This window comes from Microtus oregoni, unplaced genomic scaffold (assembly GCF_018167655.1).
Source record: "Microtus oregoni isolate MIOR12 unplaced genomic scaffold, Mior012 000000F_ref0000247, whole genome shotgun sequence".
Classification (NCBI taxonomy): domain Eukaryota; kingdom Metazoa; phylum Chordata; class Mammalia; order Rodentia; family Cricetidae; genus Microtus; species Microtus oregoni.
In genome coordinates this window covers 12,365,893-12,437,981 of record NW_024543059.1, presented here as the reverse complement: position 1 = coordinate 12,437,981, position 72,089 = coordinate 12,365,893, and positions in this window count along the sequence as shown.

Sequence of the window (72,089 nt, the reverse complement as noted above, 5' to 3'; positions counted from 1 at the left end):
GGACCTTGAAATGCCATACAGTAAACATGGCTACAGCCTGTATATCCGCCATGAGGCGGGAAAGCTAAGGAATGGACTGGATCTACCTGGCAAAGCCACGCCTTTAGTCCTACTGAGATTGCTTGGTAAATTAAAGATTCATGTGGTCAGAAAAAGAGAGATATACAGTAAAGAGAGATTCAAAGACAAAGAAAATTTCTAAATGGTTTGAAGTGTGTTAAAAATATATGCAGACTAAAAGTTGAAATTCTTAAAGTAAAAAACAAAAAAAGGAAGAGAGTTTTTGTGTGTGGTAGCACACGCCTTTAATCCCAGTGCCTAGAAGGCAGAGACAAACAGATCTCTGTGAGTTCAAGGTGTAGTAGTGTACACCTTTAATCCCAAATGCCTGGGAGGCAGAGACAGGCGGATCTCTGAGAGTTCAAAGACAGCCTGGTCTACAGAGTTACTTCAGGTCAAAGATACAGAGAACCTGTCTCAAAAAGCAAAGAGTTAAAAGTAAAAATAAACGAAATAGAGGTCAAAACAAAGCTGTACAAAGATGGGAAATGGACAGAGAATTTTGATACTGTATGCTATTATGCTCTCTTTGAATTGTTTGAATGCTGAGGAAGGAACAACAGCTGCTAAAAGATATTTATTTATAAATACTGCTGAACTAATCCAACATAGATATTATGAATTTGGATCTAAGGATATGATACTTTGGAAAGGAGTTTCTTATTTTGTTTTCACAGAGGATGAGACGCTGTTCACTTCTTCTATTCTGATTTGGTATGATGGACCACGTCCTCCTGAATGGTTCCTGTGCACGCCTTCAAAAAATTGCTTCGCTCAACTGCCAACTGAGATGAAACTAGCACACAGGTTATACCATGAAAGACCTAATTAACGACGCCCCCATTCAGCAGGAAGCAGTTTGGAGAGAAATAACTGCGCCCATATTCCCAAAAAATGTTTATAAGTGTTCTTTTACATTTAAAGGGGGATATGATATAGGTATGAATAATTTGCATTAGTATAGATTTTGCTTTATTGATAGAGATTTACGGTCAATTTTGTTATATATATAAGTGTTTCTGATTTTGATTAAGGTATTGTGATTGTATAGTTCATTTAAATATGTAATGTATAATTAGGAAATATAGGTTGTTGATGGATAATCATAAATAATAGTCAAGTTTGTAGTCATGTTAGTTAATATTTTCTAGATGTGCGTAGATATATTTTAGATAGGCATTCTTCATATTTTTCAAAGATTATAGAATACGGCGTTTTAAATGTTTTAATAATTTAGGACTTTTCATGACAATGAGACACTCTGCTCCTGGCAGCACCAATCTACTTCAAGAGGAAGATGGGCATCGAAGAGGATCCTTATGGAGTTTGATAGCCATTTGGGCAAGAAACTGCTTTTGCCTGGACTATTGCATAAACTGGACACAGAGAACCCGCAGAGAGAGGACTACTGAACTTGCCTAAGGTGAGATGATCTTTCGGGGTTCCTGATTCATGAAAGAGTCTGCGAGACATTCTGCAGGACACAACAGATAGTGACTGAACTGACTTTGAATTTTCCTGCTTTATGGAAATGTCTGCTGGATACCATGGGCTTGAAGGCTGAAGATGGATGCCCCAATGGTACAGAGGAACTTTGGGTGACTGTCCAGGCAGCGAGATGTCTCTGTCATTTCTAGAGTTTTAAAAGTTGATTTTTTTCCTGTTTGCTTAGGTAGTATTGTATCTTTCTGGAGTCTTTGATGGAATTAAGAATAGTTAGTTATAGCTATAGTTTTCCTTAGTTATGATAAAGATTATTGTAACTTTTACTTGATAACTGTTTTTGTTATATGTAATTTTGCTATGTTAAAGTTAAAGCCTTTTTTTTTTGTTTAAACCGAAAAAGGGGAAATGATGGAGGAAGGTCATTGGCCAATAAAGAAACTGCTTGGCCCTGTGGGTGGAGTAAACAGAACAAAATGCTGGGAGGAACAGGAAGTGAGCTCAGAGACTCCACAGCTCTCTCGGGAGCAGATGCCTCAGAGAGAGACACCATGCTCCTGGCTCCTGGGCAGACGCACGCTATGAAGCTCCGACCCAGGATGGACTAGGCTAGAATCTTCCCGGTAAGACCGGTTCTCACAGATTATTAGAGATGGGTTGATCAGGATAACAGAATTAGCCAGTAAGGGCTAGGGCTAAAGGGCCAAGCAGTGCTTAAAAGAATACAGTGTCTGTGTAATTATTTTGGGGCATAAGCTAGCCGAGCAGGCGGCCGGGGTTCTGGGAACGCAACCCCGCTGCCCTTACTACTTCACTTTCCTGCCTTACTTTCATGAGGTCAGCTCACATACAAACTGGTGGCTCTTCTAGTCTTTTCTGGTTCTGGCTACCATCTTCCTCGAAGCTCTTGCCTCTAAAGAAAATCCGTATGCATTTAATTCCACCTGGGCGGCTGCTTTTCAGAAAACTTGAAAGCGTTACCCTCCAACACCATTGGCTTCTCTCCTAAATACATTTTATGTAGTTAAAGTGGGTGTGTGAAGCAGTCACGGTTCACATATGGAGGCCAGAGGGCAACTCTGGAGTGAGAGCTCTTGAGAATGTCACACTGTGGGTCCCCAGGGAGAAACTCGGATTGCCACCTTAATGGTAGAGACCTTTAGCCACTGAGCCATCTCACTCACCCACTGTTGACTGACTTCTGACGGTAAAGGTTCTCTTTTTGCATTCCATTGATGCTGATGTGTGGATTTATTCCTTTTCTCTACTGTGTAATTTCAACTGTTTGTTTTTTAAATTTTACTTAGCTCTTTGTTGTTGACAAATTTATTGTTTCTTTCTTGTTTTTTTTTTTTTTGCTTTATTCAAATTACACAATTTCACCAGGGGCTTGAAAACAACATTCTGCCTGTTTCTGTGCAGTAGTTACTTCTATCTTTGCCACAAGAAAACAAACTGAGGAAGAAGATTTATTCTGACTCATAGAGTAAACAGGATTCAGTCCATCATTCACCGCAGGGACGGCACAGAGGCAGGAGTGCGGGATACCCAGTCACACAGCATCATCAGTCAGGAAAGTGAGGCAGGTGAATGCCGAAGCTGAGCTGCCTCCTCAAGGGTTTCAGCCCATAAAACGACCCCATGCATATTTAGAGTGGGTTTGTACCTCTTTTTCAAGCCTGTTGAGAAACACCCTTATGAACAATTGTCAGAGGTGTGTCTCCTAGGTAATTCTCAGTCTAGACAAGCCACCAGTAAAGCTGGACCATTATGGCCCACAACATAAGAAGGATATATATCTTTAAGTTACATGTAAATATGAAATTCAAATTTCGTGGCGCCTAACACGTTTTGATGCAATGCAGCCGTAGACCCTTGCTTCTGTACTGTTGAATTACTGCTGTCCTGGCTCTAGTGCAGAATTAAGCTGCTGCTGGATGATCTTCAATGGGTCAAAATGTTTGTCGTTTAGTCCTTCACATAAGGAGTTTGCTCAAGTCTTCTCTAAAGAATGCTACTGTGAGGGAGGACTTGAGAGATGGCTCAGCAGCTGAGAGTATTTGCTGCTCTTCCAGAGAACCTGGGGACTATTCCCAAAACCCACATGGTAGCTTATGACCACCTGGAACTTCAGCTGCAGAGGATTTAATGCTTCTGGGTTCCTCCGGGACCTACACTCATGTGTACATACCCGTAAACACACACAACCAAATATAACTTAAAATGTTAAGAAAATATCTTTTAAAAGTAACGCCACTGTGATTTTGAACAAATCGCCTGGTACACGTATGTAAAGCCTTAGGAAGGAGAGAGCTGTGTCTGAACTGTGGGATACACACACGCTTCTTTTGTTTGGATAGTGTCCATTTGTTTTCCAAAGTGATTGCAGCCATGGGTCTATGACCGAGCTTTATCTCTTCCCTTTGTGGTGAGCAGAACGACTCTTGATTCAAACCTTGCTCACAGTTAGACTTGCCCAGCTCTTTAGTTCTTACTGACTGAATGGTGTGACTTGTTTTCTCATTATGATTTTAATAATTATTTTTCTGGTTACTAATGAAACTGAGCAAATGCCCGTGGTCCATTTTATTTTTGTCTAATTTTATTTCTTTTCTCTTGAATTTTTATCATTGTTCTTGATGGACATACATATTCTATGAGTTCTTTATCATTTAATTTACTGAACTAAAAACATTTAATTCATGATTTATTTTATCATTATTATTATGTTTATTATATCTTAGAAGAATATCTCTTCTTTTTTGTAAATTATTTTATTTTATGTGTATGGGTATTTGAGTGTATGTATGTCTGTACCATGTGCATCCAGTGTTTAGAGAGGCCAGGAGAGGGCGCATATCTCTTGGAACTGACGCTACAGACTGTTATGAGCCACCCTGTGGGTGCTGGGAATTGAATCATTGAATGCAGATTTCTTGGAAAAGCCATCAGCACTTTACTGAGTCATCTCTCTCCAATCCAGAAAAAATTTGCTTACATATATGAGTAGACATACTTGGTTTCCATGTAGCTGGGTGAATGCAAACTTTAAGCATCTATGATTATCTTTATCTTTAATGACACTTGCTGATGTGGAATTTCCCTCTGTATGCTGTGACTAGCATTGATTAATAAAGAAATTGCTTTGGGCCTATATCAGGACAGAACAGAGCTAGGCAGGGAAAACTGAACTGAATGCTGGGAGAAAGAAGGCAGAGTCGGGAGAAGCCATATAGCCCCGCCAGAGACAGATGCTGGAGGGAAGCTTGCTGGTAAGCCACAGCCACGTGGCGATACACAGATTAATAGAAATGGGTTAAATTGAGATGTAAGAGCTAGCCAATAAAAAGCTAGAGCTAATAGGCCAAATATGATTTAATTAATACAGTTTCTGTGTGATTATTTCAGGGCTGAGCAAACTGCAAACAAACAAGTGGCCTCCCTCCTATAACTTGCAACCTTAAAGTCTGTTTTATCAGTCTTCTTTTTGTTAGTAATTTCACTTTTTTTGATCCTATGCTTAAAGTATGTCTTATTAACAGCATACAGCTCACTTTTTATCCTTTCTGACAGTATTGGCCTATGTACTAGAAAATTTTTAACATTTATATTTTTTGTGATAGGAGTGTTTGTGCAATCCTATCATTTTTTTAGACAAAGATTTTCTATGTATCTCTCTTTTTCTCTCATGCTTTTATTAGTTGGCAAATTGTGTGCTTTTTGTTTTGCCATTTCTTTTACCAAAAAAAGTGGCCTTTTAATGATATAAGGCAGATTGTGTGACTTCTCTGCTCAAGAGCAAAAGCCCATGATTTGCTCTCTTGCCATTTGCTGTCCTTCTTTTACCCATATGTTCAAGATTCAACAACTTTCTTGATTATCACTGAGCACGCAGGACATCATCTCAAGCCAGTTGTGCCCTCTTCACAGAACCTTCATTGCCCAGAAACCCTTGTGGTTACACTCATAGTCTAGGCTCATATGCCACTTCACTGTTGAGACCTTTATCACATTACATAAAGCAGCACATATTTGCACTTCTCAGCCCCCTACTTAGCAGTTAGCACGAAGGACCCTCTTACGTAGGACACTATCTCTTTTTATGATATAAATATCTAGTATACTAAAATGCAAGATATATCAGTGACAGTTCTTTTTATCAATGTTTTTGGTAAATATATTGACATTACTATACAACATAATGCTTCTTTATGCATTATCACACAAGGAGACAAACATAAACATATATATTATTGTCTTCTGCTTGTGTTTGTACTGCCCCATCTCTGCCTACCTCATCCTTTCCAAATAGTCTCTTAGTCTGTCTTTGAAAATTAACCTTTTGGTTCACTTATGTATTCTTAGTACCCACACGGAGGAAATATTGCATTTATGGTATCAATGGCTAAATCTCTTTTACCTTCGTTTCCAGGCTTTCTTTGCTTTTCCCTGATGTGGGATTACAAAGTATAGCTCTCGAGACCCGAGGAACAGAAAATCAGTGCTGTTGAAGACATTGGGAAGAACATATTGCTATCTTCTATACTCTCACCGTTCTGCTCCTAGGTCTCAGCTGTGACTCAGTCATGAATGTTAAAGCTTTGCATGACTATTCAATACTGAAGACCATGGTTTGGATTGCTTTCTTTTAATCCAAAGCCATGTTCCACAGCTTCTTTTTTCCATTTCAATTATTCGTGTGTCTTCCCAGTAACTCTGGAACCTTCTCTAAGGCATGTGAAATTTTAAACCAGTGATTCTCAACATTCCTAATGCTGTGACCCTTTAATATGGTTCCTCATGTTGTGGTGATCCCAGCCATAAAATTCTTTTCACTGATACACAAAAAAACATAGTAATTTTGCTACTTTTATGAATTGCAATGTGTATATCTGTGTTCTCGGATGCTCTTTGGTGATCCTGAGTAAAGTTTATTTAATCCTCTTCAAAGGGGGTCGTGGCCCAAAGGTTGAGAACTGCCAGACCCTTCCTGGTGGGTGTCCTCATGTTTTGATAGTCCCTTCACCAAGTGCCACCTTCCCACGTCCAGCCATGTTAGATGTATGTTGTGCTATACTGCTATGGAATCTGTCAACTGTCTCCTGCTATGTTCATCAGAGGAATCAGGCCATGGCCACAGTATTCTTGGGTTCTTCCCTATTCACCTCAAGTGTTCGATCCTCTATCTGAGGTTTTGCCCTAAAATAAGTTGATGAGAGCCCTGACACTTTTGAACTGCTTCTTCTTCCATTACCAGTGGGCTGAAGGGCTGAGGTCACCTCTTCCTATGGTATAAAACCCTCCAGCATTCTATCTAAGCTCTTCCTAGCTAGAGCTGACAGTAAAATTCTATTGACTAGAGCTGGCTGGCTGTGCCTTTGATTTGTAAACAAGAAGCACTTGAAGTTATGGTTCTTTCCCCATTCCCGTCTTGGTTCACATTTTTAGAGCTTGGCTTTCAAAACCACGTTGCTGCTACAGAATCAAAGATGATCTTTTTTGTTTGCATTCTTTCTAACAATGTCAATAGACACGAAGTGACACATGTATACCCGAGAAGAAAATGAACACAGTTCCAAAGGGCTGCTTGATGCGCTTTAAACAAGCACAGTTGTGTGGAAATCAGCATCTGAAACCATCGCTCAGCCTGAGGTTTCCCTCGGGCTTTTGAGGTTTCACTAGCACCATGATTTCAGCACAATCAGCCTGTCCTGGACACACAATGGCGTGCACACAACAGATATGAGCTGTCATGGTGACACTTTGAAAATCTCCCCAAATGATGCTCCATCTCCAAAGCACAACTGTGCTGGCTGCTGGGTAAGACATGGAATGACACACAGCCTGTATCTCATTTGAATCTCGGACTGGCGTGGGATGTGGATCCTTGAGAGAGAGAAGGGGCCTCTCTCAGCCCACACCAGCTTGACATAAGAGCTAAGGTGCTGGATAAGGAGCTGGAGTGTCCCGGAGGGTCCCCGCTAACCAAATGTCCACCCGAGACTGTGGCGCTCCCATTTTTTCATCCATGTTGATGAGGAATAAAGTTGTGGACAAAGAAAGAGTGATCAGAGTCAAAGCAAATTTTATTAAGAAAAATGGGGGGGGGAGTGAGAAATTAAGGAAGCAGAGAGAAACTCCCAGGAAGGAGAAATTTCCTAGAGCCTTGTCTAGGGAGTTTTTTACAGGACTTAAAGAGACCTTGGACATGGACTCCAGTAATGTCTACTAAGGTTGTCTAATTCGCTGGGCAATCACAGTCTGAAACACAGGAGGACCCACATGCTCTGTGCGTGCCTCCTTGCACAAACCAGGGAGATGAATTTGTGCTATACACAGGCTGTTTGCCTAGTTGTGTGTGAGGGCGAGGCGTTAAATGTTCAAACTCCACTGTTTGTCTCGTGGCTCGTCTCCTGGTTGCTAGTCCCGGGCAGCATTGCTGGTCTGCAGCCGTGGCTGGCACATTGCTGCCTATTGATTCAACTATGCTGTCCTTGTTCTCATGTGACCAGGTTGTAATTTTTCCATCTGCTTCCCTTGGGTCCTTACTGTCCACTGGGAATTCCCACCTCAATTAGAGTTTCCAAACTTAATTAAAATCCAGGTATTTCAAAACCTATGCTATGGTTGCCACCCTTGTCTCTTTCGGCACTAAGTAGGTCCATTAATATCACAATTTCTTGTCAGCCTTATATAGAAGACTGGGATCAAGGAGAGGAACAGGCACTGGTTCCTGTCAGAAAGAGGCAAACACTGTGCTCAGCTGTTGCTGACATTGAGTCAAATGCTGAGGAAGCTGGGAAGCGTCTCATGGAAAAGCAACCATGAAGCTAAGCTGTGAAAATGGCTGTCATAGAATAACTTTTTAGGAGGAGGGGCTGTGTGGGCGAAGACAGAGACGTCCATTTAAAATGACAGACTTGGAGAACCATAGCTGTTCAGTGCAGTTGGAGTGTGGGCCCAATCGTGGAGCAGAGCAACTGGTCCCAGAAAATGTGGGGAGCCAGATGTTCCTTCTAGACAGATCCCTTTAGCCCAGAGGTGAATAGTGGGTGGGGAGGGGCCACAGCTGGAGACAGAGACACCTAGTTCTTGAAAGCCTAGAAGATTAGTTACAGAGGATGGGGATTAACCCAGACCCAGTAGACATGAACATGCCACAAGGAAACTGGTTGTTTTATAGTCTAATTAAACAAGATTTTACTACTGACATTGAGTTCCAAATTTACTTTTCTTCTGGCTAATTACATTATAAGGCCGAGCAACCTTGGTGGTTGTATTGTACTTAGGTCAGGATTGCGGATAAAGATGAAAGGAACCAGCTAAGATGAGCGCTGTGGAAAAAGACGGGAAAAGGCAGACTCTGCGGGTTTGTGCGCCTGATTGATTTCTTATGGCATGCTTGATTAAAGGGACTGATGGTGTCTTGTAGTTATTTCCTCTGGATTGAAACACTCTCTGATTTAGGGAGGAAGGAGGCTTTCATAAGACTGAGGAAGTAAACAAAACTCACAAAGGGTTGTGAGTTCTTAAAGTTCTGTAGGCAGCAACAGTCGCTGGGGATGGGAGATGCCCCAGTAGTCCTAGCTGCCTACAAGCCGTCCAGGGAGCTACAGGGAAGGCACTTTCGTGTGTTGCCATGAGGGGGTGGGCTTTTCAGTGACTCCTCTACCTCAGAGAATCCTGTGCTTCTGTCAGTAATCCCTCACCCGTGCCTGTAAGTAGTTCCAGTAACTCGCTGGTAACACTAAGCTAGACTTAGGGAAAATTATTTCTTTGGTCTAAGAAGTTTGCTATCTATCATGTGGGGGTGGGGTGGGACAAGTGGGCATCACATATGCACATAGCATGTGGGTACACTCACCTACGTGCTCATGTAGAGTCCAGATCAGTCCTCTGGGGGTCTTCCACTATAGCTCTCTGTGTCTCATGAAACTGAAAGCCTGCTATTTCATCTAGAACTCTCCATATCTGCCTGTCACCTCTTCCCAATTCTAGGGTTACAGACATGTGTAGCTACAGTCTACATTTTTAAAAATAAATTTATGTATTTATTTATTTTACTCCCTAATACAGTTTCCCCTCCCTCTTCTTCTCCCTGTCCACCCTCAACGCCTCTCTCTTCCCACCCTCAATCCACTCCTCTCTTTCTGTGTAGGAAAAGGCAGGTCTCCTATGAGTATCAACAAAACATGGTCTATCAAATTGCAGTAAGACTAAGTTCCTCCCCATGTATTAAGACTAGGCAAGGTGACCCAGTATGAGAAATAGGGCCCAAAAGTCTATAAAAGAGTCAGAGACAGTCCCTGTTCCCAGTATTTGGTGTCCCACAAGAGGACCAAGCTATACAACTGTAACATATATACAGAACGCCTAGGTCAGTCCCATGCAGGCTCCCTGGTTGTTGGTTCAGGCTCTGTGAGCCGCTATGAGTCCAGGTGAGTTGATTCTGAGTTTTCTCGTGGTGCCCTTGACTCCTCTGGCTCCTATAATGCATGCTCCTCCTCTTCTGCAGGATTCCCCAAACTCCCCCCCCCCCCCCCCCCCGTGTTCAGTTGTGGGTCTGATCTGTTCCCATCAGTGGCTGGATGACACCTTCCTGATGACACCTGGGCTAGGTACCAATCTGGTCACAGGAGATGGACAGATCAGGCTGCGAATCTGCTGTTTCTAGCAATCTTAGCTGGGGGTACTTCTTGTAGATTCTTGGGAAATTCCCTTGCACCAGGTTTTTTTTCCTGACCCTGAAATGTAGCAACCCCGCCCCCCCCGATTTCCAGGGCTCTCTTGCAGGACTCTCCTCCTCAACTCAATGGCTCATGCTCCCATCGCCACCCACGCTCAGTTCACTCACAAAATCTCTCCTATTTCCCCTTCGCATAAGATCTGGGTGCCCTTTTGTGAAACCTCCTTGTTACCTAGTCTCTCGGGTCTGTGAATTTACTGTGATTATCATCTGTTTGACAGCTAATATACATTTACGAGTGAGTACATGCCCTGTTTGTCTTTCTCGGTCTGGCTTACCTCATTCAGGATGATTTTTTTTCTAGTTTCATCTATTTGCCTGCAGATTTCCTGGTGTAATACAGCTGAGTAACACTCCATTGTGTAAATGCGCCACATTTTCTCTACCTGTTCCTCAGTTGAGGGTCATTTAGCACATCTATCCAGGACCTTCTGGCTTACACAGTTTCCATTGAGAAGTCGGGTGTAATTTGATGGGTTTACCTTTCTGTGTTACTTGACCGTTTTCCTTTCCAGCTCTTAATATTCTTTCTTTATTCTGTATGTATGTTTTGCGTTTTGATTATTATATGGTGAGGGGACTTTTTTTTTTTTGATCTAATCTATTTGGCATTCTGTAAGCTTCTTGTACCTTCATAGGGATATCCGTCTTTAGGTTGGGAAAGTTTTCTTCTATGATTTTGTTAAATATATTTTCTGTGCCTTTGAGCTGGAGTTCTATTATTTTTAGGTTTAGTGTTTTCGTGGTGTCCCAGTTTTCCTGGATGTTTTGTGTCAAAAATTAGTCAGATTTAATGTTTTCTTTAATCAACGAATCTATTTCCTCTACAGTATCTTCATGTGGTTGGGTAATGGGGGAGCCTACCTGCAGGAGAGGCCTGAAGTTTTGTCCCACTGCAAAGGACCTAGAGAGTAGGGTGTCCTACCGCATGGCAGTTCACTCACCTCCTAAGTCCCCTCAGAATCGGAGCAAACTTTGTTTCAGATTTCCACCAAGGTTGTAGAAGGATAGGTGAGTTTGGGGGTGGGGTGGAGCTAGTAGCTTGGAGGGTCCAGTGGATGGAGTTGGGTAATGGGAGAGCCTAGCCACAGGAAACTTACTGCTGGCTGTTGAGAAAAGCCAAGGGAGTTGGGAGAGGGGCCGGGGTTTTGTCCCATTGGGGAGGTCCTATAGAGTGGGGTGTTCTGCCATGTGGCTCTTCACTCACCTCTTAAGTCCCCTCAGAACTGGAGCAAGCTGTTCATTTTTAGTCTTTTAATTTAAGAGTTTAATCCATTTTTATTTAAAGTAATCGCTGACAAAGGATTTCTGTCATTTTACTATTTCTTATCTATATGACATCCACTTTTTGCTCATTTGTTCTTTTGTGTCTACTTGACTTTAACTAATAAAATGTTCCCCTTATAATTTACTTTTCTGTTTATTCTGTAATTATTCTATTTATGGTTATCATGGATTGCATTTAACAAATAAAATTAGAACACTTTAATTTGAATTTCTATCAACTTAACATCAATAATATGAAATATATCTCCCCCAGGCTGGAGGAGATGTAGCTCAGTAGTAAAGATTTTGCCTAGCATATGTGAGACTGTGGGCTCTATCTTTAGCACTGCCCAAAACCATATGCTCCTTTATAGTTCAGAGGCAGGAGTTAGCTCTCTATAGGCAGTAACAGGGAAAAGGCCCATGGTAAAACTATAAACTAGTCACGTAAACATGGAGAACAAGGATGGCATAATTAACGGCCAGCAAGACGCCATCCAAGCAAGGTTGGAGACCAGCACGATGAGCTGAGGAAACAGTTAGCAAAGCTGAGTGGGAAGGGGGTGGACAGAGAGGGGCTGTAGCGCATGCGTGGCCACATCTATAAACGTGTCAGTGGGCAGAGTATGTTGTTCATCTCCCTGGCTGGGCCAAGGGGCCATGCCAGGAGTGTGCAGGTCACCCCACCCCCAGCACCAGGCTCTAAGCTACAACTTGAGAATTAACCAGTCTCAATCATAATTATGTCAGGTTTTGTCCAGTTTCAGCCATACGTCCAATTAAAATCCCTTAAGGCATAGCTATGTATTTTCCCCTCCCATCCCTCCTTGGAATCCTTCCCACTGTTAGTTGTTTCTTTGTTTTCCCGCTAAATCCCCACCTTACTTTTCTTCTGTGGGGCTTGTTTTCACTTTTTTTTTTTACACCTGCGTGGGCCATTCCTTTAATCATCACTGATGAGAGGCAACTTGCTTGAGAGCCGCTGTCTTGGGTTGACTTTGGTTGAGCATCGATGGTCCAGTGGTCCAGTGCCTGAGTTCTCGATTCAAGCACATCTGGGCTGACATCTGGGCTGAGAAAGACCCGGTCACCCTCGAAAGCACTGCACCAGTTCAACTTCTGCCCCTTTTAGCCACTAATGCCACCATGCAACTTCTAGAAGGCCACATTACATCTTAAACATCATGCGTCCCAAACCATAAGTTAATAACTCCTTTCAAAATGTGCCAGTTGAATCATAGGTGTGGAAGTACAAGCCGAAGGTGCAGTAGGGTGGGGCTTCAGACTCGGAACTGTTTTGAGGGCTTTGGTCTCCTCAATCATGTTGAAAAGAAAAAGATAAAGATAAAAATGACTACAGCTGTGGCTTTATAAAACCTCTGAAGTCCTTCTTCACACAGCAGTAAGATGGTTGTTCTTTGCTCCTTAGTCACAAGCAGGGCTCCTCTGAGCCATCCATTTAGGGCAGGGCTAGTGTACTGAGGTCCCCGATCTTTGCTTATTTAACAACACCAACTTCTCACTTGCCAGACATAGGGTTATTGGTGGCGATGGTTTTTTTTGTTGTTTTGTTAAAGTTTTTCACCTGTTTTATATAGAAGTCTGTTGCCTCTGGACTCCTAGAATGCTGCTGAGAAATATGCCTTAATTTTTTTAATGAGGACATCTGTCTGTGATTTCTCTTTTCCTATCACCTTTGAAATTTTCCTCAGTCTTTGGGCAGTTTGACTAGATTATATCTTGGTGTGACTCCTTAAGTTCATCCTTCTGGGTGTTTGTTGAGTTCTCTCTCTCTCTTTTTTTAGAGACAGGGTTTCTCTGTTGATTTTGAAGCCTGTCCTGAACTAGCTCTTGTAGAACAGGCTGGCCTTGAACTCACAGAGATCCGCCTGCCTCTGCCTCCTGGTCTACAGAGAGAATTCCAGGACAGGCACCAAAGTTACACAGAGAAACCCTGTCTTAAAAAGCCAAAAAAGAAGAAGAGGAGGAGGAGGAGGAAGCGGAGGAAGAAGAAGAGGAGGAGGAGGAGGAAGAGGAAGAAAAAGAATAATAATAATAATAAGTAGTCAGTATGTCATTTGACCACTTGTCTATTTGTTTTTTTTATGCACTGTGATTTTTTTGTTGTTGTATTGAAATAAATGGTTATTTTAACTTTAATTTGGTAACTCCAGAAGTCAAATTCTTCCCCTAGTCCAGTAATTGTTTCAGTTGATTTTCTTCTGATTGTTGAAGGGTATCTTTGTGCAAAGAGAAGAGCCTACAGTGGCCCCTCAGGGTCATCTTTGACCTTTTCAGTTGCTGATCCTGTACATGGGCATGCTTAGTGAGTCCCTCATTCTTCCTGTGGGAGCATTTTCTTTTTAATGCTTTTTAAGTTAGTGTACAAAATAATGGGTTCCGTTATGACATTTACACACACACACACACACACACACACACACACACACACACACACACCATTGTGCTTTGCTCTTATTTATTCACACCACAGGCTTCCTCATGCCTCCCTGACTCTACCAATTGCCTTCCTGTCCAGAAACTGATCATATTCTGTTCTCTCTCTCTCTCTCTCTCTCTCTCTCTCTCTCTCGCCCTCTCTCTCTCTCTCTTTCTCTCTCTCCACACACACACACACATACACACACACACACACACACACACATTGAAATCTATGTTTTACATATGAATGTGATACTTTCTCTCTTTTCCCATGTTACCCTCTCTCCCCCTTTCATGTCTCTTCTCTCTCCCACAGGCCTTCCCCCTTTGCTCTCATGTGTGTATCTGTGTGCATCTATATAAATAAACCCAGGCTCCATATATGGGAGACAGCATATGAGGAACCACATCTTCCTGAGTCTGACTTGTTTTTCTGTGTCATGGTCCGTGACGTCTGCCTTCTAAAGGAGGAGGAGAAAGACCCAAAAGGAAAGCGTCATTTCAAGTCTCTGGAAATGTGTGACATTGCCGCTCATCCAAGCATCTTTACCTCTTGGCTCCAAAGTAGCAATCCATGCTCAGAACACAGATTTTGAGGACAGTTTTTTTTTTTTTTAAATCATTGCTTCTCAAAGCTGCCTGCCAGCTGTCCCAGGAACATGTGACCCGCAGCACTGGAAGGTGGGAAATGAGTGGCCATTGCTGCATCCAGAGTGGAAATGGACGAAAGTTGACTATTTGAAAGGTGTGCCTTCCCTTGGAAAAGTCGAGCCCTCAAGGGACTCCGGTGCTCCAGGATCACAGCAGACAGGCTCAGTCAGTGGGGCTGGTGTCTGGGTGGTAAGGCAGGTTCCTGGCCCTTCCTTTCCACTGTCTTCCCAGAATCCAGAAGATGTTTCCTGATACATTTCGTGTTATCTCTTGACTACCCGGTGAAAGGAAACGTGGGGGGAGTGGGAGAATTCCAGGCTGTGTATGGGCACGCTCCCAGATTCCAGAAGAGGATTCTCTGCCCTTTGCTGTTTGCTTTTCAAATTTTATCTTCTTAGTATGATTAATGTGTCATTCTGGCTTCTTTGAAAGATCTTCTGACATGGGAGAAATTTTTATTCGTAGCCATGGAAGCAGCCTGAGGTGGACGACATCATGAATGATCTCAATGAATATTGCAAAAGTCTCCCCTTTCCCTAAGAGCTGAAGCATTTTCCAGTAGGAGAGCATGGTTCTGAATGTGTGATTTCCTCCCTCTTCTTTGCAGTCTTTATATTTAAATCCTAATTCTGAATTCTTTAAAAAGCCAGTGTGCCAATTCCCTCAAATCACTTATGTAGTTTTTCGAAAAACCAACTGCTTCCTCCCTTGGCTGTGAAAATTAAGCAAGGCCCTGTGCACGCATCTGTAGCCACCAGGAGAGGTGCGGTGGGAGATGGCGGTGCCTGGGGAGCCCCTGCCAGTGCGTTTGTGCCTCAAGCTCAGCCAGCGTGGTTCATTAACAGCAGAGAGAAGATTCTGAGACCCAGGGTAGCTTTAAAAGCCTCATACCTTATACAATCCAATTACTATTTGGAGTGAGTGGCGATGTTAAATATAGTTGTTCTGATATAAAAGGCATGAAAGCTTCCCCTAATTGGAATTGAATGCAGCCTCCAAAAATGCATCTTGATTAGGAAAAAAATAAAACAAGCAAATGAAACTAATTCCCTCAGTTTCTTCAGTCTGTTGATCTATGTTTCTACCTATATCTATATCTGAAAATGCATATTCACACACACACACACACACACACACATATTGTATATGTGGGTCAGGGAAGGGACATTTCAGGCAGAGTTATAATCAGCTGCTTTCTGTCAATTTCTAATCAGAGGAGAGGCGCTAACCTGGCCCCAGGTATTACATTATATGATGCAAATGCAGAGGTATAACCTGGAATTATAACTTCACAGGCTCTGTGTAGAGCTGGCTGTGGGTGGTGGAAGGATTTGCTGGGAACAAAGGGCCTCGAATCCCATTTAGGGATGGTGAGACACTCGGCTGTTTGTGTGGTCCATTTCCCAAGGCAACTTCCTCCTCTTCCCCTTCTCATCCAGGTCTGATGTGGTTTCCGAGAGTGGTTGCTGCAGAGTCGGGCCCTTGTTGCTAAGTAGAACTGCTTTTCTTGGGATGAACATCTTCCTGGCGATGTTGTCTAATTTTAGGTTGCAGGAAATGGAAATGAGGCAGCAGGCTCTGGCAGGAAGCAGGTGTCAGATCTTCTTCGCACTCTGAGATGCAGCCGAGGGGGAGCGGCACCGTAAGGATCCACCCGTGACAGGGAAGGTTGAGAAAAGTAGCGATCTCCACATGGACAGGATTTGGATTTTAGCAGAGCCCAGTCTGGGCTGCATCTGAGCAATTCTCAAGGCATTTCTGCCCAAATCCCACCGGTTCAGGGAATCAGGGAGTCGGTCTGCGGCAAATGCTTTGTGAGCATCTGCATGGGAAGGCAGAAGCAAGAGAAAGACTGAGAGATGGCAGGGGAAGGGAAGAACTTTGTTTCAATTTCTTTGGGTAAATTTAAGCTTTTATTAATGGGTTTGAAATGGAGCCTGCACTGAGCAGCTCTGGTGAATTGGAGAAGAAGATCGCAGAATCTGCTTTGAATGCATCTTGTTAAGAAACAGCACTGTTGGGGTGGGAGAGAAGGCTCAGCTGTTAAGATCACCGAATGCTCCTGCAGAGGACCGGCGTTCAGTTCCCAGCACCCATATAGAACCACCCGCAACTTCTAGGGCATCTGATACCTGCCCTCATCTGGACTCTGAGGGCACCAAACACACGTGCTGCACAAGTAAAAATGCAGGCAAATCACCCAACGGACATAATATAAAATAACAAAGAAAATTTTTAAGAGAAAAAGAAATGGTGGCAGCCGGGTGGTGGCGGCGCATGCCTTTAATCCCAGCACTTGGGAGGCAGAGGCAGGCGGATCTCTGTGAGCTTGGGCTACAAGAGCTAGTTCCAGGACAGGCTCCAAAGCTACAGAGGAACCCTGTCTCGAAAAACCAAAAATAAATAAATAAATAATAAAAATAAAATAAAAAAGGTGGCCCTGGCTGTTGAGATAGCTCAGAAAAAAAAATATGGGTTAAACAATGGCCTCTAATTGAAGAAAAGCTGCAGGCTTTAGAGCAGCTGGTATAAGAGAAAATAAACACTCACCATATTGAAGAATCAACCAGCCCTTGGAATTCTGCTGTTTGTTGTTAAAAAGTAATCTGGTAAATGGAGAATGGTGACAGATCTAAGAGGTATCAACAAGGTAATTCAACCTATGGGCCCTCTACAACCTGGAATTCCTCTGCCTTCTCTATTACAAAAGGATGGCCTCTCATAGTTACTGATTTGAAAGATTGTTTCTTCACTGTACCTTTATAAGAAAAAGATAGAGAAAAATTTGCCTTCACAATGCCTACTTATAGTAATTCTCGGCTTACTAGGAGATATCAATGAACTATCCTTCCACAGGGAATTCTCAATAGCCCCACCCTGTGCTAATACTTTGTCAACCAGCCATTGGAAATAATATGTAAGCAATTTCCTAAGTCAATAATCTACCATTAAATGGATGACATTTTGCTATCTGATTCAAACATAGATACTTTATAAAGAATGTGTGAAGTAAAGAAAGTTTTGCCAAAATGGGGATTCCAAATTGCTCCTGAAAAAATACAGAGAGGAAATTCTGTCAATTACCTAGGTTATAAAATAGGTTTGCTGAAAATTAGGACACAAAAGGCACAAATTAGGAGAGACCAATTGTGGACTCTTAATGACTTTCAAAGATTGTTATGAGACATTTCCAGTCTATGACCAGCTGTTGGGATAAGACCTGATCTGATAATTCATTTAATCAAAACCTTAGATAATGATAAAGACTTAAATAGTCCCAGAGAATTAACAACTGAAGCAGAAAAGGAATTGACAATTGTTGAGGAGAAATTACAGGAGGCACATGTGTACAGGGTGAATCCAAATCTTAATTGTATTCTAGTCATATTGCCTTCCAGAATTTCTGCTACAAGAACCTTAATGCAGAGGGATGATAATATCTTATAATGGATTTTTTTACCACATAAAACAAGTAAAAAATTAAAAACTTATGTGGAAAAAGTTTCTGAATTAATTATAAAAGGTAAATTAAAACTTCATAAATTAACAGGTATAGACCCAACAGAGATTATAGTGCCTTTTACTACTGATGAAATAAAAAAGTTATGGCAAGACAATGAACCATGGCAAAGAGCTTTGCGCTAATTTGTTTTGGAGAAATTAATAGCAATTATTCGTAAAGCGATAGACTAACCTTATCAAGAGAACTTCTTGGATCCTTCTCAAATTGTATGTGATGCTCCAATAACTAGAGCCCATACATTTTATACCGATGCAAATAAATCAGGGAAGGCAGGATACAAATCAGAAGAATTAAGTAAAGTGGAACAAAGCCCTTATAATTCTGTCCAGAAGGCAGAATTATATGCTATTCTCATGGTGCTAAGGGATTTTAAAGAACCTCTTAATATAGTTTCTGATTCACAATATGCAGAAAAAGTTATTTTGCATATTGGAACCGCTGAATTTATACCAGATGATACAAAATTGACTTCATTATTCATACAGGGTTCAAGATATAATCAGGAATAGGCTTTGTCCCATATACATTACACACATCTGATCCCATATGGGTCTGCCAGGTCCTGTAGCACAGATAAGGCAGCAATTGATCAATTATAGATTGGAAATGTGTTGCAGTCCCCAGAATTTCATAAAAAAATCATGTCAGTAGCAAAAGTTTAAAGAAAGAGTTTTCTATTACATGGCAACAAGCTAAGGAGATTATAAAGAGATGTCCTACTTGCTCTTTCTATAACCAAGCACACTTGCATGCAGGAAGTAACCCAAAGTGCTGTGGGACAATGGCTTGCACCCTGTCAATTGTATTTTAATAAAATACTGATTGGCCAGTAGCCAGGCAGGAAGTATAGGTGGGACAACCAGGCAGGAAGCAGAGGCAGGGTGACGAGAACAGGAGAATTCTGGGAAGAGGAAAGCTCATCCTGCAGTTGTGACCCAGGCACAGAAGAACCAAGATGTTACTGCCTCACCGAATAAGGTACCAAGTCACGTGGCTAACACAGACAAGAATAATGGGCTAATATAACTTATGAGAGTTAATAAGAAGTCTGAGCTACTAGACCAATCAGTTTATAACTAATGTAGACCTCTGTGTGATTTCTTTGGGACTTAACGACTGCAGGACCAGGTGGGATAGAAACCTCAGACAACACCAAACAGTACTCAAAGGAATGAGATCTGGCTGATGGATGTGTTCCACTTTACAGAATTTGGTAAATTAAAATATGTGCACCACACCATAGGACCATATTCAGGTTTTCAATGGGCAACTGCTTTAAGCTCAGAAAAGGCTGATTCAGTAATCACACATTTATTAGAAGTTATGGCCATCATAGGTATACCTGCACAAATAAAAACAGACAATGGTTCAGCATATGTCTCTGAGAAAATGAAATAATTTTTGCCTATTATAATATTAAGCATATTACAGATATACCACACAATCCTACAGGTCAGGCAGTTATAGAAAGATCAAATTGAACTATAAAGGATATGTTAAACCAACAGAAAGGAATGGAAAATACCCCCCAAAAATAGATTACATAATGCTTTATTAACCTTGAATTTTCTTAATGCTAATGAGAAAAGGACAACAGCAGTAGAGAGATACTGGATAATAGAATTAAATCTTCTGAATTAAATCAGCTGATGTAATTCAAGGATGTGTTGACCTCACAATGGAAACTTGGAGATGTGCTATGTTGGGGAAAGGTTTTTGCTCTTGCTTCCACAGGAGAAGAAAGACTATAAATACCATTGAAATTAATAAAGATTTGCTTTGAAAAGGAGAAAGCTCTTCAAAAAGAGAAATGGAAGCTTATCCACAATGGTGACAATCATATAGGCGATAAGAAAACCCATAAGGGTTGGGGCAGGGTTCTGCTCTTGTCTTTACAGGAAAATACACATCTTCAAAACTTCAAGAAGAGACCCTGGATGTTTGGATGCTGACAGAAGGAAAACTAACTATCCAATAAAAATCACCAAGAAAAAGAGATATGACTTGTAAGGACATGTGATCAAAGCATATACATTTATATATAGAGCTGGCTTTGGACAACAGCTCTGTCCTTCTCTAAATCCAAGCATGTTGTTAAAAGAAATATTAGAGTTTCGGTCTCATGTCAAGAGCCATCTGGTATGGGACAGAAAGAAGAAAGAATTTAGAAAAAAAATTTACATATCTTCCTACCTATTTTTGTCTCTATTGTACCTTTCATTGAATATAAATGTCTGTATATGTCTATATAAATAATGTTTAAGTTTTACACAATGAACAATAAATTTTTCTGAAGTAATCTTTGAAGCTTCCAGGAAGAAGATGGGACGTCACAACAACAACTCCACCTGATTGATATGATGTCATGATGCTGATAGTGCTACTATAAGACCTGTTTTGGGTACCAGCTGCTCAAGATGGTTCCAATTTGCTTAGTGGAAATGGTGAACTTTTTTTTTTTAATACAATGTTCTGACCAGAACTCCAAATAGGAACCTCAGAAAAATTCTACTGAATACTCAGAGACTATTTGCAGCTATACCAGACAATAATCTTGGAACTTAATCATCATTTTATTTTCACAGGATCCCATAGAAAGAACATTGCCTTCATGACAGCTGGAAGTGATTCTAGAAGATGACATCCCCTCTCCCAACAAAGCTTGTCCTCAGGGTTTGGTGAGTTGATTATAATAGGTGTAAGGTTGGAGATTAGGGGGAAATTATGTAGGCTCAGGGATCTCTTTGGAGAAAAAGGGGGGAATTGGATGGGAAAATAGATTAGTGTGAGCTTACTCACACTAATAATAATAGTGAGTAAATAGAGTGAATACTTGTGAACTGTTATTTATGGACAATTTACATTGGTATAGATTCTTGTATATTGATACAAACTTAAATTACATTGAATATGTTCCTATTTTGTCTACAATATTTGTATTCCTAGGCAAAGTTATTTTGTCACATTGTATGCATGCATGCTTCTACCTCTGCTTAAGGCATTTTGTATATTGATAGATTTTTAGGATATATATATCATATTGCAATATACATTTCTACCGCTGATCAAAATATTTACACATTGTTTACATTTTGAGGTCATTGTCCTCATTTGTTGCACAGTTGTTTAAAGATTGTTTAATATTCTAATATGAAGTCTTAGTCTTTAAGTTATATAGACGTTAAGAATTATAGGTCAATAGTCATCCATGTTTGTCATACTTATAGTTAGACTAATCAGCTTCTTTAGATACATAGAGACTGTATTCTGCATGGATAGGTAATCTTCAACCACTTCAAAGAGCTGTAGAATATGGCATTTAAATAATTTAGGGTTCTGTTGAAGTGAGACACAGTTGCTCCTGGCAGCACTGATCTGTTCCCAAGAAAATGTTAAGCATTGAAGACACTCCACTTGGAACTTGTTTTCTTCTTGGCAAAACTGGCCTTTGGTCAAGGAACTGCCCATGCATGGACCACTGACAAAATGCATGATGTTCAGACAGAATAAGCAGGATGCAAGAAAAAAGACTGTCAAATCTTGCCAAGACAGGGTAAGATGGTTTTGAAAAATTTCCTGCCTGTGAAAATGGTCTATCAGTTACTCTAGGCCATAGCCGAAGTTGGTTGCTTCAACATTGTAAATGATACTTTGGGTGACAGCCCAAGTTGTCTCTGTCATTTGTTGCACATTTTGGAAGTTGCTTGATTGCACTTCCTACTGCCTACTCAAGTAATATTATTTCCCTTCTCAGATCTTCCATAGGGTTGAAAACTAGATAGTTGTAGTTACTTTTTTCTCATGACTTGGCCAATTATTTATTATACAAGACTTAAACTCATTAGGATAGGATAATTATTGAAACATTTATTACATGTTTCTTGCTTGATATTGTTTATGCTGGTTGTAATTCTAATTTTTATACCTAATATTTGTTCTTATTGTTTATAACTTTGTATTAGGCTTAGAACTTTCTTATTCAAACAAAGGGGGGAAGTGCTGTAGGAATCCTACTGTCAGTAGCCTTTAAGTTACCCACCCACTTGGGCGTGGCCTCTTCTACAATATATGCCGATGTAAAGCACACATCTGGCCTCTCTTCCAGCAGCGTGATTTGGTTCCTGTTCCCTGTTGGTGCAAAAGACTCTAATAAATCATCCTCTATTATTCTCAGTTCTGAGCTAGTGTGGGATTTCTTTTGAGCATCCTTCTTCATAGGTGCTGAAATGCAAAATTGATTAGCAGTTGCTCTTGATCAGGGAACCTTTCAAATGCATTGTTATTGTAGATTTTCTCCTTGCAAATAGAGGTGCTTTCCCCCCCATGTTGGAGTCTTTCATGGACAAGGCCTTGCCCTTAGGGCACCTTTCCTATTGTCCCAGTGAAGAGTGGGCTCTCTCTTCAGTGGCACTAAGGTTTAACAATCTCAATGCTTTGACTTGGGCACACTCCTTGCTTGCAACTTAAACCTTGTTCGTACACCTTTTGGTGCCAAACTCCACATTTTTCATAACTTTTTGCTGATTTGTTCTTCCTCCTTGAAAATCTGAATTAAGAGCAACAAACACTAGCCACACCACGGCCTGAATGCTATGCTGTCTTGAAACTTCCTCCATAGAAGAAATGGTCCATTGTTTTTAAAACAAACCAAACAAAAACAATAACAACAAAAATCATTTACACCCAAGTTCTCAGGACAAAAGCAGAATGAAGCCAGCTTTTTTGCCAGAATGCCGCAAGAAGGGTGTCTATTCCCAGTTATCAATAGTGTTCTTGTTCCACTCTGAAATCTCAAGAGATATGTCTCTATCTTCTGTAGTCTCTTGGCGTTCTAGTCTTCTAAACACACCAGAATGGTTCATTAAACTCTGCTAATGGGCTCTTAGGACTTCCATTTCCTGAGGCTGCAAACATTCGTTTCTCCCCCAAACCAGTTTTTAAACCATGCATTCAGGTTTATCACTGTAACACCCCCACTTCTCAGTACAAATTTTATGTATCCGTTGCTTTTCTCACTGTTGCAACTAGATATTTGAAAAGGAAGAATTATTTTTAAAGAGACGTTTATTCTGGTTTACAATTTAAGGGGATCATTTTATCATGGCAAGGAAGACAGAACAGGAAACAAGAAAGGCATTGGGGAGGAAGAGGAGGACAGCTGGCCACATTGTATCTGCTCTCAGGGAGCAAAGAGGGGAAGGGGCTTACTGGTCCCATTGTATCTGCACTCAGGGAGCAGACTGTGAACTTGAAGTGGGACTGGGCTGTACATTCTAAGACCAGTTCCCCCTACTTCCTCCAATGAGGCTCCACCTCCTAAATGCTCAGCAGGTTTTCCAAATAGAGACATAGCTGGGGAACTAGTTTTCAAACTCATTATCCTACGGGGGACTTTCACATTCAACCCATGATATAAATACTACACTAAATCTGTGTTGATTCTGGTTGATGATGTTTCTGTTATTTTAGAGGAGCAATCTTCTATATTTTCTATTGTATTATGCCTCATACATTGGGGTAATATCTGATTCTTTTGGTTTATCTTGTGTTCTTACTTGAGCAGTTATTATTTAATCACTGAGATTGTTAGCGTAATGGCTGTATCAGCCTGCATTGTACTGCTATTGCAGAATGCTACAGATTGGCTAATTTAGAAACAAACAAACAAACAAAAAAAACGCACAGGTTGGGAAGTCTCTATTGAAACTCTCCCCACTGCATAACCAGAGGGCAGAAAGCAGAAGGGCAAAGAGTCAGTACCTACTCCAAAAGCCCTTTAATGAAGGTCTCAAGCCCACCTTCAGAGAGGTGCTTTCGCACACCAAACACTTTTTCATGCACATAACTCCCAGTGCTTTTACATTGGCAATGACAGTTCACCATGAGTCTGGGGAGGGACACCCACACCATAGCAACAACTTCAAAGGGCCTCATTTTGGACTTAGAACAAATGGAAAATCACAGTCCCTGAAAAAGAGCATTTTGTTTTTGTTTTTCTGATATTTTAACCATGCGTTGTCTCATTTTCTCAGAGGCCAGAGAGAGCAGCAGATAACTGGCCCAGATTACTAAGTGACTGCACTAATCTGATGGAGGCTGTTTAATGGCTCAAGCTGGCAGCTGCCGGTGTGGAAATGGAAGCAGCTAATGGCTGGCAGAGCTTGGAAGAGAAGCCAGTGTGTATCGGGACTCAGAGGAGGTGAGGAGCCTGATGCTTCAGGTCTGAGTGGGTGAGTGAGGGTAGAGAGGTGCTCGGACACACACACACACTCACAAACACACAAACATGCACACACACGCACATACATGCACAAACATACACATGCACACACACAGGCACGCACACACATACCACACATGCGTGTGCTTGTTGGGAGAACCTCCTTTCTAAAGGAAAGAGCAGTCACAGCCAGGTGGAGTCTGTAGCCCATGGGACACTCAAGCAGAGTGCCCAGCAGAGCTCTGGGTAATTACAGATTAGGGCAAATCCTTATTTTAGATAAACAGCTGCTTCCTTTGGAACCACTTGTGTTGGTCCTTCGTGGTAGCAAGTCTGGGCTGGTGTCGAACTGGGCATGAGATCAATGGGTGGAGGAATAGACAGACAACATCTGTGCCTCTGCAAAGCTGGGGTGCTTAGAGCCAAGGCTCCTCGGCAAGCGAGCACGTGGCATATGCTCCTGCCAATCAGAGCCCAACTTTGTCAACAAGTGGGATTGTTCTGGGGTCTGGATCTGGAAGATGAGATGGTCAGCGAGGACAGTGTAAAGTGCTCAGCATATATATATATATATATATATATATATATATATAGTTTATTATGTGTTTTGTATGTATATGTTCATATAGGTGCAGGCTCAGGTGTGTGAGAGTGGAAAGGTGTATGGATGCGTGTGGAAGACTGAAGCCAACTTCAGGAATTGTCTGCCACGCTTTTCTATGGGGGCTGGCTTGTACTTTCGGAGGCTTAGTTTGTTATCTTCCTGGTGGTGATCAGGGAAGCACACAGGCAGACATGATGCTGCGGGGGATAGAGAGAGAGAGAGAGAGAGAGAGAGAGAGAGAGAGAAACTTGAAACCTCAAAGCCCTTAGTGACACATCTCCTCCAAGGCCCTTTCCCAGATGGCTCATCATTTGGGGGCAATCTCATTTAGAGCACTACCTGGTCTTTCTCTGAGACCTGGGGCTCTCTGAGTAGGCAAGGCTAGCAGGCCAATATTAGGTGGATGCTGGGGATTGAACTCAGGTCCTTCCGCTCGGCTAGTAAACCTGTTATTTACTGTGTCATCTCCACCACCTATGAATTTGTGTTTCTTTTTTACGTCCAAATCTCTATTGAGTGATGAAAGCCCCATTTTTTAAATGTGATATGATATTCTCCAGTCTGGGAATGGGGGTGGGTAACAATGGCGGACAGGGACAAGCAATGTGTTACTCATGAGTCTTTGGAGCCTTCACCGTTGGGCTGGAAGATGAAGATGATAGAAACTGGTCCTGTCCCCAGGACCCCCTAGTGATTTGTCTCCACAGCTGACAGACTTTGGCTGTCATCACCCCTGACGGGTCTCCTTGAGACCAAAGAGGGAGGTTGTACGTAGCCACGACACAGCCTACACAGAGGTACCCGGCATTGACTTCCAGGGTTGCCAGATGTTTTCTGTGCATCGCCAGCCAAACGAGGACAGATGGGATTTGTAAAATCAGCCTCCTGGCTGTCTGCTGGTTTGATTGCCAGGTGGAGTGTTTCTGTAACAGACTCACGAACACAGCAGCGCACCGACTTAGACGCAATCCCACCTTGATGGTGTTTAACGGCACAGAGTAAGAAGATCCTGCGGTATTTCCATGTTATACTTGCCCGAGAATGGCTGAGAAGTTCAAGATGACTAGGCCGCCATGCCAGTCACCTTGGTACCAGCAAGAGACGAGCAAGGCTATCCCCATCATTCCCCTCTTAACTAGTGCTGTCCCACCAGGACACCTGGAGGAATTCATTCCAAAAGGACAATGGTTGTGCTAAAGACCTGATATCAAGAGGAGCTCATAGTCCCTTTGCAGAGACAAGGAGGGATACAGTACTAGGATAGAAGCCATTGAGGATGAACTGTGGGGGACGGGTGGCAAGGGGTTCTGTGGTTGTGTCTTGTTGAGGTCCTGTGAGCTGAACAGACTCTCGGATGACAACAGAACCACGTTACTTTGTTGGGCATGAAGCTGGGGGCATTAAACGAAACTGCTGTATTTGCCAAAGTAGGAGATAATAGTATTTAGATTTTACATTCTGTGGTTGATCGCAAGTCTTCTCTTCTGAACAATTTCTACTTGGTTGTCAATTTGTCTTATTCAAATAAAAAGTGAAATCTGCTTGGGGTAGTGGTACATTGTTAAGTCTCAGAATTTGGAAGGCTGAGGCAGTAGGAGAATCATGAGTTCAAGACCAGCCCAGGGTGCTTACTTATTTAACAGCCTAATTTGGGCTATAGTGAGTCAATGAATTAAAGTAAACTAAGGAAAATAAAGACTTTTCCTCACATCAATTCCTTCTGTGTGTGGCACATATTTTATTTGCTACTCTGAAGGAAAGAAGAAGGCCTTTGTATAACCTTTAGAAAAGCTCGTACATTCTAGGGCTTACAGTAATGTGGCAACTTCCCAGATGGAGACAATGGGATGGATGGATGGATACAATGTACTGTCTTCATAATGTGAGATACCACTTAGCAACAGAAAGGAATGAAGCACTATCTGTACACTGCAACAGAGGTGAACCTTGGAAACATGCTAAATGAAAGAAGTCAGACACACAGATCTGCATGGTGAATGATGTCAAAAGTATGCATCTGGGCACCTGAAGGGAGGAAGAAACGGGGGAATTTGGGCTTATGGGGTTGTATTTCAGGATGATAAAATGTTCCAGAATTGGTTGTGACATGGGTTCACAAGTCTATGTGAAGCCTCAGGGACAAAATGTACAGAAGACTAATGACATTGCTGCCGGGTGCACCAGCACCTCTATGGCCCATGTAATCGGGGCTCTTGGCCTGTGATTGGAGGGCAGCTCTGTATGGGTGTGGTCCACGGCTCACTGGTGGGATCTATGCATCTCTCAGATGAAACACGGATTATCACTGGCCTCTGGATTTTGAGTATGGACTCAGTGCTACCGTAATTGTGTTGTTTTTCTGCATAAGCTCAACTAAGATCACGCAGAGCATGAAAGAAGATTCGAGAAACACACCTCAGCCTACAAGTAGCAGTGATGTAGGAGCTGGAGGTATGACAGGTTTAAACCGGACCCCGCAGGCTAGAATCAGGCCTCATGCAGAAATCTGCCTACAGCTTCCAAGTGCTACCAGAAGGCGGGAATGGAAGGGCTTCCCTTGCTAAGAAAGAGAGCAAAGTTCAGGGCTGTTTGTGTACCTCTTGCCTGGCTGGCTGTCACCTTTCACAGACATGGGTCTGAGTCTGACTTGCACTTGCTGAGTTTTTTCAGTCTCTTCTTCGCAGAAGCATGAGGTGGGCCAGGGACACATGGTTAGCACTAGAAACAGGGAGTTTATTTTCAAAAGGAGTAATGCCTCCCTGGGGGTGGAAATGGGCCGGTGAGCCAGAAAGAGGTATCCAAAAAGTTCATAATAATGAAGGAAGTGCTGTCTACGGTAGAGGATTAGGAGCTTCAGACCTGCCCAGAAATAACATTTGCTGAGTGTGTTTTGTCTCCTAGGCATTGTGTTAGAATGTACTTCACGTGTATTATGTATCAGCATACATAAGGTACATGCAACTCTGTGCAGCAATCATGTAACATGCTTGCATTCAAGCAATCCTGTTGTGTAATCAACACTGTGGCCTTTCTTTAGTAAGAATCAAAAGACTGGAGAGATAGTTCAACAGTTAAGAGCTCTGACTGCTCTTCTAGAAAGATCAGGGTTCCCAGCACGTACATGAAAGCTCACAGCTGTTTGTAACTCGCGTTCCAGGAGATCTAATGCCCTCTTCTGGCCTCTGTGGGCACTACATGCAAGTAATGTACAGACAAATATGGAAGCAAAACACCCAAACATAGTTTTAAAAATGTGTTCATATGCACAAAGTCAATGAATCCAAAATTAACTCAACAGCTCAACACCTTAGGTCCTTTTATGATCTGGATAGAGACTGGGAAATCTGAGCAGGATCAAATGCTCATCATCATGATCTGAACGTCTGTACAGTGAAACCCAGAATCTTAACCCGGGTTAAGTGGTATTAAGTCAGAGGAAGTCTCTGGGAGGTGAACGGATTATAAGGGTGGATCCCTCAAGAAGGGATTGGTGCCCTTATACAAGAGCCATCTTGGTCCCCTTCCTCCTTCCCCTTCTTCTGTGTGAGGACACAGCAAGCAGCCGTCATCCATGAAGCAGAGGGCCTCATTAGACATGGAATATTCTGGTACCCCAGTTTCAGGCTTCCCACATACAGCGTTGTTAGCATGAAACGTTGCCCTGTTTAAGGCACCCAGTCTACGGCAACATTTTACAGCAGCCTAAACAGAATGAACATCCACATCTCTTCTAGCCGTTACCAGGATAAACACCACGCTTTGTACAGCCACTGTGTTATCATTGCCATTACAATGATTTCTTGACTCCTCAAGATAGGTAGGACCACTACCTCGGCTTTCCAGGTGAGGAAGCTAAAACAGACAGACCGAACAAGTGCTAACCAGTAAACCGGGTTCTAATTCTGTGGGGAAGGGATGTCCAACCGAGTTCACATAGGTGAGCAACCGCATGATCTTCTTAGCATCAGCCTTGCTGGTGTGCAGGGGAGGAGCCAGCGGCAGGAGGAGACAGCCCTTGTCTGTCCTCAACCAGAATCACAGACTGGGACCTACTGAGGACAGTGGTGAGCCTGGTTGGTTGTGTGACCATGTTTCTGTGTGCAGGCCACTCTTCTCCATTCATTGTCCCCCCCCCCCCCCGGGGGTACAGTGCCTACTCCTAGCAAAGACAGAAAGTTTAGAGCCAAGTCTGTTCTTCTCTGGCTTTTCCAGGGTTCTACAGCCCGCAAAGGAAGCTGGTTTGGGCTTTGGGGGCTAGTTGACAGGACCAGGTTCCAAATGTAAGGGGCCTGATGAAAAGGAGATGCCAGCACCAAGAGGCTGATTCCAGCACCTGGCCAGGTGTGGTCCGTCAGCCAGAAGTGCAACTGAAGCCTCCCTCAGGGCTTGGACCCTGGAGAATTTGTGAGTAGAGGCAGTGGAGTGGCAGCTCCTGGCTGGAGGCCAGAAGACAACAAAAGCTAGTCTGCTCCTGCAGGGCCTCCACACCTGGGGCCTGGAATTACCACGGATGATGGAATGTCACAGCTGGACGGGGCTGCCGTGGCCACAAGGCCCAATGGTTTCCCCTTTCCCAACCTCGAGTTCTTCTGTCAGACGAAATTTCAGACAGTGAAATCGGTTGGGGACAGAGAAACCTGTTAGAGGCAGAATCCTTTCAAAGGCTGGGGCCTCCCTGGGGCCCCAACAACTCTGGGTACTCTGAGCTCCACCCATGTCTTATGAATCTCATTGCCCATGAGATGCAAAGAAAACAGAACGAAGGAGGGCTTCCTGCCTCCGGGCTAGAGCTAGGGAGTGCCCAGGTTCTCTGGTTTCCAGCATGACCCAGACGACTAGAGACACCCAGGGACTGTTGAGGAGAGTTGCTTGTCTGTCTTGAGGTGGGCCATGGAAATTGTGCCCAGTTACTCAGAGGTGGTGGAGAGAGGTCCCTTCTATAGGAGATGGCCTTAGTGCTCTGAGCCAAGACTTGAAGGTAACTGCAAGTTCATAGAGCCTGGTGGCCTTTGTGTACCCAGGATCGGCTACACCCTCCCATATAAGATTATGAAGATACAAAGACCAGGCCTCCTCCTGGTCTAGAAGAAGAGAGCAATAAGCTTATTTGGGGCCAGGTTTCTGAGTCGGGGGAGAGAGTTGATTGACTAACCGGTGACCCTAGTGGATGGACTGGGTAGCTTTGTTCTCTTCTGGGGGGAATTTAGCAGAAGGCAGTGTCACCCATCAGGCAAGGAGAACTCCTGGCTGGTAGGGTCCACAGTCACTGGAAATGTCCTTCAGTTTTGCCTGGCAGAGAAGGGATGGGATGCATATGAGCCCCAGGGCTAGCCAGGACTCCACTCCCTGGACTTCAGCCAAGCTCTGAGTTTGTGTGGTCTCACTCCGACTGGGGACCTGCACGGTCACAGCCAGGCCTCTGCTCAACTGCAAAGAGGCTCCTCCTGGTTGCTTTGTGAATCTCAGGGTATCTGTGTTTACTCTTACCAACTCACCAATTCTTACCGGAAGGCTTGGACTTCATGTGTTCAGGGGGTTGTTTTGGTGTGTGTGTGAGAGTATGTGAGTGTGTGTGTGTGTGTGTGTGTGTGTGCGTGTGTGTGTGCATGCATGTGTTCATGTGCATAAATGTGTGCATGTGCCGTGTGTGTGTATGTGTGTGTACTCAAAGCTTGATCCTGTTCTTGCATCTTCAAACCTAACTGATAAAGTTCAGCCTGCCAGCCCTTTCCACCCTCACCAAATACAGGTCCTAGCATCTCATCAGGTCGGGTCCTCTGATGTCCTAGCATGGGAGTTTATATGTCAGATGGAGTTAAAACAGCCTTGTGTTGACTACTGAGCTGGTGTTAGATTTTACCAGTGGCCTACCTCTTTACACAGTGTTCAGTTGCGTCCACCCAGCTAGTAGAGGGCAGTGCTCCAAGGCATGGACTCCACAGACAGCCTTCAGTTCTGCCTCAACTCATCCCTGCTGTGTGACCATGAGTAAGGAGCAACCTTTCTAAGCTTCACTGCCTTCATTTGTGAATGAGGTGACCGAAAATTGCTGGAGGGTGCTCAGAACAGTCCCTTGCTTAGAAGCACTCAGTGGACCTCGGCCACCATAGAGCGCGCAGTGGATCTGGGCTGCTGGTGGTGGTGTGAGTGGTGGTGGTATGAGCTGCGGGACAGGTAGACCGTGGATGACAGCAGGACACAGGGCTATAGCTAAACAAGTAATGAAGGAAAGCAAAAAGTCAGACTTTTAGGAAAAGCAAACAGAAAACATCTAAATAAACCCCTGTAGCTTAGCAGCTAGGAGACTAGCTGAGGAAGGGTGGGGTGGACAGATCCAGGGAGCAAGAGGAACAGAGACAGAGGTAGCTGGACGGGGGAATGGTAGCAGCACCTTACTGGCCCAGGGCTTTCTTAGGGACAACTGAGACATGTCCTAGTACCTTGTCTTCTTCCTGGTAAGGTCTCTGGTATTTTCTCTTTATGTTTGTACATCATAAGATTCCTGATTTTGGGGCTCAGAGCCTGCCAGAAGGCCGAGGAGCCAGGGCAGAGCCTGAGGCTGGGTGGACCCTAACACAGTGTGACAGCCGTGGAGGACAGTAAGAGCTGGCTCTTGGCAATGTCTGGAAATGACTGTATCACAACATGCAATGGGGAACTTGTGTGAAGTCCTTCAGGTAGGGGAGGTGATGGAGGGAGTGAAGGAGAGAGATGGGGAGAGAGCCTAACAGCCCTCGCCAGTCCTGTTTTCCACGCAGTACAGAGGCCACTTCCATCAGAAGAGCAGAGCGACCTCCTCTTCTTTAGCATTATAGGAAAAGCACAGAGTCCAAGGGCCCCATGCCCTTCCTTACACACTCAAGCAGGGCATGGGATTTGCAGCCCGCCCACCACTCTTGTTCTTCTTTGACGCTCTCTTTTTGCTCTTCTTTGATCACACTTGGTTGACTCGTGAACCTTCCACAAATCCCATTTGAGGCTCAAGCTCATTTTGTGTGTTAGGCACTTGGACTGAGCTCAAGTTATTGGAGAAAAAAAAAACCCACTATGATTCCGTGTGTCTTCCCACTGTGTCTCTGTTTATTAGGCCTTCTGCCGTTTGTCTCCATGGAGTACTTAATTGCATCTTATTCTGGAAAGAATTCCAATGCACATTGCAGAAACCATGCAAAATCATGAGAGAATGTTCTGCTAATTTCTTCCAAACTATTTTTTATTTATTTGCCTATATTTTCCTCCATGATAGTGAAATACAGAGAAGAGAAATGGGGAGGTTGCTAACTCAGATTTATTTGCTGTTTCTAGCTCACATTTTTGTTTTGCTGCTCCCCCCCCCCCCCCAGAGAACCTTAGGAATTCCTACAGCAGATTATGTTTAACTCTTTATCTCCCTGACATTTTAAAACCAGACACTTTCCTTGGGGCATCTGCATCAAGACTGGGGTCAAGGGAGGAAAAAGCTCAGTCCAGAATCTGCAGACACAGTCAGGGTAGAGGGAGGTAGGATTGGCTCCCCATGTAGCACACGGACCTGGTACTCAGGGTCCATCACTTTGTGGTAGCCCAGGGGACATCTTCGTTTCTTTTAAATAAGAAGACAGAGATGACATGGCACCAAGCTGAGCCCAGACAGGCGCCTGTCCTCTGCAGCTCTTTGCCTCATGTAATCTTCCAATATCAGTAGCTGCTGTGGTACAGATACAAAATGTCCCCAGTTGATTTGTACGTCTGAATACCTGGTTCCCAGATGGTAGCATTGTTTTGGGAAGGTTGTGGAACCCTTTAGAGACAGGGTCTAGCTGAAGGAAGCAAGAATGGGGCAGGGAAGGATTGGACTTGAGGTTTGCAGTTTGGTCCCACTTTCTGCCCTTGTTCTCTGCTTCCTGATCTACTGAGACATGAGGCTGTCCAAGCTCTCCTCTCGTGTCGCCACGAACCCTGCCTTCCTCTCCGTGATGGACTGGATCACGGAGATCCTCCAACTACGAGCCAAATAAATCCTTTTTAAGTTACTTTTTGTTAGGTGTTTGGTCACGTCAATGAAAAAAGTAGTTAAGCCGGGCGGTGGTGGCACAAGCCTTTAATCCCAGCACTCGGGAGGCAGAGGCAGGCGGATCTCTGGGAGTTCGAGGCCAGCCTGGTCTACAAGAGCTAGTTCCAGGACAGGAACCAAAAGCTACGGAGAAACCCTGTCTTGAAAAATCAAAAAAAAGAAAAAAAAAGAAAAAAAGAAAAAAGTAGTTAATACTGTATAGAATTAGCTTTTGCTTCCGCCATGGCCAAAAAGAAAAGAAAAATTATTAACTGATTCAATGGAAAGGAAGTACGGAATCAAGTCCCACCATTTCTAAGTGTCTTAGTCAGGGTTTTCTATTGCTGGGAAGAGACACCATGATCATGGCTACGGCAAGCAACTCTTATAAGGTAAGACATTGAATTGAGGTGGCAGCTTACAGTTTCAGAAGTTCAGTCCATTATCATCACGGTAGGGAATGTGATTTCATTCAGACAGGGGCAGTGCCAAGGCTGAGGGTGCTACATCTTCGAGGCTACAAGAAGTTGACAGACACGCTGGGTGCTCAACTTGAGCTCAGGGATCCTCAAAGCCCATCCCCATATACTTCCTCCAACAAGGCCACGCCCACTCCGACAAAGCCACACCTCCCAATAGTGCCTCTCCTTTTGGGGGTCATTTTCTTTCAAATCACAACACTAGTTTATTTTTCTGCTATAGGAAAAAGGTATGAACTATTTGTGTGAGAGTATTTTTTTTTTAATGAAGGGGGAAAAGAAAGAAAGAGGGGAGTGGCAGGACAAGAGAGGAAACCAACTATTCAGGGGTTGTCCGCCTGGCACCCATCCAGTTCCACAGGGACACTTAGGGTTTCTTAGCTGACCTCAACAAGCAGTGATCCAGCCCAGCCTCGGCCTTGCCTTCCAGGGGACTCAGGTATGCTGAAAGTGGAGTCTGCTCCGAGTTCCAGAGCTTGCTAGTACAGAGCCCACACCGGTCCCCAGGCTCCTCCACCTTTCACATTTCCTGGCTTGTCCTTGAGAAACCTTTAGTTTGGTTTGGCGACTGCAATCCGTTGAAGTCTTCTCGTTAGCCTCGGGCGCATGCCTATTGAGACCTATAGGGCAATGCCAGGCAGCCACTCACGGTCTTGAAAACTCCATACCGCAATACTGTAATCCAGGCATCACGTATACCACAGGCCAGGAGCCAGCCAGCCTGTCCACAGACCCTACTTTCTGCTTTAGGAAGAGTGACTGTACTCCTCCCTCCTCCCCTCCCCTCTCCTCCTCTTCCTTTCTCTTCCCTTCTGGTTTACAGGCCCTCCCTTACAGGAGCTTGCACCTTGCATGGTCTGGTCCCTGGGATGCAGGCTCCTGAATCCTCAGCACAGAACGGTGAGCCAATAAAGCTTTTAAAGCCCTTGAAGAATGTTTTCAATTAGAACTCACATGACTTGGGCTCTGCTGTTTCTGCTTCCAAGTTAGCAGTCTGGAGGCAGTTGCCAGAACCCCAAGCCAGCCAAGGACAGAGGCCTGAAGCTGGTGTCAGCAGAGGGAAACTTAGTCACAAAAATAGGACATGACATCGTATAGATTGGAGCAAGAAGAAAACACGCAAAATTCCACAATGCAGAGTGAGCATTGCATGGAATATTTGTATATTATAGAGTATACATATATGCATACATATGGGTATACACATATACATAAGACACGTGTTCAATCATATTCCTTTAATTCTGAAAACACTGAGTGTATAGAAATGCCAGTGTATCTAAACATGCCCATCTCCTTTTCCTTGCCTTCCCTGTCTTTTGCGCTACTGTTCTATTACTAAACCTTCTGCCTTGAGTTTGGGTCCTTAAAGCTTTGCTCAGGTGGGGAGAGCGTAATGAATTGAACATCCTCACGTTACAAATCCCTTCTTCTCTTCCCAGGAGCTCCGCCATCCCAGTGGTGCGAGAACAGTTCTGCCAAGACGGTTTGGCAGTTCGCTTTTGTCTAGGTGGCTGGTAGATTTGAAAGACTTGCAGCCCCTTCCAGGCTGCTCTCCTGAGTTTTCTCTCTTGCCCCTTTTTAAAGCACTGAATCCAGAGCCTCTGGGCTCCTTTGTCCTGGGGGCTCTGAAGAGGTCCTTTCTTCCTGCCCTTTGTGTGAGCAAATCTCAGTTTATTGAGGGGATTAGGCAAAGAACAAAGTGACTTTTGTCTGGGAGAGGAGTTTGAGGTCCTAAAAGGGAGAGTGTGAGAAGAGGGACCTGAGCCTGCTGCTGACAGTGCCCCAGAGTGACAGGACCTCCCTGGGACGTGCTGCTGAGGTCTGACCTTGGGCGCTGAGGGCACAACCTTAGAAACATCCCTGTCTACAAGCCAGGCCTCCAGGAGATGGGGTGGCTGCCCTGCGCAGAGCTTGCAGATTCAAAACACCCCAGGAAGATAAAGAACTCCCTCAAGGGGCCTGCTCACTTCTCCGTCCTGGCAGGATTGAATGGGATTCATAACACGTTTATTTTGCTTTTTTAAAAGCTACCGAAAATGTGGATGTTTCTTGTATACTCTGGCATAGACAGTAAGGAAATGATTCCACCATTATTATATCCACAGACATCTCTGTGCACATCTAAAACAATTTCATTGAGACACAATCCTAAAAATGAAATGGTTGGGTTAAATTGTATAACATAAAATTTATTGGGTACATTCAAAAGTGTGCAATACGATGTCATAAGACACACATGTAGTAAACTGTTGACAGCCGAGGAATGAGCCAACAGTCGTTCCCGCCACACTCTGGCATGCTGTTCTCCCTGTGGCAAGAGGAGCTGCAATCTCCTTTAGCAAAAGAATCTGAAGCAGTGAAGCTTGCTGCTGTGAACCAGAGGCCTCGGGTTACAACGAGAGATCTTCGGGCTTCTTTATTCTACATACTTGCGACTGTAGATTCTTTGGCATAGACACGCCTATTTTTAGTTGACTTATTTATCTATTGAAAGTCACTTCCTTGTAATGGGCTCACAAATTCAAAAACCATGCTGTTAGTTTAAGGAAGTCCCTCAGACACTTGCCCGTCCCAAACTCTATCTCAGTGAACTTCTGTGCGGTTAAAACGGGCATTGTAGTCATGGGGCATCGCTTGACATTTCCACTGCTAATTATTTTCTTTTCATGGACTTATCCATCCCACGCTCATCTCACACACACACACACACACACACACACACACACACACACACGAGGGTAAAAAAGAATAAAGAAAGAAACAAAACAAAACAATAAAACCCAATAACTAGAAACAATGGTTGTGTGCATATCCTCTTTCAGAGCTCACTGTCTTTTTGCCTGAATCTGTCTTCCCTACTGTTAGGTCTCAAAATCTGGACAAATGGCTAACTAAGGTACCTATTTAACATATCAAAGTGGACCTGGTCTCTAGGTTCTCCCAGCATCCCTCAGTCCCTACCTATTGTAGGCTATGGCTGGCATACCCTGCCCTCTACCCTTAGCTCTCTAGACTAGGGGTTGGGCTGTCCTTCTCTCTACTTCCCTCCCCTATATAATCCAAACAGTTGCTATGCCCATCCTTTTTAATCCATTTTACCATTTACCCTCCTGGAACCTTAGTCTCCTGGCTGTCCCCTGCCCCCCCCCCCCTTCCTCCCACACGGGCCAGCTCAGAGTCAGGTTCACTCTGAACTCCCGTGGATGCCCCTGCCTCTTTCTGTGCTGTTTATGTATAAAGATGTACAAACCGAAGGTCTGGTATGTGGGAGAGAGTGTGTGGTTTCTGCTTCTTTTCTGAGTTTGGCTGACCTTGCTTATTGTACATGCTAAATCCGATGATTTCCTGGCAAATTTCATTTTATCGACAGCTGAGTAATATTCCATTTTATATATGGGCCATATTTTCATTATCTGTTCATCTGTGGATGGACATCTAGGCTGGCTCCATTTTCTTGCTATCACAATTAGATCAGCAATAAGATAGGCGTATGAACATCTCTATGGCAGGATGCGGAGTTCTCTGGATGTGTGCCTGAGACTAGAATAGCTGGGTCATAAGATAGTTATACTTTTGATTTTTAAGGAGCTTCCAAACTGCTTTTCATAATGACTGTACTGGTTGGCACCCAGCCCAGCCCTGATATGGATTCTTCTCTCTCCACAGCCCCTCCAGAGTTGGTTGTCATAATTCCTGATGTTAGCCATTGCAACTGGAGTGAGGTGGCCTCTCAGAGTAGGTCTGATTCGTATTTCCCTGGTGACTCGGATGTGGAACACTTTAAAAACTTTTTAAAAAGCTATTGGCTGTCTCTGTTTCTTCTTTTGAAAACTTTTTTTCAATTAGGCTGTTCGTTGATTGGCAATTTTATTCCCTTGCTATTTAATCTCTGCCGTTCTTTTAAAAAGTTAGGTTTGTTTTATGTATTAGGGTCCTTTAAAAGAACATATCTGATTATATATACACATATTGGTAATGCATTAGTATATATATGGATATGTAAATATATGGGATTCGTTAGACTAGTTCACAGATTGTGGTCTCTGTTCTCCAACAATGTTAGACCCAAAGGCTAAGGTTCCAGTAGTGGCGCAGTCCTTGAAGCTGGAGGTCTCAGCTGTGTCAATCTAGCTGGAATCCCTGGAAGATTCCTGGAGAGCTGCTGGCCTACAGTCTGTGTTGGAAGGCTGAAGAAATTGAAATTAATACTGGCTTTATAAGCAGGATGGCCAGCCTTGCCAGGGAGAGCAAAGACAAGCAGGCAAATAGCAAGATTTTCTTCTTCCATCTCCTTTTATTTGGCTTGCCACCAGGAGGCGTGGCCCAGATTTAGGGCAGGTCTTCCTGCTTCAAATAATCTAGTTAGGAAAATGTCTCACAGGTGTGTTGGGCAGTCTTGGTTTTCACTGATTCTGGACATGGTTAAGTCGACAACTAAGGCGGGTCATCACAATGTGTATGCGCGTTTTGTCTGCATGTATACTTGTATGTTCAACACATGTGTGAAGCTAGGAAGAGGGCATCAGGTGCTGTGGAACTGAAGTCAGGGATGGCTATGGGCCATCATGTAGGGATTGAGAAACGCACCCAGGTCCTCTGCAAGAATAACAGGTGCTCTCAAGTGCGGAGCCATTCCTCCAGCCTGCAATTTCTGCAGGGCTTTGTAAATTCCGGACATTAATTACCTGTCTAGCTGGTGATTCACCGGGGTTCGTTTGCTACAAGGTAATTGCTTCAATTTGCATCAACCGGGAAAGCTGAAGCCTGTGCTGTCAGGAGAGTTCCCTAACGAGACACTGATTTAGTCTTTCAGAAGGATTTCCCTGGACTTCTTTATTGACTGGAGCTCCATGGGATCACGGAGCTAAACAACGATGCTGCTGACTTTGCAGCCGTTGGTGCTGAGCTGCCACCATGCAGGACACACAGGATGGAAGCTAACTTACTGCCTGCAACGTAGGCTCTGGCTTTTCTTCTCCTGGGAAGCAGAGGTTGGTGGGACCACTGGCGCTGAGCGGTCTGAATTCTGCCTTTCACCTTATCCTGCTAGACCACAGAGAAGTGGGGGTGGGGACCATGACTTGGGAGCTCCATGGCTTCTCCTGATTCTACTTCCTTCCTTCCAGCATTCAGTTTAGTTCTCCCAGCCTATCTCCCCTATTAGGCCAAACCAGTTTCTCTATTAACCAATGATATTCATAGCATACAGATTGAACTCCAACATCAACCTAGCTCCAGGTCACGGTGTTGGCATCCTGCTTGAAAAATAATTTCACTTCAAGTTTCTATCAGTGTATTTTATTTTTATATTGAAATTTTAAGATTTCTTTTGAAAAGTGTGGGGAGATGGAGCCATTTCTATTTTTTCATTTCGAAATGATTAGTCACTTTCTCCAGAACAACATTGGATATATTATCTCTAGTCCTTTCAGATTGGATGGGACCTTTTTGTTGTACGAGATTCATAATTATAGGTGGGTTTTCTGTGTTATTGCTATTCTTTGTTCTTTGTCTATCCCAACACCATTACTGTAAGGCTTTAGTTATTACGGCTGTATTAAATGTTAATACCTAGCAGAGTGTCTTGCTCAAGGTAGATGCTCAAATGCTTTTGAGCAACTAAAGAATCCTTCAGTCATCTGGATTGCGCTCACTTAATGCTCATGAGTGATTCTGGAGGCAACCGTTGTCCTTACTGCTTAATCCTCCCTGAAGAAGAAGCTCGTTTATGGGATTGTTTTCAGGTCTCCTGTGCTTTCTACAGTCAGTAAGGGTTGAGGGTCTTTCTTCTTGTGCCTAGAATCTATTTTTTTATGATTTCTTTAGGTTTGATGTCTATCTATCTATCTATCTATCTATCTATCTATCTATCTCTATCTTCTTTCTTTCTATCTATCTACCTACCTATCTCTCATCTATCTGTCTGTCTATCTCTGGCTTAAACATAGTTTATATGGTTTAAACATAGAACTTTTCATCCTGGCTATTTAGCTGTACAATTTTGGCGAGCCCTCTCTTCTTCTAGAGCCTGGTTTCAGGCTGGAGTAAAGATGATGGGGGCTGAGGAGCTGGGAAAATGCTAGCATTAGACCATTCACAGACAGCAGCTCTTGCATCCTTTATCATTTGGGAACTGCTGAGGAATCTTCAAACAGTAGACTGAAGAAGAAGCTTGATCCGGTAGAACCTCCATAGAACAAACAACTTCTCTTTGTGCTTGAGCCTGTGAGCTCTGAGCCTGAGTCTCAGCTCCACTTTTTCCTGTGAGCTGTGCTAATGGGGGCATCTTCTGAATCTCAGAGCCTTCCTCTGTGCAATAGGAGGTGAGAGAGTTGTTGTGAGAATCCAGTGTATTTAAAGCAGCAGGAGATCGTACATGAAATCTACTTTATGTACAGGAGAAGACCTGGGATCCCAGGACTCCCAGACAGTTGGAATCCTTCAGGAATGTCCACCGAGACCCAGGGAATTGCTCTCCGTTTCTCACTTACCACTGAGCTTCCTAGTCACCCTGCGATTGACCTGGCATAGAGTCAAAGACTGTGGGCTGACTACCTGTATGTAGAGAACAGCACGGATGGGATGCAGACCCAGCCAAGAACCAGACTTTCTGACTTTGCCACCCTCAACAGGCCTCGGAAGCCGTGTCGTCCAGACAGTGTCTGTAATTGAATTTCACCTTATTTATTCGGCTTTTGATTTGAAAAAAAAATTTTACTTCTTAAGATGATAACAGAAGCCTGGATGAGCCAGCTGACCCCATTAGGGAATCACATTTCCCTCCCATTGCTCAGATATCTGTTTCTTTGGTGATTCATTCTATAGGCACTGTGTGTGACATTTACCATAGCCGCTTGCCATCCAGGTACTTCAATGGTGATCACTGCCAATATTTGTAGAAATTTTAACCCCAGAATCACAGATTGGAGAGCTCCATACTTGTTTCAGTTTCTTCCAGCAATAATCAACTGATAAAATAGATTCCCTTCCACTCAGGTTTCTTCCTACCCAGCACAATGGCATCTACTGCTAGAGACCCTTCTCCTCTTCCTACAGGCCCATTGTCAGAGAGAGTTCAGGCTCCAGCAGGACCTTGGGAAGACCCGTGTCTCAGCGAGGTATTTCCAAATAGAGCTTGGGGTTACATGGAGGCAATGTGACTTTGCCCTGGACTCATAGCCATCAGAAAAGCCCCCGAGTTCCTTGGAGTCCACCATCTCTGGTTCTTACCATCTTTCCACCTCCTCTTCTAGAGAGACCCCTGAGCCTTGAGGTGAGGCATTTGATAAAGACACACCATTTAGGACTGAGTGTTTCAAAATCTCTTGCTCTTTGAATGTTGTCCCATTGTGGATCTCTTTATTAACTACCATCTACTGCAAGAAGAAGCTTCTCTGATGAGGGTTGAGTGATACTCTGATCTATAGGTATAGTGGTATGTCACTAGAAGTCATTTTGTTCCTATGTTTCCTTAACAGAATAAGAGCTTCAAGCTTTTCCCTAAGTCCATGACCTATCTAGTCTCAGGTTCTGGGTCTCTTCACCAGTGTCAGGAATGAAGTCCATCTCATGGAGTAACCTTTAAACCCCGTTGAAAAGTAACTGGTTACTCCCATAACATCTGTGCCATTACATCGTGTAGGGAGGTGACTGTTGTAAGTCCCTGAGTTTGTGCTGGGTGGTACTAGGACTACTATTTTGTGTGTGGATGATTTGACTGCATGGCTGTCCGTGTCCCACGTGCATTCAGGGCCCTCAGAAGCCAGAAGAAGGTTTCAGATCCTCTGGGACTAGAGTTACACCATTGTGAGCTGCCAGGATGTCCTGGGGATCAAACCTGGGTCCTTTAGAAATCAATGCCTTTAACCACTGAGGCATCATTCCAACTCTATGTGTGATATGAATTTTTTTGCAACTTTTTCCATAATAAAGCTTAAAATATATAATGAAACCCAGTACTTTCTATGATAACAAAAATAATAATTAATAATATAATAATTTAATATATATACATTATTAAATTAATATGTACATATATATAGAGAAGAGAGAGATAGATGTATCTTCATGAAAGTGGTTCTGTCATAGATTGTTTCAGTTTTCTCCTCTTCAGCTGATTCAGAGTGCTCTAAAGACAATTCACTGAGATTCATAGGAATGCAAACACAGTTCCAATGTTCAGTATGGTGTGATTGGGATCGTGCCTCACAGACTTATGAATGAATGCAGCTTCATACTGGCCACTTTTCCTTTTCCTTCCTGTGATGTGGCCGGAATAAATACCAGCCTCAGAACCCCAGCCTGGTTTGTGCTTCTGCAGTTTGTCTACGAAATAGGCGAAGTGCCTGTGTTCTCTCTACTGAGGGTCTTCTTAGCTGCACACAACAGAATCCTTCTTCTCGGTACTACAAATATAGTACGTAAAAGGCAGAACACAACTCACAATATCATAGTGGGTGTGCAACAGACGCCAGCTTGAGCTTCATGGAGCAACTCTAAAAAGCCGCAACACTGAACCAACCACCCGATGAACCCGTGTCTCTGTAGAGATAACAGAGAATGACCGACAGCTCCAGAAAGGCTCTCCATCGCCGAATTCCACATCAGTGAAGCAAGTGTCGGGAGCTCTATCCAAATCCATCCAGATGGCCAAACAGAAATCATGTTCGGGACTCTAATCTAATATTAGGAGTCTGGGAAATGAACTTAGTTTTGCAGACTATGACTTCAGGGAGGTATACTAGAAGTCGGGAAGTGAAGGAACCATATGGAATCCACTGCTTGGAACCCCAGGCTCCCTGTGAGCCCAGCAAGTGTAATCTCCGTGGGGGCGAAGACTGCGGTCTGATGTTCTTTTGTGTCTTTCCACCCTTACCACTCAACACAAGAACGCTTAGCCTTGTTTCCATCTAGAAGATGTGCTAAGGTGCCTATACATTCGTTAAGTGAATTGCCCAAAGCCCCAGTAGTGGAGGCAACGTGTGGGCACAAGTTCTTAACCACCTCCCCTCTGCCACACAGAGTTATCGGCGTTTTCAAATGAGAGCAAACACACGACCCTGCTTTGCCACTTAAGAAACACAATGCAAACGTGAACATTTTCCTTAACCAGATAATGGCTCGGCTTCATCCTAGTTCCTATTTATACCTTATGTTCTACCTACTTTTCTCACTGCTGCGAGGTCGTTACAGAAGGAAGGGTTTGCTTTGCCCCGCAGTGTGAGGCACTGGGTCACACTGTTTCTGCAGTCAGGAAGCAGAGCGAGAGATGGGTGCTGGTGATTGGCAGTTCACTTTCAGTCTGGGCTGCAGCGCATGGGATGGGTCTCCCATCCTTAATTAGATCTTCCTGGAATTGTCTTCACAGTCTTCACCCAGAAACACGTTCCCACCGTGATTTTAAAGTCAGCCCAGCACACAGCACAGACTAACCATCACATCTGACTTTTTTTTAAAGTTACAAATATTGGACCCATTCTGCCAGAACAAAGCTCCATCCATAGACTAGAGAGGCTCGAGTAACTGTTTTATTAAAAAATGACACGGTGGCACAGGACATTAGCCACAGAGATCTGGGGCTCTAACCCTCAGCCAGGATTCTCCTGCATCCCCCACGTTGGAAATCATTGCCGAGAATCCTGGAATCAAATGCAGGAGCCACAGCCCTGAGGCTGCCCTTCCCTCCTCCCTGAGGCTCTGCGTGGGTCCCTTGGTGTGGCTACAGAGGACAGGCTCCCTCTGGTTCCATTGGTCTGGGAGACAGTGTCTCTAAAGGCTGAATTGTTCTGCGAAGGCAGGGGAGACGTGGACATGCATTTCAGCTTCTGGAAATGAGTAGCATAATGAAACCCGGACAAAGGAATCGCAGTTTGTAGCAATATTAACAAAAGCCTCTGAGCCTAAATTATACCTTCGAGAATAATACAGTAGAGATTTTAAAATTGAATACTGTCATTGTCATACGAATAAAGTTCCCGCACACAGAATCGGATCTGCTGGGGTATTTCCAATTAATATGAGGACTAAAGAACATAGCTTGGAGCACTGCATTGAAAAAAAAAGTGCCAAACAAATAGCACTTCATACCAATAATTGATATGAGAAATAAAACACTAAATATATGGTTTAAAGCGTCAAGGTGACATGTACTAATTTTCAGCCTTTTGATTAAAAATGCTTTTAATTTTGATTCTGTCTTTAAGAGCTTCAAAATGAAACTATAGACTGCATTACTATGCCTCGGATTGAAAACTAAAATATGCTCAGTGACTCATATACTGGAGCAACAGACAAATGGTAAAGAATTAGCAGGAAAGTGACTACTTACTGACCTCCCGCCCCGACTCCATGTCGTATAAATACATGCGGGAGCCATTTTTGTTACCCCACATCCTTCCCATACTGTTCTGCAATAGGTCATTGTGTTAATCCACTCATCCTCAAATGCAGGCGGAAGGCTATGCCATCACATGGGTTAACGTGCTGCAAAAGCATGCACTTCCTTCATCTTTCCAGTCTTCCTTTCTTTTTCCCAAGAGGAAATGTTACCTAGAACCCCAGTGGCTCTAGGCCCTTCCCATGCAGGATGTGTGAAAAGTAGTGGGTGGGCTTGCAGGGTTGTGAATTTCCTCTCTGTTGGTTCTGCCCCCAGGAGAGCGCTCTCGTTCCCCCTCTGGCCTTTCTCACCTGCTTGCCAGCACAAACACTCATGGAGACCCTTGGGAGGTGGAGACTGGCCCTGATGCTGAGTGTGGCCAACACCCTCATCCAGTGGCTGCTTCCCCTTCCAGAAAGATCTCTCTCTACCTGCTTGCCTTCCTAGATTCTCTTCTCTCATGGAATGACCTTGCCTGATCCCCCTTTTAACTCTTTCTGGGCAGCCCTGTCCTCCTGACAATGCTGTTACGAACACCATACATGAAAAAAATGACATTTTCCCCAAACAAAACATTTAAAGGAACAACAACAAACAACCTAATAAACAAGGTACATCACTGAGCTTCTAACTTATTCTTTATTATTATTTATTTTTGAAAATGAGCATTATTCTTGTTAAGAGGCCCTGAAACAGTCTGGCACCCCGGTACCCTTTGTTCTCTGGAAGAGGCAACCCCATTTCCATTCTCCACACCAGCTCTTGGATGACATATTAGGATGCAGAGTGCCTTTGCAACATCTTTGTAAAAAAACAAAACAGGCTCCATTGCTTCTATTTTACAAGACGGTGAAATTCCCTCTGCCCTTTCCTCTGCTGATGCTGTCCTCTGTCCCTTCTCTATCCAAATGTCCTTGATGTTATTCCTGACGGAAAGAGCTGCTCAGTGGAACATTAATGTGTTGAATAGCCATGTTTTAAAGTCACTTTGAAAACAAACAAGGTTCCTCTGGCCTGTGCTCTCACAGAATGCCACAAGTGTCTGGTGTGGTCGGGGTTTCTCTCCTGCCCAGTTCCTGCAATCGTTAAGTCCCAATGAAATCACACAGAGGTCTATATTAACTATAAACTGATTGGCCCATTAACTCAGTCTTCTTATTAACTCATAACTTATATTATTAACCCATTATTCTTGTCTGTGGTAGTCACATGGCTCAGTACTTTTTCAGCAAGTCAGTCACATATTGCTTCTTCTGTGGCTGGGCCAGGACTGCTGACAGAGCTTTCCTCTTCCCAGAATTCTCCTGTTCTTGTTGCCCTGCATCTACTTCCTGCCTGGTTGTCCTGCCTATACTTCCTTCCTGGCTACTGGCCAATCAATGTTTATTTAAAATATAATTGACAGAATACAGACCGTTGTCCCATACCACTCTGGCACAGTAGATTCACAGAATGCTTATTCTTAAAGATTTTTCTTTCTTTTTTGTTTATGTGAGTGTGTGTGATATCTATATGTCCCTGTCTGTGTATATGTATGTATGGGCGTGCCTGTGCATGAGTATGTGGTATACATGAGTGTGTGTGTTTGGTATATGTGTGGGTGGTTTATGTGAGTGTGTGTATACTTGTGTGTGATTTATGTGAGTGCATGTGTCTATATGTGTATGTACAAGCGTGTGTGTGTGTGTGTGTGTGTGTGTGTGTGTGTGTGTGTGGTGTATGGAGCTCACCAATTTGGCTAGGCTGGCTGGGCATGAAGTTCATGAAGTTGACTTTCCTCCACTTCCTCTGTGCTGGGGTTATAGAGACCAGTGGTTGTTCTTGGCTGTTTTTTACAGTCTTGTTAGGGATCAAACGTCTACCCTCCTGCTTGCATGGCAAACATGTTATGAACTGAGACAATGCCTCAGCTTCCTTCCCCCGAAATATTGAATTTCTCAGAATTTATTAAAAACCAGTGGTTAGTTTGAAAGTGAAAGTATTCTGGTTTTCAATACCTTCTTAACAGAAATCATTCATCAGTAGTGATTGCTCACATGTATGGCAGGACATGCTCATATGTGCAATAGTGGGAAAACCTGTCGCTGGGTCAACCAATTGTTTCTGGTCTGGTTGAACTTAAGGATCTCTCCACAGAAGAACCCCCATGCCTGGTGTTATAAATATGACAGGAACCCATGGCTTTGTTGCTCAGAGGTCCCAAAGGTAAGCCTACTTCTGTTTTGCTTGATGGACGTAGTATTATTTGAGTGGAGGGAGGCAAGGGAAGCTCTCAAACTACATCAGAAATATTTTGCCCATGGCAGCCTACTGACCCAGGAAGCTGTGGGAAGAATGTGTGTGTCTGTCCATCTTTTTTTCAGTGGTTTACTGACTTGCTGACGGCTAATTCTTGCCTTACAAGGTCACTGAAATAAACTTTTAGACATACAACATCCTCCCCAAACAATACCAACAACAACAAGAATTTTGTGTGTGTGCATGTGTATATGTGTGCATGCATGCATGTGTGTGTGTGGAAGGGACTGCAGTTGATGCAAAAAATTCATAACTGGTCTAACAGAGAATAAGTATCTATGGCGTGCTTAACCACAGATGGGACATCTCTAGCATATCACACCCCCCCAAGGTTCAGGATCTTTATGAAAAAGGGAACTTCAGAAAGATTGTAAAAGTCAAGGTCAAGAAGGACCAGAGGGAAACAGTGTTTTCTGGATCAATACACTCAGGAACTCAGAGCAGCTGGGGTTGCCCGCACAGATTCTGTCTGACGTAGCAGCGGTGTTGTGAGTCCGCTCCCTCCCCAAGGGGAAGTGCTGTTGGTGGCTGATGGCTTCTGGGAAAGGAGACTCAGTTTCCTTTAAGGGTGTGGCCCCTGATAGGTTGACCATGCTTCAGAAAAACAGTTCTGCACGAGTGAACTTATCGATAGCACAGATTGGACGAGGTGGGCTACCAAAACCAAAAGGAGCGTATGAGATTGGGAATATGAGAGGGGGCGAATCTTAGCAGAGTTAGGAGGATGAATGGGGATGAGTAAGACTAAAATACACTGTATGGATGCATAGCATTGCCAAAGAATTCATTATGATAATATATTTAAAAAATAATTGGCCACCACTCAACTGTAAACAGTTATTCATTTTATTCTTGCCCATTTTCACAAAGAATCAGGAGCCGCACACAAGCTGCTACTGCAAACTCTCCAAGGCTGGCTCAGAAACACAGAGAAGCTAAGGCTACAGGTGAGGTAGATGGCTCAGTGGGTAAAGGGTTTTTAGGTTCAAACTTGAGGATCTGAGTTCAAATCCACAGAAGCCTGTTAGAGCCTGGCGTGGTAGTGCATATCTGTAATCTAAGTACTCCTATGAAGCTGAGGTAGAAGAATCCTCAATGGTTCGTCTGTAATCTTACTTTCACTCTTACTCCGTGGCTGGCTGCGTGGCTGCGTGGCTGCGTCCTGGGTGGCTACGTGGCTGGGTGGCTGGGTGGCTGCGTGGCTGGGTGGCTTGGCCCTCATGTCCTCCTCCGCTTGTTCTCTCATTGCTCTTCTTCTATTTATACTCTACACCTGCCTGCCTCACCTGTCCTTGCTCCTGCCTCGCTATTGGCCTTTCAGCTCTTTATTAGACCAATCAGGTGTTTTAGACAGGCAAAGAATTATAGCTTTACAGTTAATCAAATGCAGCATAAACAAAAGTCACACACCTTAAAATAATATTCCCCAACTTTTCCCTTTTCTTTTTAAACAAAATTAAAAGTTTTAACTGTAACATAATAAGACTGTATACAATAAGAATAATTATCAAGTAAAGATTGTAATCACAGTGTACTGTAATTCCTTTGTGTCTGGTAATTAAAAAAAATACTCCATAGTCTATCCTATCTTAGTAAATGCAAAATTTTATACCTAACATACATTCTATCATATCTAAGAAAGACTGCAACTATAACTATCTAGTCTTCTATTCCTTCAAAGATTAGTTATAATATTATTTAAACAAAAAGTACATTGTAGATGGCTTCTAAAAAGTCTGGAAACGACAGAGACATCTGACTGCCTGGACAGTCACCCAAAGTTCCTTTGCAATATTGGGGCATCCATCTTCAGCCTACAGGCCCACAGTATCCGGCAGACTTTTCAGGAAATTAGGATTTTTGCAGTACTGTCCCACCTATATTCTCAATTTTGTTGGTCATGTCCCTCTGTGTCCTACAGAATGTCTGGCAGTTTCTTCTGTGCAGCAATAATCCTGAAGGACAGTTCCACATTGTTTGGGCAAAGTTCAGGGGTCATTTTCTTGTTAGTCCTGTGTATCCAGCTTATACAACATACTATCAAGCAGTCAAGGCAAAAACAGTTTCTTGCCCAAAAGGCTAATCTTGCCACAATGACAGAAAACTTCCATAAGGAGTTTCTTCAATGCCCTTCTTCTGAAGTAAATTGGTACTGCCAGGGACAGATGTGTCTCATTGTAATAAAAATCTTTGAATTAACAAAAAAAATTAAATGTCATATTCAATAGACCTTTGAAGTATTTGAAGACCATCTATCTAAAATATATCTATTTAACCTAAAAATCATTCCTAGCATATTTATAAATTTGATTGCTAGAAATAGCCAACTACTAACCCATGTTTCTTGATTGCCCTATATAGTTTATAATAATAGCTTTCAAAAACCAGAACTTTACCTTACATTTTGAAATGAGCTGCATAGATACAAAACTTTAAACAAGAGGAGAAGCACATCTACAATAAATATGTGGTAACAAAAATGTTAAATTTTCATCAATCTACAAAAACCCTTATGACAAGAGTAGAAACACACACATACACACACACATATATATAGTATAACAGAAATAACTTTAACTTTATATAATATACAAAAATCATTTAAACAAAATTAAAAATGTGTATACAGTGTGTTGTAACAAAAATGACCTTAAATTTGTATCAATATACAAAAGTTCTTTTACAAGAGTAAAAAAATATATATATATACTGTGTAACAAAATTTACTTTGAATTTTTACCCATATACCAAAATCCATGCAAATGCAAAATATCTGAAATTAATAGTTGTCTTTTTATCCTATATTCCTATATTCTTCTAAATATAACAAACATCTATGGCTCACAAAATAACCAGAGACCACACACATTCCCTTTTCTCTTGGGAATGTCTACATTGTGTTCTCTAGATTGCTTCCTGATGAATGTGGGTGAAATAGTTTTAGGGTCCCAGAGAGAAAATTTGAGTAATGGCCAAGTCGTGGGAAGACCAGTAATATAACCTTTGTTGATAGATCTCACCTGTCAAGTTTCAGGGGGTCTCACTTGATCAAGCAGATCCATATCAACCTGGAATGAATCTACAGCCTCTGTTTCCTGTGGAAACAGAAGTATAATTGCTTCTCCAAAGCATTTTTTAGTTCCATTTGACAGATACGTTTTTTGACTTTTTAAAAGTTAAGGTATTACTAAAATATCAATGCTGGTATATTTCTACAGTCCCTCTTTCAATTCCAGGTCTCTTAGCAGCTGTCCTTTGCTTTTAAGCAATCACAAATTTCAAAACCAACACAATACTATTCAGGAACCAGACTCCCTGTGTGTTTCCCATCTTTACATGGCTTTTCCCCTTTTCATTACTTTTTACTGTCTCTTTAAAGACTTTATTATTTTTAATTTATCTCTTTCTTTGTATGACTATATACTCATTTTCTTCCTTTCTTAAGGCTACACACATTGTAAAACCCACTGAAACCTGTTTATAGGTTTTTTTTTTTTTTCCCATCTGGACTTATTTTACTGCATGTCTTTTAACCTTTTTCTTTGACCACACGAGCAAACTTTAGACTATTAAGTTACCCATGGATCCTGCACGTGCTCTTTCAGCTGGCTTTGCCCACTCTTGGGTTGGGTCAGTCGTGGAAGCCAAGCCCCAAACCCAGTTGGAGGTGAGTGACCAGGAACCTTCCTACAGCTCTAAAATGCTGATGCTTGCTGATTGTGTTGCTTGCTTGTGCTACAGCAGACTTTTTTACTTCATTTTTTGTTCCCACTTAACATACTGGCTATTTAAGGACTTACCAGCAGGCATAAACTCTTAAAGGAGTCACGTCCTTTTTTTCCCCCCCAGCTTTCTCAGGCCTTGCATGGAAATTTGGGCCCATGTTGGAATGCCAAAATGTTGTAATATGATGTTATACTCTTTGGGGGCCCACCACTCACCTCTCAGAGAAATCACAAGCCAAAGTTTATTTTTCATTATGAATGCCCAGCCTTAGCTTGGCTTGTGTCTGGCCAGTTTTGACTAACTTAAATTATCCTCACTACCTTTTGTCTCTGGGCTTTTATCTTTCTCTATTTCTGTATACTTTTTTTTTTTTTTACTTCTTTCTCCATAGCTTGCTGTGTAGCTGGCCCCCGATGTCCTCCTCTCCTTGTTCTCTTGCTTTTTTCTCCCTCTTTTTCTCATTTCTCCTTCTATTTATCCAGCGAGCCCTGCCTATTCTTGCTCCTGCCTCGCTACTGACTGTTAAGCTCTTTATTAGGGCCATCAGGTGTTTTAGACAGGCTAAAGAATCACAGAATCACAGTTAATAAACAGCAGCATAAACAAAAGTCACACACCTTAAAATGATATTTCTCAACAGTCTTGTTTCTCTGATTTCTTTCTCAGCCTGTTCATCATTTGTATATAGGAGGGCTACTGATTATTTTTTTTTTAGTTAATTTTATTTCCAGTCACATTACCGAAGGTGTTTATCAGTTGTAGGAGTTCCCTGGTAGAATTTTAGGGTCACTTATATCCACTATCTTCTCATCTGCAAATAGCAAAAGTTTGACTTTTTCCTTTCCAATTTCTATCCCCTTGATCTTTTTTTTTTTTTTTGCTGCCTTATTGCTCTAGCTAGAACTTTGAGTACTATATTGAATATATAGGGAGATAGTAAATGGCCTTGTCTTTTCCCTGGTTTTAGTGGGATTGCTTTGAGTTTCTCTCCACTTAATTTGATGTTGGATTTCAGCTTCCTGTATGTTGCCTTTATTGTGTTTAGGTATGTTCCTTGTATCCCTGTTCTCTCTAAGACTTTATCATGAAGGAGTGTTGGATTTTGTCAAAGGCTTTTCCAGCATCTAATGAAATTATCTTGTGTGTCTTTTTTTCTTTCAGTTTGATTATATGGTGGATTACATTTACAGATTTTTGTATGTTTACCCATCCCTGCATCTCTGGGATAAAGCCTGCTTGATCATGATGGATGATTTTTTTTTTGATGTGTTCTTGGATTCGGTTTGCCAGTATTTTACTGAGTATTTTTTGCATCAACATTCATGAGGGAAAAATGGTCTATAATTCTTTCTTTGTTGCATCTTTGGTTTGGGTATCAGGTTAACTGTAGCCTCATAAAAAGAATTTGGCAACATTCCTTCTGTTTCTGTTGTACAGAACAATTTGAGAAATATTGGAAATTCTGATATAATTCTGTGCTGAAACCATCTGGCCCCTGGAATTTTTTTTTTTTTGTTAGAAGTTTTTTTTTTTTTTTTCTAACAGTGGAATTGCTTTTTATCCGGTTTTATCCGGACTTGTTAGAAGGTTTTTAATGACTTGTTCTATCTACTTCCTTAGGGGTTATAGAGGTCTGTTTAAATTGTTTATCTGGTCTTTATTTAATTTTGGTATGTGGTACCTATAAAGAAGGTTGTCCATTTCTTTTAGATTTTCCAATTTTGTGGAGTGTGGGTTTTGAAGTATGACCTAATGATTCTCTGTATTTCCTCAGAATCTGTTGTTATGTCCACCTTTTTGTTTCTGATTTTGTTAATTTAGATGTTATTTCTCTGCCTTTTGGTTAGTTTGGATAAGGATTTGTCTGTCTTGTTGATTTTCTCAAAGAACCAGAATTTTATTTAATTGATTCTTTGTATTGTTCTTTTTTTTCAATTTTATTGATTTCAGCCCTGAGTTCGATTATTTCCTGCCATCTACTCCTCCTGGGTGAGTTTGCATCTTTTTGTTCCAGAGCTTTCATGTATGCTGTTAAGTTGCTCAGTGAGATTTCTCCAAATTCTTTATGTAGGCACTTAGTACAACAAACTTTCTTCTTAGCACTGCTTTCATTGTGTCCCATAAGTTTGAGTCTGTAGTGCGTTCATTTTCATTGAATTCTGGAAGTCTTTAATTTCTTTCTTTATTTCTTCCCTGACCCCGTGGTGGTTCAATTGAGAGTTCTTCAGTTTCCATGAGTTTGTAGGTCCTTTATAGTTTGTGTTGTTGTTAGACTCTAACTTTAACCCATGGTGGTCTGATAAGATATAAGGAGTTATGTCAATGTTTTTTTGTATCTGTTGATGTTTGTTTTATGACCGAGTATGTGGTCAATTTTAGAAAAGTTCCATGAGGTGCTGAGAAGAAGGGATATTCTTTTGTGCTTGGGTGAAATGTTCTATAGATGTCTAATAAGCCCATTTGAGTCATAACATCTATAGTTCCCTTGTTTCTCTGATAAGTTTCTGTCTGGCAGACCTGTCTACTGTTGAGAGTGGGGTGTTGAAATCTCCCTCTCTTACCGTGTGGGGTTTGATGTGTGATTTAAGCTCTAGTAATTTTTTTTTAAATGTGGGTACCTTTGTATTTGGAACATACATGTTCAGAATTGAGACTTCATTTTGATTAATTTTTCCTTTGATGAATATGAAATGTCCTTCTCCATCCCTCTTCATTAATTTTAGTTTGAAGTTTATTTTGTTAGATATTAGGATAACTACACCAGCTTGTTTCTTATGTCCATTTGATTGGAAAATCTTTCCCAACCCTTTATTTCAAGGTAATGTTTGTTTTTGAAGTTGAGGTGTTTCTTGTATGCATCAGAAGGATGGATCCTGTTTTTGTATCCATTCTGTTAGCCTGCAATTTTTATAGGTGAATTGAATCTATTGATATTAAGAGATGTTATTGACCAATAAGTGTTAAAACCTATCTTTTGTTTTTGGTGGTGGTGATGGTAGTGTGTGTGTTTCCTTTCTTTGTTTTTTTTTTTTTTTTTGCTGTTGTGAGATTATCTATTGTCTGGGTTTTTGTGGATATAACTGAGTTCCTTAGGTTGTAGTTTTCCTTCTAGTACTTTCTGTAGTGCTAGATTTGTGGAGAGGCATTGTTTAAATCAGGTTCTGTTGTGAAATATCTTGTTTTCTCCATCTATGTTGATTAAAATTTTTGCTAGGTGTAGTAGTCTGGGCTATCATCCATAATCCATTAGTGTCTGTAAAATGTCTGTCTAGGACCTTCTAGCTTTTAGAGTCTCCATTGAGGAAATTGGGTGTAATTTTGATAGATCTGCTTTTATATATTACTTGGTCTTTTTCCTTTTCAGCTCTTAAAATTCTTTATTCTGTATGTTTAGTGTTTTGATTATTATCTAGCAAGGGGGATTTTCTGTTGGTACAGCCTATTTGGCATTCTATAAACTTCTGTACCTTTTTGGAAACTTCTTCTTCTTCTTCTTCTTCTTCTTCTTCTTCTTCTTCTTCTTCCTCCTCCTCCTCCTCCTCCTCCTCCTCCTCCTCCTCCTCCTCCTCCTTCTTCTTTGACTTTGTTGAATATGTTTTCCATGCTTTGAGCTGGGAATTCTTCTCCTTTTTCCATCCCTATTATTGTTTGGTTTGGTCTTTTCATGGTGTCCCAGATGTCTTGGACATTTTGTGTTAGGAATTTATTGGATTTAACATTATCTTTGATTGATAAATCTCTTTCCTCTGTTATATCTTCAACGCCCGAGATTCTCTCTTCCATCTCTTGTATTCTGTTGTTGATGCTTGCATCTGTAGTTCCTTTTTGCTTTCCCAGATTTTCCATTTCCAGAATTCCCTCATTTTGTGTGTGTGTGTGTGTGTGTGTGTGTGTATGTGTGTGTGTTTTGTTTCTATTTCAGTTTTCAAGTCTTGGGCCATTTTCTTCACCTTTTTTTTTATTAATTTTTTCCTTAAATTTTTTCTTTTTTATTTATTTTTTATTGAAAAAAAATTCCGCCTCCTCCCAGCCTCCCATTTCCCTCCCTCTCTTCCCACTCCTCTCTCTCTCCCCCTACTCCTCTCCCCCTCCCTCTCCTGTCTGAAGAGCAGTCAGGGTTCCCTCCCCTGTGGAAAGTCCAAAGTCCTCCTCCCTCCATCCTGGTCTAGGAAGGTGAACATCCAAACTGGCTAGGCTCCCACAAAGCCAGAACATGAAGTAGGATCAAAACCCAGTGCCATTGTCCTTGGCTTCTCAGCAGCCCTCATTGTCCGCCATGTTCAGAGAGTCCGGTTTTATCCCATGCATTTTCAGTCACAGTCCAGCTGGCCTTGGTGAGCTCCCAATAGATCAGCCCCACTGTCTCAGTGGGTGGGTGCACCCCTCGTGGTCCTGACTTCTTTGCTCATGTTCTCCCTCCTTCTGCTCCTCATTGGGACCTTGGGAGCTCAGACCAGTGCTCCAGTGTGGGTCTCTGTCTCTATCTCCATCGCCAGATGAAGGTTCTATGGTGATATGCAAGATATTCGTCAGTATGGCTTTTGGATAGGGTGATTATTTTCTATTGGATTTCTTTACAGAATTTTTCCAATTGATTTCTTCCATTTTTTTTGTCTGTTTTTCCTCAGCTTCTTCAAGGGAATTTTTCATTTCTTTTTTCAGAGCCTCTATCATTTCATAAAGTTGTTTTAAAGTTCATTTTCTGTGTTTCAGCTGAATTGGAATGTTCAGGTCTTGCTGTTGAAGGGTCACTGGGTTCTGGTGGTGCCACATTGTTCTTTTAGTTGTTGAATGTATTCTTACACTGGGGTTTATTCCTCCTTTCTTCCAGCTGGTGTGATGTGTGCCCATGCCTGTTCTTCCAACTGCTGTGGTTTGTTCCTGTGCCTATGCAGTCTTCCGGGGTTGCAAGGGGAGGGCTGGCCACGGGGATGATGTTCGGGTGCGTGGGGTTGGATGGCAGATTGGTTCTTGAAGGGACAGAGTCCAGTGGGTGGTAGGGGTGGGGGCATAGCCTGGAGGCAAGTCTCTCACCTGTTTGCAGGCTGGTTTGGATGGCACCACCTGTAGGACTATTTCCTATTTCTCTTGCAGTGTAGCGGGGTTGGCCTTTGTGCTCAAATATGAATGTTTCAGAAAAAAAGCCAAATTGGGACTTTTCCATTTCTGTTGACTTAATGATGTTAGTATTTTTTTGCAAACTGTCAGGATAAGTTTCTCAGGAAACATTTCAGAATAGGTGCTGAGTCAAGACTTTCAGGTTTGACACTGTAGGCCCTCATTGAACTGTCTGTCTGAAGGGTTAGTCATTAATGTGGATAATCTTATGCACAAACATGCATGGCAGAGCATTATTTATATAGATTGAAGGGAATTTTAAATGTTGGATAATGAAGAAATGGCTAAATCATTATGATACCTCCATTCAGCAGGATATTATGACCAGTGAAACATCAAACAGCATGAACACATTGTAAAACTACTGATTCATTTCCAGTCTAACAAATGGCAATAATATCATGGACTCATTATTTTGTACAATTTGCCTATGCTAATAAAAATGACAATAAGCAAAAAGCAAACATTGAAGGGTTGCTTTAATAACTATGTGTGCTGGTGAGCTTTCCATTTTTAATTTTTTTTTTTTTGTCAACTTGACGCAAGCTGGAATAATCTGGGAAGAAGGAATCACAATAGAGAAGATGCTACCCTATTCTGTGGCCTATAGGCAAGTCTCTGGGCATTTTCTTGATTAATGATTGATGTGGGAGGGCCCAGTGCATCCTGGGGGAAACCACACCTGGGTCAGTGAGCCTGGGTTGTGTAGAAGGCAGGCTAAGCAAGTCATGGGGAGCAAGCTTGTAAGCAATGCACCCTTATGGTCTCTGCTTCAATTGCTACTTCCAGGTGCCTGCCTTAAGTTTCCACCCTGACTTGCCTTCATGATGAACTCTACATGGTAAACCGAAATGAACCCTGCCTCCCAAATCATCTTTGGTCACGGTGTTTATCACAATAGGAGCCTAATCAGGACATATGTAAACAAATGTAGCATGCTACTAACTGGTGTGCATTCAGGCCAGCTATAAGGCTTTGTGATGATCTTGTAGCGGTTCACAGCATCTCCACAGCCCTCGCCTTCAGGTGGGAAAACTGAAGCTTAGATAACATAAAGAACTCGTTCAGAGTGCCAAGGAGAGACCGGAACTGGCATTTGTTCTCTGGTCTCTCTAAATCTAAAGCTCAAGCTTCTATGTTTTCTGACAACTGACTTGGGAAAGTTCTGGGGACGGAGGACTGAAAGATCAGACCCCAGGGAGAGGAGGAGTTGACGTCTTTGCTGAGGTGCAGGGGAATGGCGCCGATGACGTATTTGCCGAGTGGTCAGTCATTAAACTGGAAGGCTGGATGATTACTTCAGACTTGCTGCAAAATGAAGCACTCTCCTGAAAGCCTGGTGTGCAAATGAAAAGAACCGTGCCTTGGCTTCACTCCAAAGAGGAAGAGACTGGTGAGGAGTGGGAGTAGGGGTGTGGGGCCAAGGGGCGGGGCGTTGCTTCCATGACCACAGCAGGAACAAGCCTCTACTCTTTTGGAAAGCCCTTGGCCTTCAAGGACCATGCTTGGAAGGAGCAGTCTCCAGCTTTGACACTTTTACCAAGGGCCTCTGCTCCGCCTCTGTGTCTTCTTTTTTTAACATCTTCATGTGGATGTAATAAAAGTCCGCTGGGCGCTTGAGAAGAGGAGAAACTGGAGTGGTGTAAGTGAGCTGTTACTGCCGCTCTTCCCAGCAAGCCATCAGCTGTATAAAACATGTAGTCAATAAAACACAACAAAACAATAAAACCGAAGCCCTTTCGGTGCTCTTGTATTGGGTGTTAGGCAACCCAGAAACCCGCGGTCATAAAATGGGCCATGAGGGGAAACTTTACACTCAGCGGAACAAAGACAGCTCGGCACAAGGTTGAAAATAACACTAGCCTAGCTCAAGCCATATCCTTGGGCACCTGGAAGCAGTTAGTTTTGAAGGCAGCACAGACCTCGGGCTTGCTGCTCGCTCCCAGCTCTCCCAGGAATCTCGTTAGGGGAAGGCGGTGCAATGTGCTTTTCATTAGGGAGCCCATTGATCCTATCCACAAAGATACATCCCCCCCCCCCCCCCCCGTGGTAAATTTATTAGCTATGAGCACAAAGAATATTTGCAGTCCCCCCCCCCCTTTTTTTGGCTAGGGATGTATGCGGAGAAAATTCAGAGCTTCCCTGGGTGCCAGCTGCCCTAGGCTACAGTTCAAGAAAGTAGATGCAGAAAACGGCTAGGCAAACTTCAACATTTTCTTATTTCTGGTTAAGATGGGAAGAAAACTAGGAATTTTTTTTTTTTTTTTATTGTTGGTGCCTTGTTACGACTTGACATAAAGTAGGCCAGTGTAATTTGTCTATTTTGGGTCTTAGAAACAATTGTTCTTCCCACAAGAGGTATTTTAAATACCTTCAGACCACCACTGCAACCCTAAACAACTCATTAAAATAGTCTCTTTGGAGAGAATTTTAAAACAAAAAGTTGTTGGCGATAATTATCATGAATGAACTAGGCAGGCGCGGGCTCCAGTACTCCCTACAAGTAAGCATATGAAGGCCGGAGTTTGTATCCTCCCACCTCCGTCTCCCCCAGGACGCAATTCAGTCTAATGCAAGAGAAGCAGATTGAGAGGAAGAAAATAATCTTGGCCAAGTCACAAAAACTGAGTCATCAGACAGGAAGGGCCATTCTGAGCCAAGCCCGCTGGATTTTTCCCTCTGCTTTGTCTCCTAGCCCAGAACTAACTAGAATCCTATCTAAGCACTATGGTAAGTGTGCAAGGCCATCGGTCAGCTGGGTTAGTAAAACCTGCAAGACATTGGCCATGAACAGTGACAAGAATATGGAATCAGTGGAGAGACTGTTCTTCCTCCTGGAGTCCTGTTGGGTGCATCCTGGGGCCATTCCACAGAGAGGGATGCTACAAGAGACAGGACTAAAATGTCCCTAGGCACGTGGTAGCATGCTGGCTATCCTGTAAATAAACGTGAGACCTTCTTTGGGTCCTTCCGAAATTCACCGAGTATGCTTGGAACAAGTGTGGGTTTTGTTGAATGGTGTTTGTGGATGGAGTGGGAGGAGTTTGCCACGGGCTACCATTCTGCAGGAGTGGAAGTGGGCAAAGGAAAGGGTCATGCAGCACATATTTTGTTTTTTTTTTTTTTTTAGCAAGACTTTTGTTAAGAATCTTTTGTACTAGAGTGTGAATGAACACACTTGCACACAGATATTTGGGATGTTGAAGAGGGATCTGAACCCAAGGACAGTAAGCACTTTGAATAGAACCTGCAAGAATCGTTCAAAGGTATTGAGATAATCTGAACTTGTGTAGACAAAAGTGCTATGGTGGTTAGTAGTGTGTTTGGATCACGTTAATCCAATTGCTAAGCTTTGTGCTTTTATAATACTGCCCCCTTGGACTGGCAAAATGGTTCAATGGTAAAGGAGTTTGCCTTGCCAGCAACTCTGTGTATCTGGGCTCAATCCCTGGGACCCCAATTGGAGGAGGGAAGGAACCAATTCCCACAGGTTTTCCTAAAACCTCTAAATGTCTGTTGTATCTGTGCACCCCCACTTAATCAATCAATCAATCAATCAATCAATCAATCAATCAATCGACAAAGCAATTAATCAATCATGAACTAGAATTCCAGAATAGAAGCAGTGTCTACAAAAGCTGAATAAACCTTCAGTGACTACGGAAGGTTTAGGATGTTGAAATGTCATAAGGTGAAGGGTCTAATTACGATTTCTCAATTAGCCATCATCTAACCATTCCATGTCCATGTAAAGGGAAATCCAGCTGCCCATACTGTGGTACCATCCTGTGTCAATGAAGGATGTTAAGAGGACGTTTTTCTAATGCTTGGAGAAACCATTGCCGTCTCACCAACTGCTCCGTAGAAGCAATTCTGCTTTGGAGAGATCAGTGACAGCAACAGAGAACAGAGACAGTAACACTATCTCTTGACCCTGTACCTTGTCTCGCCATTCTGTGTTGCCTGTCCTGTAGGCTTTGATGACATTTCATTTTGTACGGAGCATTTAGTTTTAGCTAGAAATAATTCCATCCATCCACCGGTTCCACTGCTTATTCTCCACACACACACACTTCTCTTTGCTCTGTCACGGAAACCTCCCCAAGCTAGTGGATGATGGCAGCGATCCCGTGCACTGTGGCATTTTTTTTCCCTACCCAAATGAGAATTTGAATCTGTGAAATGGGATGGCCGGTTTCCAGAAGGGGTTTATGAAGCAGAATTGAAAAACCGTTAGAATCTTTCTGTCTGGGACTTGGACAGAGGGGTGTATTCATTGCACGACTCTCACCCTGAGACATTATAAAAAGATCACACCTTCTGTATCTTTTGTTGTTTACGGGGACAGAGGGAGGATATTAAAAGCAGAACTTTAGCAGGCTTTCCTGCTAGTTTCCAAATCATGACATGGAGACTTATTATTGGTTATGAATGCTCAGCCTTATCTGAACTCTTATTTTAATCTGTTTCTCTTTATCTACATTTTGTCTTGGGGATCTTTGCATTTCTTTCTGTATGCCCTACTTTTCTGTGTCTGTCTATCTGGTGGCTGGCTTCTGGCCTCAGGCATGTCCTGCTTCCTCCCTCATTCTCTCTCTTCTCTTTCTTCCCCTCTTGTCCTCTCCTATTAATTCTGTCTACCCACCAGCCCTACTTATCACTCTTCCACCTAGTTATTGGCCATTCAGTTTTTTATTAGGGCAATCAGCTGCCTTAGGCAGGAAAGGTGAAACAGCAATACATCTTTACATAGTTAAACAAATGCAGTATAAACACATGATTTACCTAGTTAAACAAATATTCCACAATACAGAATCCCAAAGAAGTTTAAAAGAACTCCCTACAAGGGGGAAGGGTAATGAGAATCAAAGCTCAGAAAACGTGACTGTGAATCTCTGGTACGTGGACTTATTAATTCATTTGATACCAACTAGGTGGTAAGCAAGACCCTCTATGCCATAATCGCCAAGAAAGACCAAGCTTCATCTAAACAGCTGGCCCAGGTCATTTCATTGAACACGCATGAGCCAATGTGAAGTTATGACTCTTCTTTAGTAGAGAAACACAGAGCTGAGAGATTAAACAATTTCCCCAGAAACACACAAGACATGGGAACTAAATTTCCAAGTCCAGACTCATCCCCAAACTTGTGCTCATAGATGGTGAAATGAGGTGACCTGCCGTCTTAGAACCATGGTGTCTTCAAAGGTCAAAAGGTCTCCTCTCCATGGGATTCGGGGTTTATAAGAAAGTTATGCCCAGATGTCCATGGTCTTGGCAAGATAAAGCCAATCCTCCTGTCTGTGTTCATGTAGCCTGCACATTGCTTGCTTAGGACATATTCATTTATTTGTGTATTTTTGACTATCAACTCCTGATAACCTTGTTAAAGTGAACATTTTCAATATCAACTGGTATTGATTTGGGGCTCCAGAACATATATTTCTGAATGGAAACGGGCATGGTTCTCCATTCTGATTGCTCTTAGAGCATAGTGGAAACCACACATCAGTCCCGTAGTGATAACAGGCATGGAAAATTTTAACAGCAACTATTGTGATGGACTTGTTCTTCTGGTAGTGAGCGAGGTCCTCTGAGCGCCCATGTTGTTAAAATACAACCAAAGTTAGCATGCATAACTTTAACATGTGCTAGGCCAGAAATAAAACAAAGAAAATTGCCAGGGGCAAAACGAATTCAGAAATCTGAGTTGGTTAAAAAGAAAGCACTTAGAGACCATGGAAGTAGCTCAGTGTGGAGTGTGTGCTTAGCATGTGCAAGGCCCTGAGTTCATTTCTTAGTACCCCTCAAAATAAATACATGAATGAAAGCATGATTTCTATTTACTCATTCAGTCATATTGTATTGCTGTGAATTCCTTTGTTTTTGTTTTTGCACATAGTTTAAAAACATACTACAAAATATTGTACTGTAGTCATGATTGACATTTGCTACACGTATTCTGAATTACTGATGTTTGGTACATGGAGATTTGCAGTTGCAAATTCTCTATGGTGGATTGCATGTTATTATTTCTACCTTTGAAAAAGAACTATTTACTTATTTATTGGTGTGAGTGTGGGCCTGTGTGTGAGTGTGTGCAGGTGTGTGGGGGTGTGCATGTCTGTGCACTTGTGAGTATTGGGAGTCATCCTCTATCACTGTCTGCTTACTCCTTCGAGGCAGGATCTCTCTCTGAACCCAGGGTTTACATTTTCTCCATTAGCCTGGATGCCGGCAAACCCCAGCCCCCTCCTGTTTCTGTCCACCTCAGAGCTGTGATTTCAGGTGAGTATTAAGACAGTCATTTCTCTATGTGGGAGCTGGGATCTGAACTCCCATCCCCAAGACTGCATAGATGTGCTCCTAACATCTGGACCATCTCTCCAGTTTCCACCCCCTGCTTCCCTTTCCTTAACAACCTTTCTGTCCTTAGAGTCTTCTTTGTCTGGTGTTAGTATAGATATTCTTGTCTTTTGGAGTATGCATAGCGTGCTAAACTTTTTTTGTCCTTTTACTTTTAAACACTTTTTACCTTTATTGTTATGGTGTGCTTCTGGCAAACAGCACAGGATTGGGTTGAAGATATGTCATGTGAAGAGCTTTGTCTTTCGAGTGGAATATTCATACGTTTGTCAGTTTGTTTTGAGGTTAGTCTGGGGGAATACAGTTTGGGATCTGAGCTATCAGAGTGTAGTAGAAGTGACTCCACCACTCCCTGGCGGAAGAGGGGCCCTTGGAAGACCACTAGCTCTATAAGGAGTCACTGGAGGCAGCAAACTTTGACCCACGGGTGCTTTTAAGACTTCCTCGTCTTTAGTTTATGCCAGTGTTTAGCTTATGACATGTATCAAGGCATTCATTCTCCTCTACTTTGGTTTTAAATTAATGTCTAAATTTAAATGACATTGTACATCTTTACTCATATACTTAAACATAAATTACTACCATAATATTTTTGTTCTTATCACAACAAAAATTAAGACACTAGACTTATTAAAGGTTCTTCTCCAGTATCTTGGTATGATTGTCTAGGTTTCTAAGTTAAATTATGAATTATGAATTTTTTGCATTCAATCATTTCTTTGTTTCACTAACTATAAATAACCTGTACATAACATGTTTTGTTGACATATCTTTCTTGTGAATTTTTAAAAATTCTGAATGATACAAATTTGTGGGTTATACTGTGGTTGGTAATTTAATATGTTTATACAGCATATACTGATCAAATCAGAACAGCTAAGGTTTCTGTCTCCTTAAATATTTAGTTATGCTTGATACGTCATAATCATACATATTTGAAGGGTGCAGTGTGATATTTCAGTGAATATATGCAATGTGTACTGGTCAAATCAGGATAGTTCATCCCTCTCTTCTGTCAAACATTTGAGCATCTGGTTTCCATGCAACTGTATTTGGTACCTGGTCTTCAACCCTAGTCCCTCTCTTCCCTGTCGTTTCCAGCCTGTAGCAATCAAAGCGAGACATTTTAATTATCCTTAAGAATTTACACACGAGAGAGCATTGGACGTGCCTTTCCTCACCTAACACATTTCGTTTGGAATAACGTCTTCCAGTTCCATCCATTTTCCTGAAAGTGGTAGAACATCCTTTTCCACCACTGAGAAATATTCCGGTTTATATTTCTATTTAGCCCATGGTTTTTTTTTTTTTTTTTTTTTTTTTTTTATCATCGGTTGACTGGAATCTAGGTGTTTACATGTTCGAACACAGACAGCAGCTCAGCCGCGAACGTGGGTTTACAGGATCACGATTCTGTCTTCCTCTGCACACGTTTCCAGAAATCAGATTGCTGGATAGTATGACAGCTCTGTTGTTCCTTTCTCTTGTATTTTAAAATTTTTATGGTTTTTAAATATTTTGGAGTGTTTTACCTGCATGTATGTCTGTGCACCACATGTGTACTTGGTGCACATGAGGGCCAGAGGCCGGTGTTGAATCTCTTAGAACCGGACCTACAAATGCTGTGTGTCAGCCACCATGTGGGTGCTGGGAATGGAACCTGGGTTTCTGTAAGAGCAGTCGGTATTCTTAACCACTGAACCGTTTCTCCATTCCTGTTTTCCATTTCTTAAGGAACCTCTAAACTATTCTCTATAATGCCTACATTAATTTTCAGTTTCATGAACAGTATAGATACCCCTTTTCAACATTTTTTTTGCCAGCCCTTTTCAACTTTTGTCGTTTGATAAATCACCTCAATGCAATGGGAGGATATTTCGTGCGCTTTGCGCCTGAATTTTCCTAATGACTAATAAAGTAGACCTTGTTTTCGAGAATTTTAGGCCGCTTGAAATTTGCTTTTCAAAGAGTGCATCGAATAATAGAGGAGCCAGAGACGTTCAGGCCACTGCAGCCACCTGATTTCGTATCAGAGAGTTACAAATGCACACCGGAGAAGAGACAGCAGTCCCGCACCGCGCCCCCGTGTCTGCGCTCTGTGCGCTGGCACCCAATCCCGAGCTTGGGGCAAGGGGGCTGGAGGTTAAAATACACAAACACACACAGATAGCGAGACAGCGACACGGGTCATCCTTGAATTCCCCAAGAATGCCCCCTTTATTGCGTTCAGGGGCAGATTATATAGAGATAGCCACGCCCCAGCCAAACCCACCAGAAACCACTCTCCTGCCATCAGGAACTCCTGAAGGTCTCCTGCTCAGAGCAGCTGTAGACACTCAGACCAGGGGATTACAAGAAAGTCAGGATCTGGGGGCTCACTGCTCCCAACAACAGCGCCTTCAGCAACTGGAGCTATGGAAACAGGATGTCCGTGTGTAGAAGGATGAAGCTAGATCCCCATCTCTCACCCTTCTCAAAAGTCAATTACAAACTGATCAAAGACTTCAGCGTCAGGGCTGAGACTCTGAAACTGCCAGAAGTAAGGTAGAGAGCACGCTTCAAGACACAGGCACAGTTGAAGGTTTGTGAGTAACCCTGCAGCAGTTGATAACCGATAAGTAAGAATTCAAGACATGACACAGTTTCTGTGCTCCAAAACAAACTGTTAATGCAGGAAAAAGAACCCAACCTACAGAATGGGAGGAAATCTTTGCCAGCTACATCTGGCAGAGGATTAAGATAGATAAATCAAGAATATACAGAGTGCTAACAACCTGAACACAAAGAAAGGAGCCTGCTTAAGAACCAGTCTATGGAAAAGAACAAAGTTATCAAAAGAAAAAACGCAAAGGCTAATACTTTACAATGTGTGCAACCAGAGAAATGCAAATGACATTATTTTGGGATTTGATGTTACCCTGGTCAGAATGGCTGCTATCAAGAAAACAAATGATAAAGACTGGCAGGGAAGCAGGGGAAGAGGAGCCTGGAGCTGATGCTGTTGGGAGTGTAATCTGGTACAGCTCCTGAGGAAATTAGCATGGTGATTTCTTTAAAAGCCACTATATTCCTTCTAGGTGTTTACACAGTGACTTTTTACCCCAGCATAGAGATATCTGCATATCCATATTCTTTACCTCTGTATTCACAGTGTGAGGGTTACGGAGTGAGTGTAGATGTTCAGCAGTGGGGGCATGGGTGATGAAGATCTGGCATGTATGGACAATGTGATTCAGCTTAGCTGTAGAGGAAAATGAAATTATGAACTTTGCGGGAACAATAATGGAATTGGAAACCATGCCAAGCGAGGTACCCAGGCCTGGAGAGACAAAAGGCATGTGTTCTCTCTCAGATGTGAATCCTAGCTTTGGGGATGTTTTAAAGCTGTGCATATAGTTTGGGGTGTATTTGGAGGCCAGGAATCCACAAAGTATCCATGATTTGGGGATGGAAAGAGGCCTTAAATGGGGGTTGGGAGAAGATAGTAGAACACATGTGATATGAAAGCAGAGGGGGATAGTGGAGGAGGACAGGGGAGAAGGAGAGAGGAGGTTGGGAGAAAGGGCTAGCCAAAACTAAACATGCATGACAAGTCATATGGAAGCTTACTACTTTATAAAGTAATTGAAATATGATTTCTTAACGAAAATGAATTTGAAGGGAGGCACCCTACATATGTGGGTACTGCTCCCAGAAACCATAGCTATTAAAATGAAAATCCTAATGCCAGGTGTGAGGTCTTAAGGGTGTAGATGTCCCAGAGGGACTTAAAATAAAGCAACCTATGGCCTTTGCTCTTAGTTTCCCAGCAGAACTCATGGTTAAACTCTAATGCTGAAGAAATCACACACTTTGGCCGCATGGCATAAAGGAAGAGAGAACTCAAGTTGGACCTGAGTTGGAAGTTTCATCCCTAGTGGCTAGCCTTCGGGTTATGCGGAGTGTTGGGAAAGAAAGGTATCAATAGTCTTATCCAGTGTGAATCCTGAGATCTATAGCAGCAACCTGCTAGGCAGGCAAGATGGGGCTTCAGATGCAATAATGGCATGAGTGTTAAGGGGGTAGCCGACAGCTTTCAGATTGGACTGAAGCTGATTCCACAGGGAAGGGATGGAGACCTGGCTCTGTAATCTTGGCCAAGAATCTGTCTGTGCCTCGGAAGGTCCATAGGCCCTAAAGAGGGATCCACGACTATTGTTTTTTATAAAGGGTCATGTCAGAATATCTTCTAAATACTTATGTTTGTTTTTAAATCTTTTAGAGTGTTTTTGTTTTCAAAGTTCTTTTTTCTACTTCAAAATTTGTATTCATTTTATAAACCAACTCCAGTTCTCTTTCCTTCTTCCATTCTCCTCCCTTCTCCCTAACCCACCTACCATCTTCTCCTCAGAAAGGGTAAGGCCTCACATGGGGAGTCAACAAAGCCTGGCACATTAAAGTAAGGCAGGACTAAGCCCTCTCCTCCCCTCTACACTCACATAAAGGCTGAGCAAGGCATCCCACTATAGGCAATAGGTTCCAAAAAGCCAGATCATGCACCAGGGATAGATTCTGGTCCCACTGCCAGGTGCCCCTCAAACAGACCAAGCTACACAACTGTCACTCATATGTACAGGGTGCAGTTAGGTCCTATGTAGGCTCCCCAGTTGTTGGTCTAGAGTTCACGAGCTCCCACAACCTCCAGTCAACTGTCTCTGTGGGTTTTCCTGTCATGATCTTGATTGCTCTTGCTCATATAATTCCTCTTCCCTCTCATTGACTGGACTCCTATAGTGATGTTTTATTTGTGTTTAATAAATAAAGCTTGCTTGAAGATCAGAGTGCAAAGATAGCCACACTAGTCAGCAATACAGGCCAGGCAGTGGTGGCACACACCTTTAATTCCAGCAGCTACACTAGTTAGGCACAGAGTCTGGGCAGTGGTGATGCATGCCTTTAATCCCAGCACTAGAGAGGAATGTAAGACAGGATGAGACAGGAACTTGCTCTTTTTTTCAGTCTGAAGATTTCAGAGGTAAGAGCTCTCTAGTGGTTGGCTACTTTGCATCTCTGATCTTTCAGCTTGAACTCCAATATCTATCTCTGGGTTTTTATTAGTCATACTACAGACTCCCAAAGCTTCCAATGATTAACTTGCACTTGAAAAAAAAAAAAAACGCTTTTACGGATTCCTACCTCATTACCCTGTTCCTTTTCTGCTTAGAGTTTAACATAATAGTCTTTGCCTTTTTTGGTTTTGGGTGCTTTTAGAGTCTTATACAAATTGTTGTTGCTTATGCTTGTGGTTTCTTCCAGCAGTTGCACACTTAGGCAATCAAATCAGTGAGCTTAATTCTGTGTAGGGGGAGAGATGGAGAGCAAGTTCCAGCATTATATAATACAGATATACGATTTCCCCTCCCCATTCATCAAAAACGCTGTCTTTTCACCAGTGTGTGTTTTTGGCGCCTCTGTCAGACATGAGCCAACTGCTAATATGTTGGCTGTTTTCCTGACACTCCATTCTGCTCTCCTGGTCTCAGTGTTTTTATGCCTCTGGCCTGATGTTTTGATTACTGTAACATGTTAGGCTCTGTTGAAGTCAATACTACGGCACCTCTGGTTTTGTCCTTTTTGCTAGAGATTACTTTGGCAATTTAGAGAAACATTTGTACTTCACATGAATCACAACACTGCGTTTTCTAGTTCCACATTGGCGGTTTGATGGTGGGTGTATAAATATTGTATTGGATATGAAACTGCTTTGGGTACTGGGGACCCTTTAATGGTGTTGGTGCTTCCATCCCACAAACAGGGGGTCCTTCTCTGTTTCTGTGTCCTCTTCAATTGATCTCATCGATATTTTATAGTTTCACTGTAGATATTTCCTTGCTTCCTGGGTGAGATCTATTCTTAGGTATGTTGCTTTCTTCGTGGGTAGCTGTGAATGGGATGGATTTCCTGGAGCTTGTCGCTTCACTGTGAGTCGGGTCGGGCTGCCTGGCTCTCCCTCTCCTCTCCTTTATCATCATTAAGGATTCAGGGCTGTGTAAGAGTGCTGAAGCATTTCTCTAGCACCAATCAACATGTCACCGTGATCCCAAGTCCTCACGCTGGTTCCTATTCATACTTGACCTTTAATTGATTTTTAAAAAATAATGCATCCCTACTCCACACTTAAAGAATAATCATTTCTGGGAAATGGGCCAAACTTTCAGACGGTGACAGCTGCACAGTTCGCACCCTGGGACGGCTGTGGATGGGAGGACTGCGGAGCAGGGCTGGCGGATGAAGGTCATGTGACTGCAGCAAGATCGTAGGGCATCCAGCCACGCCTCAGGTGCAGAGAAACAACAACGAGTCCCAGGGTCTGCATCTGAACTCAAGCCCTCTTGCCTGGGGAGGGAGGGAACCTGTGGTTTAACTGATGAAAATGACAATCAAGTCAGATTCAGCCTTGTTTCGGCTTTTGACATCTTTCCTTTTATTTTTATTTTTTTCTAATTTCTGACTGTATTATGTTTCAGAATCCAAGGGCTGGTGATTGTTGCTTACAGATACATATACTGTTTGTTCCATTTCCACCCATGGGTAGAAAACCCTTTGATACTGGGCTTGGCTGTTATTTTCTCTTTCCAGTTGGATGTTGGCAGATCGTGGTAACAAAAGTTTAAAAAGCACATTGGCCATGGGGCTTACCTTTTGGCATTTCTGTGTCCATCCTTGGGAGCACGTGCTGAGGTTATCCCGCCAGCTCTGGACATGTACGGCAGAGCCGGGCCAGCTCAGACTTCCAGTCAAGCCACAACCATGCCCACACCAAACCCCAGGCAAACCACAATGGCACCAGGCAACTGACCAAGTGCAACAGTTACCTAACTGGGACCAGCATACATTAGTTGGGCCTCCATTGATCTGTGTGTGTGTGTGTGTGTGTGTGTGTGTGTGTGTATGCATGTGTGTGCACGCACATGCAAAATAAATGCCTATTTTGCTATGCCAGTGAGATTTACCGACTTTATTTTTACAGAAAACTATCCCACACATTGGAGAGGAACCCAGTTTTTTTCCATCATTGTCTTTTCACGTCACTAGAACCTGACTCATGTTGAAAACCCGGTCATTTTCATTCTTATTACTGTTTTTCTGTTGTGACATTTTTCTTGCTTCCCCTCAAGCAGCTGCCCGGCCTCCTCACGCCCAATTAGAACTGTCTCTTGCTTTACCTCCTATGCTTCCCTTGATTCAGTAGCACTATGAACCCTAGAGGGCAGAGGTTTACTACCGGTGATATGATGTTCGACTTCACACTTACCTGAATGTCTACTGCAACACCTAGATGCTGAGATTTATCCACCAAGCATAAGATTCCTCCCCCAGCTTCTTCCTCCTTCTCCTATTTTTCTTCTTCTTCTTCTTCTTCTTCTTCTTCTTCTTCTTCTTCTTCTTCTCTCTCCTCTTTCCCTTCTGTCTCTCCCTCCCCAGGGAAGCAACTCCCAGGTCTCCTGCTTGCTAAGCAACCACTCTACCGTTGAGTTATAATTTCCAACAATTTTTCCTCCATCATCAAACATCGACCCCCTTTGAAACTGTTTCTTGGGCTTCTTTATTTTTTCTTCTTGTAACACTTTTAAACCTTGATGCTCTTCCCTTAGCATCCGATTATTGATTGACGCATAGAGAAGCCAGGATTTGTGTGCTGGGTAACTCCTGTTATACTGTGACATGTTCCCTCCAATGCCAGTGTGGGGTAGAACTGGGCTGTGGTGCTGCTGTTTTCTATTCTGCTGTGAGTAGTTGGTAACTATCTACCACTTGGTGAGATGCACCTCTCAGTGACACAAAGTGGATTCTTGATGGGCAGGAAAGAAACACCTAGGAAATAAAAGGTGTCAACCTTTCCCGAAATCAGTGAAAAAAAAAAAAGAAACAAGATTGAGTTCTCTGATGTCTCAGTGGGGTGTTTTGTTTCATGGGATTTCTAAGGTCAGGCTCTCATCCACTGGGCCATCAAGCTGGAAATGAATGGCTTATGTTCTTGGACCAATTCATAGCTATTGTTCTCTGTGTCTCTTTTTCATCCTATGCTGTCTGTGACCCTGTATATTTACGGGGTGTTTCTCCAGGACTTCCCCAGCTCATTGCCAGTCACATTGAATATTGACCCCTCTCTGGCCCTGCCACCACAGTGTTACCCTCCTCCCTCACTTATCGGAGGGGTCCCCTAGGCCTTGTGCTCTATCTCTTCCATGTTGACCATCTTCTCAGAACTGCTTCTGTCTGAAGCCAGCAGCAAGCATTGAGAGCCCATTCTTATGCCTTTGAATGACCATAAGAAGTCACCTTCTTTCCAAGGCCTGGGGTTGTCGCCAGTAAGTAAGTCTCGGCTGCTGTCTACAAAATCCCAAGGTTTGATTACTGCATCCACTTCCCCTCATGGCTGTCCAGCATTCGCTGGCTGGGCATTTGACTTGGCAAACACTGAGAGCAAGCGTGAGGTTATTTTCAGAGTGATAAATGCTAGTCTCCCAATGGAAAATATAAATTGGTGATGGATTACCCAATGCTCCTTGCTCACTTTCAATCGAAACATTCTATTGAACTTAGCCTAACTGCAGAGTTCTTATAAATAAACAATCCTTCTTGGATTTTTATGACTGTGGGACTGCTGCCAAACACAGGCATTCTTAGCCAGTGGCCTAAAAACGGAGTGAAATAGAACGGAAAATACAGCGCGGAGGCAGATAGAGAGAAGGAGATGATAACGCTATTTCCTTGAGCACGATCAGGCTGGATCCCTGCTTGCTTCTGTGAAGTGCTCTGCAACCCCACACCCAGGGGAGTCCTCCATTAAGCAGGAAGCTGGCTTGCCAGGAGCTGCTGCAAGCCCTGAAGGTTGTTGGAGAGCAAGATCTATGCCCCCGCTCAGCTGGTGTGGGAGGCTGTCACTCAGCCGTCCCCCTGGCACTGCGGAAGAATAACCCTTTCTCTTTGGAACCTCAATGTGTGAAGTCAACTGTCTCCTAATCCATCCCCACCGCTGGGATAGTTCCAGGCTTTTGGATTAAATACTTCGGGCACGAATCTCTTTAAATCGTTCCTAAATAAGAAATTATGCGAGGCTCTTGGGTGAAAGATTCTCTCTCCCAGGGAATTAAAACCTTCTTCTCTGTTTGCTCCACTGAGAACAAAGTAGCTCCGGGTCCCTGCTCTCTAATTGGCTAATGTCATTTGGTCCCCGCTGAGAAGCTGCTTGGAAGGGCCTCACACTCTCTCCCGAGGGCCTCTTAGCTGGCCACCAAGGAGTCTGGATTCAGGAGTCATTTATTTTCTGCTTCCATTATTCATTTGGTCGAGGGACCGACACTGAGAGTCGCGACATAAACTTCCATGGTATGAAAAGCCAAAGAGGATGCCTGGGCCCTCGGCTGCCTTGTTTTATGACAGTTGTCATGTGTGTGTTTGCTAGGACCAGGTGTGTTTTTATCTGATGGAAAACAAGTAAATATCTCTCCATATTTTAAGGAAAGACGAACCGATCTGTGCTGTGCTGCTCTTGATAGGGGTGTTAATAGAATTTCCTTCGGCTTCGCGGTAAAGCGAGACATCGCTCCCTGGATCATGGATCACTGCCAGGAGGCTCCCTCAACATGTGCCCAGACCAGGTTCCACAGTAGACATCGATTCATGTGCGAGAGTGCTGGCCTCCGCCTTATTTCTGCAGACTGGGGCGATGTTTTAAGTAGGGACGGAAAAGGTCCTAAGAGGAGGAAGATGAACTGAGCTGTGTGGCATTTAGATGCACCACCACAGGACTCCGGAAGGAAGAGCAAATTTGCAGCCTTGCCCCCAAATGAGGAAAGGAGCCTGGGGGACAGAGTGCGGGGCAGTCATCCAGGGCAGAATTGGTTTCCGCCTTGAGAATGTGTTGGGGCCAGTCCTGGAGAGAAGGGAAATGGGGCTGGGGAGATGTCTTAGTGGATAAAGCACTGGCTGAGCAAGCGTGAGGATCAGAGTTTGGGTCCCCAGGACCTCTTTAAATGGGTGTGCTGGCCTGCCTGTGATCCCAGCACTGGGAACGCAGAGGCAGGAGATCCCCGGCACAAGCTGGATAGCTAGACTAGCTAAATCAATGAGCTGTAGGTTGAACAGAGACTCAATAGATAAAGTGGAGAGCTATGGGAGATGACAGCAGATATCAACCTCTGCTCTGCACACGCAAGCACACATGTGTATGCACACCCACATACCTGTGTGCCCATATGCATTAAAGCGTGCATGAAAACACCACATACACACACACACACACACACACACACACACACACAACATGCACACAAGAGAGGAATGATCATGATCCCTCTGGTCAGAAAAGGCGAGGCTGGGGAGAAACATTAACAGAGAGGTCCTCAGAGAGGTGTGGGCAGGAGTTGAGCATCCCCAGGACACGAACACTGTGACAGCTGGCTGTGTTCCCTTGGAGGAGGGCCATCCTGGGGTTCCAGGGTGCCTGGCAGCAGCTGTGCCCTTCAGAAAAGAGGCACTGATGATTGAACACAGCCAACACACGCCACCGCCACAAGGGGCAGCCAAGAGCTCAACATCTTTACCTCATTTTTTCTCCCAATTTCCCAGTTTCCTCTAGGTAGGACAGATGAGAGGCAGCCATAGAGGTTATATGCATAAGTTGACCCTGGCATGAAGGGCAGCTTCTGGAAAAGTCTCATGTGGGTCTGGGGAGGGGAGGGGCAGGTAGGT